This window comes from Solanum dulcamara, chromosome 8 (genome assembly GCF_947179165.1).
Source record: "Solanum dulcamara chromosome 8, daSolDulc1.2, whole genome shotgun sequence".
Classification (NCBI taxonomy): Eukaryota; Viridiplantae; Streptophyta; class Magnoliopsida; order Solanales; family Solanaceae; genus Solanum; species Solanum dulcamara.
Genome location: NC_077244.1, coordinates 19,623,687 through 19,693,689, shown reverse-complemented (window position 1 = coordinate 19,693,689; position 70,003 = coordinate 19,623,687). Strand labels below are relative to the sequence as shown.

The following is a 70,003-nucleotide window of genomic DNA, read 5'->3' as shown; positions in this document are numbered from 1 at the left end:
TAGGGAAGTTTCGGGATTTTCTCTACGGAGGCCTTCACGGTCTGTGGAGGCCAATTTGGTCTATTAACTTGGTTCCTGGAAGTGATTCTGATAGGAGGCCTGCAGAGGCGTCTACCATGGGAGCCATAATGGTTCATGGTCTGCACCATGGCTCGTGGTGCCCCCTCTGGTCCTCACTTTAGAAACCTCATTAATAGGGCATGGACCACGATGGCCTTTCACCACCCATGGTTCTCTTCCCGACCCGTCCTGGGTCCCGTGAAGGCCACATGGTGCCAAAAGCTACATTTTTCTAAGAATGCCACTTTTGTTCCTCGTTTTCCATCATTCAAACTTTCAGGGTCTTACAATGAACAAGGGATATACAAAGTGATTAAAGAAACTTCTGAGAAGATGAACAGGGTAATCAAGTCTCAAGCTCAAAAAAGGTTCAAGAGATCCTTTCTTCCAATTAGGTAGACATTTTTAGGCTAAAGTGAAACTCTAACAAAAACTACCTATGATCCTCTCCTAATCGAGCTATTTATCAGTTTTAGTACGACTAACTGGGAAAGTTCTAGCTTATATATGCAAAGTAAGAACTAGAAAATGCAGCTCACTTACTCATGGCACATAATCTACACTATCCAGTACTAGTTGACACATTCAGGTTCTAGCAAGCAATTGAACAACACGTTAATATATCAAATGCCATGCAAAGATCACAACAAGTTAATTTTCATAGTAAGACTACATAACACATAGCACATTTAAAATTTAAAACAGGAGTCTACATTTTACTCAATCACATCATGTGTTTCAAAACACAGGCTACATGCATACTTTAAAACTCTTTGATTTACAAAACACATAAAAAACCTAAACATGCCAGTTCCACTAGATATAACACTTGAGAGAAAACACATGGCACTAAAAACTCTCAAGTTGTCAGGATGCCCCACCCCTAACAAAAAGGTTGTGCATTTTCCTCAATGAACATCATACTTGTGACACCCTAGGTGTTTGTTGGTGCGTTCGAAGTGGAACCAACAGTGGCTGGTGAGGTACCGTGGATTTGTGATAATTTTTATACTTTAAACTCAGGAATTTTCATATTTTTTAAGCATTTATTAGTATATTTGATGTCAGTTGTGTATGTTTTGCAGGAAACTAAGTCGATGTATTGGGAGAATGTGAGTTCTTGCCTTAAAAGAAATTTGAAGAGTGAATTGAATGTGCGGGGAATTTGAAGATTTAGATATTTATAGATTTTGAACTTGGCTATAAAAATGTCTAAGTTCATTGAACCAAACATGAAAAAAGATGAGATTACCCCTCATTAAATCTGGTTTTTTAACCCTACCACTTGACTCTTACGAGTCATAGAAAAAGTGATGAGTCATCATTATGACTCATCCTGCAGGTCCTGAGAAAAACCTAAAAATTGAGTCTCTAAAATTTCATGATGATTTACGACTCATCGTCATCTTTACGGGTCATCGAAATAAATCATCTTGCAAGTGCAAAAACTTATAAGTTAGGCAATCTGTGAAGTTTCATCACAACGTACGTTTATAATTCATTGATCATTCTACGACTAATCATGTTAAGTCGTAGTCGAAGTCCTAAGGATTAGTAACTTTGCAGGGTTTAAGGCCTGCACTACGATATATTTCTGTAAGTCGTAGACTGTTGTATGAGCCATTATATGACTCATAGACTCTCATTTTGGATTAGACAATTTCCAATCCCTTTGTCTACTACACATAAAGTTCCCTACGGGTCATAGACCTACTCGTAGACTTGGGGTCAGTCAACTTTTACTTGAAATTATCCCTTTGTTCGACTTTTTATCTTATGGGGTCTTACAATATCTCTCCTTAGGGAACGTTCGTCCTTGAATGAGATTAAACTAACATAGGAAAGACATGGAAAGAGGACTACCAACCCAACATGAACATGAGGACACCCTAAAAGGCATAGGACATGTAAACTTCAAACTCAACATAAAACATGGCTTTTGAAAATCACTTTTATGAATCATGCATGTATGTGAATGACATATGGAACTGAATACGTAGAAGCCTAATCGATTCAATCATGAACAACTTAGTACCTTTAGGCTTGAGTGGAAGAAAAGTGATACGGATAACGCTTCACTATGCCCTCTTCCGCTTCCCACGTAGTACTCTCTAATGGATGATATCTCCATAATACCTTGACAGACGCAATATCTTTAATTCTTAGTCTTTTCACTTGTCGGTCTAAGATTTCCACTGGAACCTCCTCATAAGTCAAATTCTCCTCAATGTTCACAATTTTCAATGCCATAATAGAGTTTGGATCACCCACAAATTTCCTCAATATAGACACATGAAATACCGAATGAACCATAGCCAATTCAAATGGCAAGTCTAACTCATATGCCACTTTACCAACATGTTTCACTATTCTATAAGGTCCTACATATCTAGGATTCAACTTTCCTTTCTTGGCAAAATACATTACACCTTTCATATGTGAAACCTTCAAATATACCCAATCATCCACATCAAATTCAAGCTCCGTTCTTCTAGTGTCAAAATAGGACTTTTGACGACTTGAAGCCGTCTTTAATCTTTCTATTATGAACTTTACTTTTGCCATTGCATCAACTACCAAATCTCGACCAATTAATGCCATTTTACACACTTCAAACCATCTCATCGGGGATCTAAATCTTTTTCCATAAAAGGCTTCAAAATGAGCCATTTGGATGCAAGAGTGATAACTATCATTGTAAGCAAACTCAATCAATGGAAAATGCTCATCCCAACTTCCTTTAAGATCAATCACACATGCTCTTAAGATATCTTCCAATGTTTGGATCATTCTTTTGGTCCATCTGTTTGAGGATGGAAAGCGGTACTTAGCTTAACTCTAGTACCAATATCCTTTAGGAACGACTTCCAAAAGTCTGAAGTGAATTGAGCATCTCTATCTGATATAATCAACAAAGGAACACCGTGAAATTTCATAAAATCATGAATGTACAACTTAGTATAATTTCAGCACTATAAGAAGTCTTAACCGGTAAAAAATATGTTGATTCAGTCATTCGGTCCACAACGACCCAAACAGTGTCATGTTATCTTCTAATTCGAGGCAAACTCATTACAAAGTCCATATTCACATCTTTCCACTTCCAAGAAGGAATCTCAATGTATTGAGTTATACCTCCCAACTTTTGATGCTCAACTTTAATTTGTTGACAATTAGGACACTTAGCCATAAAATTCGCTATGTCCCTTCTTCATGTCATTCTACCAATACACTTTCCTCAAATCATAATATATCTTGGTGGATCCTGGATGAATTGAGTATCGAAAACTATAGGCCTCATTCAATATCAACTCTCTTACTCTATCAATATTAGGAACACACAAACGACCTTGATAACATAGTACCCCATCTCCCCCTTGGGAGAAAGCCTCATTGGCTTTTTCGGCAACCGACTTCTTCAATTCAGCCAACATCAGATCATTGTCTTATTTGTCCTTAACATTCACCACAAGAGATAATTCCGAGCCATTATGTACAAGAACACCTCCATCATTGGAGTTAACAAAACTTACACCTAAATGTGTCAATATATGGGCATCTTTAACCAACTCCATCTTACCTTCCTCAACATATGCAGTACTATCCACGGATAATCTACTAAGTGCATCGGCAACAACATTATCTTTGCATGGGGTACAACACACTCATAATATAGTCCTTCAATAATTCAAGTTGTCTTTTTTGCCTAAGGTTTAAGTCCCTTTGCCTGCACACATATTGCAAGCTTTTGTTGTCAGTGAACACATCAAGATGCACCCCATAAATATAATGATGCCAAAGTTTCAAAGCAAACACAACCATCGCAAGTTCAAGATCATGGGTTGGATAGTTTAGTTTATGTACTTTAAGTTATCTAGAAACATAGGCTATAAACTTACCATGTTGCATCAAAACACAACCCAAACCAACACGTGAGGCATCATAATGAACAACGAACCCATCTGAACCTTCGGAAAATATTAAAATAGGAGACGATGTAAGATAATGCTTCAATATTTGAAAGCTCTTCTCATATTCATCCAACAATTAAAATTTTACGTTCTTTTGGGTCAACTTAGTCAAAGGTAAAGAAATAGATGAAAACCCTTCAACAAACCTTCTATAGTGGCCAGCTAGGCCCAAGAACTCCTAATATCCAAAGGAGATAATGGTCTTGGCCAATTCTTAATTGCCTCCATTTTCTACGGATCAGCCTTAATTCCATCACTGGACAGCACATGGACATGAAATGCAACTTCCCTTAGCCAAAACTCCCACATACTAAATTTAGAAAATAATTGCTTCTCCCTCTATGTGTGCAACATAATTCTCAAGTGACCCATATGATCTTCCTCAATCCGTGAATAAATCAAGATGTCATCAATGAACACCACTACAAACATGTCCAAGTATGGGTTAAAATATGATTCATCAAATCCATGAAAATAGTGGGAGCATTAGTCAAACCAAACCACATTACTACAAATTCAAAATGACTATACCTTCTACGACATACCATTTTGGGAATATCACACTCCCTCACCCTTAATTAATGATAACCAGAATAGAGATCAAGCTTAGAGAGGTAACTTGCCCCTTGTAATTGGTCAAAAAGTCATCTATCCTCGGGATTGGATATTTATTCTTTATGGTGACCTTATTCAATTGCCTAGTAATCTGTACACATTTGGAGTGACCCATCTTTCGTCCTAGCAAACAACACGGGAGCACTCTATGGTAAAATATTTGGCCTTATAAAACCTTTATCCAACAAATCCTTCAATTGCTCTTTCAACTCCTTAAGTTTCACCAGAGCCATATGGTAAAAAGGAATAGAAATAGGTTCAGTATCGGGAAGGAGATCTATACCAAAGTTAATTTTTCTTTCGAGATAAACACCAGGCAAATCATCAGGAAGAACATTGGGAAACTTATTAACTATAGGGACCGACTCAAGAGTAGGAGTTTCGGAATCAACATCCCTAACTCGCACAATATGATAAATGCAACATTTGAAAATTATTTTTTGGGCGGTAAGACATAAGATGAATCGACCCTTAACCACTGAAAACTTACCCTTCCATTCAAGAATAGGCTCATTAGGAAAGTCAAACTTAACCATAAGGGTCCTACAAAAAATAGATGCAGAAGCAGCATGTAACCAATTCATACCAAGAATGATATCACAATCGGGCATGTCAAGTTCAACAAGGTAACATGGAATAACTTTGTGCAAGACCAACATGGGATAATTTTTATAAGCTCTCTTGGCTAATACCGAATCAGCAACGGGAGTATAAATGAAAAAAAGTTCTAACAACACTTTAGGGCACACATCAAATCTCATAGCAAAGTACGGAGTAACAAAAGACAAGTTGGCAACCTAATCTAGCAATGCATAAACATCAAAGTTAAAGACCCATAACATACCCATGACCATATTAGAAGTCTCTTTCACATCTTGCCTAGCATGAAGAGCATAGAATCGGTTGTTGCGTTAGCCACCCTTAGGTTGATCTTAGGTGCCTTGATGCACTTGGCCTCTATGAGGATGACCTTCTCCACCCTTCTTGGCAATATGAAGGCACTAGGATTGCTTATGGTCCATCTTGCCACATCTATATCAAGCATTCGTTCCCTTCTAGTATTTCCCTCCATTATTCTTTCCACACTTTGCACACTTAGGGAAAAAAGAGCTACTAGCATTCATACCTCCTCCTCCTTGAACTTTAGGGTATGGCACCCTATCTTTAGTAAAATTCTTTCCTGAACTTTGGCCTTGTTGAGAGCGGCCACTACTACTACCACCGGTCCTAGCATTGGAGAACTCACCTTCATACTAGACCTTCTTAGAATCCCGCATCCTCATATCCTTGAGCTTTTCTCCTTTAGTTTATTCAGTGAAAATCATAAGCTGAGATATGTGCATTTATTTCACAAGAATGGTGGTACAACATTTCTTAGCAACCAAGTCGGACACCCACGATATAAATTAACACATTCGGGCACGTGGATCGGCAAACAATGAAGAAGCATACTTAGATAGCTTAGAAAACTTGAGGGCATCGTCCCTTACTCTTATATTACCTTATCAAAGATTAATGAACTCCAACACTTTAGCTTCCCTTAGCTCAAGTGAGAAAAAATGATCAAGGTAGGTAAGTTTGAAGGCTTCCTATCTAATAGGACCTTCATCTACCCTCTCCAACTTTCATTGAGTATACCAACCTTGAGAAACACCTTTGAGTTGGTAAGCCACCAAATCTTCTTTCTCTTCTGAAGTCATCCCTATGATACTTACTATTTTGTAAACCTCATTAATGAACTCTTGGAGGTCCTCATCAAATTTCGAACCATGGAACTTGGGAAGGTTCATTTGTGCAAATTCATGATATATTTTCATCCATGATTTGTAAAAAGTGTGTCTCTCATATGAATTCAATCAGAACTCATCCATCTCATTAATTTGTTCTAGACTCATATTTGTGGCTTCTCTCTAACTCAGATTAAATTTCTTGAGTTCCCATAGTGCCATATGCTCTAACTCTACATAAAAGTGACATGAATTTACAAATACTAACTGATATAGAGCACACCAATGGGTGTTTTGAAAGTTTTCTTATATTTCCATATTGCATCATTGAGATTTTTTGACCAATCCGTACTATTGGCATTTACAGACTTCGCAAAATTTTATTAATTTCCCTATTGTACACTTCAACTTATCCACTCGATAAAGAATGTGTATAGACTACTAAATATAAGGTCATGATTAAGGATATGTATCTCATCCCAAGGATTGATGACTTGTTTGATCATCTTCAAGGAGCAAGCTACTTTTCGAAGATCAAACTTTGATCGGGTTACCATCAACTTCGAGTAAGGGAATATGACATTCCAAAGAAGGAATTTAGAACTCAGTATGGTGACTTTATATTTTTGGTTATGTCTTATAAACTAGCTAATTCTATTATAGGTTTTATGGATCATGAACAGAGTGTTCAAGCAATATTTGGATATATTCGTTATTGTGTTCATTGATGATATTTTGATCTATTCTCAGAGTGAGGATGAGCACACCAATCATTTGAATATTGTCTTGTAAATTCTCAAGGATCATCAATTATTTGCTAAGTTTAGAAAGTGTGAATTTTGGTTGAGGTCGATTGCTTTCCTTAGCCATATTGTGTCCGATGAATGGATTATGGTGGATCCAAAAAAAACCAAGGCGGTTAAGAATTAGCCTCTAACTTTGTCTCCTTTCGATATTTAAAGTTTCTTTGACTTAACAGATTATTATAGATGGGTTTTGGAAGGATTATCCTTTATTTCATCTCCCTTGACTACTTTGACTAAGAAGAAGGTAAAGTTTTAATAATTTGAGCCATGTGAGAAAAGCTTCCAATAGTTCAAAGATATACTTACTTTCGCTTCGATGTTGAATTTACTGAAAGGGTCTGATGGGTTTGTTGTATACTGTGATGCTTTAAGGGTAGCTATTGGTTGTGTTTTGATGAAAAATGGCAAGTAATAGCCTATGCTTCAAGGCAACTTATGGTGCATGACAAGAACTAAACGACCCATGATTTAGAGTTAGCGACGGTTGTGTTTGCTTTGAAAATTTGGAGACACTATCTTTATGGTGTCCATGTTGATGTATTCACCGACCATAAAACTTTGTAATATATGTTCAACCAAAAGAATTTCTACTTTCGATAAAGAAGATGGCTTAAGTTGTTGAAGATTATGATATGAGTGTGTTATACTATCCAGGAAAAGAAAATGTGGTTTTCGATGCTCTTAGTAGGTTGTCCATGAATAGTGTTGCCCATGTTGAGGAAGAAAGAGAGTTAGTTCATGATGCTCATACACTAGCTCGTTTGAATATTCGCTTGGCTAATTTGAAAGATGGTGGTGGTGTTGTTCAAATTGGTTTACAATTATCTCTAAGACTTAGAGCAAAAATTCAAGATGAGAAAAGCTAGGGTTCAAGCGTCTTCTTCAAGTTCTTCAGGTTTCTCCTAGAACATCATTTTTCCAGGTATGTAAGGCTACTTAAAGTGTTGGACTAAATTTGTCCTCAAGCCCTACATCTAAATTTTGTTAGTAGAAAGTAAACCTAGGGTTCTAACTCAAGTTTCTTTGAATTTTTGAATTGAGATTGTGTTCGTCCTATTAAATTTTGAGTAGTATTAATGAGTATGTGTTCCCTTATATGAAATTCTGATTATTCTTGGATTATAGTTTATGATTATTCCCCCCATATGAACCCTACACTAGTTGAGGAGTTAAATGCATTGCATGTCTTTAAATTATACATGATTTCAGAGTTTGTGTAAACTAAAGCCGTTATGCATTACGTTATCTTGAGAATAAGATTGAGAAACATGAGTATCTAATAGTTACATTTGCTGAGATTGAGAAAGTAAGTTTATTTCAAAAGAGACATATAATGAGTTTGAGAAAAAGTTCAGACAAATTGAGTTAAATTCAATGTGACTTAAAAAGAATTATTTTTAGTATTTTACTCACAATACTATTTGAGCAATAATGCATATTTTTAGGAGTAGTATTGTGCACCGATTTGGGTAAGAGTTTAGAAAAGTCAAACCTCTAAACTACGTAGCCAACGTAGAATAGGATCGTACCATTGGTTCGGGCGACTCCTCACTTCAGTCCATGATATGGACTTTTATATGGATCCATGAGTTGAGTTTGCATCTCTTATCCTAGTAAGGTAATGGACAGCTCTGGCAATATGAGTAGTATGTTGTATCATCACAAGAATCATAATGATGGTTGTCAGTTGGAGAAACTCTCCATGAAAAGAAAATATATTACTTTTATTTGAGTTGCATTTATTACCCTAATTTCTTTAGTTGTAAGGCTTTAGTATTTCATTATACATTACATGCCTTACTTTCAGTCGAGTTAATTACAACATTCTTTCAGTTGAGTATTCAATAAGAATGTTTCTATTCAGTCATTTTACATACTGTACATTTCATGTACTTATGTCTTCCGATGTTGCATCCTTTTATACTGCAGATACATGTTAAAGATTATCAATATGAGCTTTGTTGAATATCAGACTTCTCTAGCTTATGGTGAGACTCCTTGTTTTTGGAGGTACTCCTTTTCAGTTTAATTATTTCATTATTAGCAATATTATTGAGATAGCCGTCGGCCTGTCTTGATAGCACGCTACAGATATTTAGAAGCTTCATAGACAGAGTAGAGAGTTAGTACAGTATTTCAATATCATATTTTAAACAATAATTTTTGCCTTATATACTTAGAGCATTTTAGATAGTTTTATGAGTTTAATTTTAAGTATTTAAATTGCTCACTAGTTTTATAATCTCTTGTTCAAGTTAAGTCTTCTACTTAGAAGTCATCCAGGCCAAGGGTTCTCTTAGGACCAGCAATGGTTTCTGAGTGTTGGATACGCCTAAGGTGTAGACTCGAGGCATGACAACTCGATTGGTCACTATGAATTTGCAGTTATGTCTTTTGGACTGACTAATGTTCTTGCATCTTTTATGGACCTGATGAACAGGTGTTCAAACAGTACTTGGACATGTTCTTCATCGTCTTCATGGATGACATGCTTATATATTCTCGGAGTGAGGATGAACATGCAAGTCACTTAAGGATGGTTTTGCATATTCTCCTAAACCACCAGTTGCTTGCTAAGTTCAATAAATGTGAGTTTTGGTTGAAATTGGTAGCATTCCTTGGTCATATAATCTCTAGAAAGGGCATCCAAGTTGACCCTTAAAAGACCAAAGTAGTCAAGAACTGTCCTAAATCTCTCTCTCCTTTAGATATTAGGGGTTTCTTAGGTTTATCGTGTTACTATGGATGGTTTGTTAAAGGATTTTAATCTAATGCTTCTCCTTTGTCTAGATTGACTTACAATAAGGTAAAGTTTCAGTGGTCGAAGAGTGTGACAAGAGTTTTCAGGAGTTAAAAACTTGACTTACTTCAGCCCTAGTTCTGACTCTACTAGAGGGTTCAGATAGAATCGTCTATTATGATGCTTCCAGTATTGGCCTTGGTTGTGTATTGATGAAATATGGCAAGGTCATAGTGTATGATTCCAAGCAGCTCAAATCTCATAAGAAGAATTACCTGACTCATGATCTTGAGATAGCAACAATAGTGTTCGCCCTGAAGATTTGAAGGCACTATTTTTATGGTGTTCATATTGATATGTTTATAGATTATAAGAGTCTTCAATATGTGTTCAGTCAGAAGGACTTAAACCATCACTAAAATAGATGGTTTGAGTTGTTAAAGGACTATGACATGAGTGTTATATACCATTCGGGTAAAGCCAATATAGTGGCAGATACTCTTAGCAGATTTTTCATGAACAGTGTTGTCATGCTGAGGAGGAGAAGAAAAAGTTAGTTAATGATGTTCACGGGCTTGCTCGCATAGGGGTTTGCCTTGTAGATTCAGCATATGGTGGAGTTATAGCCTAGAAGGGTTCGAAATCATCTCTTATGATGGTTGTTAAGAAAATTCAAGATGATGATCCAACCTTGGTAGAATTAAAGAAAGCAATTCTTGGAAAGGCTATAGAGGTTTTCTCCCAGGAGGAAATGGTGTGCTTCATGAGTAGAATCGGCTGTGCATTTCAGATGTCAATGGTTTGAGGCAACAAATTCTAGGAGAAGATCATAGGTCTCCATATTCTATTCAAATAGAAGCCACTAAGATGTACCATGATCTACGAAAAGTCTATTGGTGGAATGAGATGAAGAAGGACATTGCAACATTTGTGGCTAAGTGTCCAAATTGCCAACAGGTTAAAGTTAAACATTAGAAACCAGGAGGTATAACTCAAGATATCAATATTCCCCATGGAAGTGGGAAGATCTGAATATAAACTTTATCATAGGTTTTCCCCGCACGCACCGTCAGCATGATTCTATATAGGTTATTGTAAACTAGATGATTAAGTCGATGTATTTCCTAACAGTTAAAATGTCCTTTTCATCCAAGAATTATGCTAGACTCTACATGCAGGAGCTGGTGAAATTTGGAGTTCCTTTTTTCATCATCTCATATAGGAGTACTCAGTTCACCTGAAGATCGTTTTAGAAAGGTGTTGGTGCTAAGGTTAATCTTAGCACAATTTTTCATCCACAAATAGATGGTCAGGCCAATCGAACTATTCAAATCTTAGAGGATATGTTAAGAGCTTGTTTGATCGACTTTAAAGTTGATTGGGATGATCACTTACCTCTTATTGAGTTTGCATACAATAATATTTACCAATCTAGTATTCAAATGTCTCCGTTTGAGGCGCTCTATGGTAGAAGGTGTATGTATCCTATAGGATAATTTGAGGTTGGTGTAGTCACCTTGATAAGGCCCAAATTAGTTCATGAGGCTATGGAAAAAATTTAACTTATTAGAGATAGGTTGAAAATGGCTTAGAGTAGACAGAAATCTTAAGCTGATATAAGGAGAAGAGAGCTTGAGTTTGTTGTTGATGATTGGGTCTATCTGAAGATTTTGCCTATAAAAGGCATGATGAGATTTGGCAAGAAAGGAAAGCTCAGTCCTTATTATGTCTGTCTTTACCAGATTGTGAGGCATTTCAGTAATATGGCTTATGAGTTGGATTTACCTACAGAGTTAGCATCAGTGCAGCCGGTGTTCCATATGTCCTTGTTGAAAAAGTGCATTAGTGATCCGACTTAAGTTGTATCGTTGACAGTGTTGATGTTAAACATAGTCTCCCTTACAAAGAGGTCCTAGTCAAGATTCTTGACTGTCAAGTTCGTAAATTAAGGAACAAGGAAGTTGCATCAGTGAAAGTTCTTCGGAGGAATCACTTAGTTGAGAGACTACTTGGGAAGCAGAGGCAAATATGATGACCAGGTACCCCACCTCTTTACTTCCAGTTCAGTTCCAGCATGAGGCAATAGTTCTTCTATAGTAGTCTATTCAAATTCATGTTGTTTTTCCTATGTCTTAGTATACATACGTGTTCGTGAAATCAGTCCAGTCTTCATGATTAAGTTCAAAGTCAGTCACTCCACCAGTTTTTAGTATTTAGATTTCAGTCTTGGGATTGCAGGCCTTTCCCTATTCTTTCAATTTATTCTGTCTTTATTCAAGGACAAATATTCCCAAGATGGAGATATTGTAACATCCTTAAAGTTCCTAAATCTAAAACAAATCAAGAAATCTCAAAAAAATTAGTCTAGAGAAATATTATATGTTTTATGAGCACTATTTATAGGCCGTAAGAGGAACTACAGACCATAGATGGGATCCATAGATCAACATCAAAGATGTTGAATTTGGTCTGAGATTTACGAATAAGGGCTACAGGTCGTAAACTGTCATGACCTGATTTCTCAGGTCATAATGACACCTATTATAACCCATTAGTAGGTAAGCCTAAACCATAGCCCAAAATCAGAAGCAACGGGCTAGCAAGTGGAAAATAAACAAAAAGAAGCAAGAGACTAATATCCATAAGAGGAAAGAGAAATCAAAATAAATATATACAAGAAACCATTCTCAATACCTGACATCAGTCAGTAATCGAGCATCAAATAAAAAGGAGAATACAATACTTTTACAAATATAAATATTAGTACAGACTGTCTTCAAAAGCTAAGTAAAGACTAGTCCTAGCCCATAATAGATAAAAATCGACAACTCTAAACGCCGGGAGTTCACCAAATCTCCTAACCCAAGTTGATCAGCACAAAATCCAAATCAACTTTGATAACCCATACTATGATCTGCAAGATACAGAAGTGTAGCAGGAGTACCAAACAAATGGTACTCAGTAGGCATATGTCAACTGAGCTCCACGAATAAAGCAAGTATAAACAACATATAAATGAGGTAAGTATAATACAAGTAAATACACATGAGATATAACAAGATAGAGAAAGTAGTAAAAATGAAGGAGCAAGAAGGACTATTAATGAGAATGAAGAAATAGAATCACATAGAGCAAAAGTGTAAGGCCCTAGAAGTTGGAAAGTCAAAATGATGAGTTAAATCGGGAAACATTGAAAAAATTTGAGGTTGAAGCTTGCCCAATGGTGTTGGCGACTCGCCAAGTCGGTCTTGGTAGCTCGCCAAGTGGCAATTTAGCTTGCCAATAAGTTCTGCAAATTTTTCTAAGAAAGTAAAGAGATTTGGCGAGATGAGAGGAGACTCGGTGACTCATCATATTAGTTGGAGAGCTAGGGGTTCTCACCGATAAGTTCAGAAAAAATGGCAGGACTATTCTAAGTAGGATTAAGAAGGAATTAGTCAACAAAACCTACCCATTCACACCTGACACTAAAAATATCAAATTCTTCTCGTTCAAGTTTTCTCCCTAGCAAGAATTAGGGTTCTTTATCTTTAAGCTCCAATCCAAGAATTCAAGCGAGGTCTTTCATTCTAGGTATGTGGAATTTCATCAATTGGTATCCTTTCACTGATGACTCCTAAGAAAAACCCTATATCTTCAGTTTTTTTATTATATAGAATCTTAGGGTTTTTATGACTAGCATGAATTTCATAGTAATTTTGATCCTCTTCGTTACTAGTCTATTATCATGTATTTTCCTCATGATTTTAATATGGTTTTTAGCTTACATCTTTATGAACCCTTAAAACACTATGTGTCTTGAATTCCCATGTCTTAGTCAGCATGTATGAATTTTCATGATCAATTCATGTTCAATATTTTCAGCATATATGCATGAGATGCTTTCAAATAAAATGTCTATTATTTCAGTATCATGCTTTCAACAATATGGGCTATTCAGTCATCAATATTATCAAATTATCAATTATTAAACATTCAGCTGGGAGAGTTACTTAGAATCGAGTAGATTCTAGGGTGAAGGCTCACAGTCAGCATCCACTAAGACGTTTAGTAGTAGTCCCAAAGTTTCAGAACTATGTTCCACCATAGGTCGACGTATCCCTTGTAGGCTCATATTATAAGCTTAGAGATACCATGCTAGATCAACCTATATACCCTAGCAAGGTATATTAGGCACTTTGCGAAGGGGATTATGCATCGAACTCTACGTCTATCTTACATTGTTATATATCGGTTTTAGTATCTCCCACAGTCCAATCTAGTCTCTCAGATATTGCATGACTATGTATTTAGTTTATTTTAGTTCAGTACCTTTCAATTGCATATTACTTGGTCATTGCACCAACTTATGTATTTACAACTTAGCATCTCAGACTTATCAGGTTCTTATTATGCATGTATCATATACTCAATACATTGAAAGTACTTATCGCATACTTTCTATGTTATATTATTTGATAATATTGGAAGTTAAGCATTTAGCCCGCGGTTAGTACGACTCACGATCAGTGCAAGAGTAGGATTTGGTGTCCTCATCTTTTTAGGACAACCTTTATATTACTTTCAGTATTTCCTATTTAAGTTTTCAAACATTTAGAGTTAGCTGGGGACTTGTCCTAGCAACTCATCATAGTAGAAGGACTTCAAACAATGATTCAACTGATTCCAACAGTTAGACCTTTCTTTGATATATATTCTCTATTCCTAATTGCTATTTTTCGGAAAATACTGGAAGGAAGCCTCTTTGGCACGTATGAGTAGCTGTCATGAATCGAAGTTTCAAAAGCCAAAAGAGAGATTTGGAGACAAGAAAAAAGTTGGTTGAGACACGAGATGATAGGGCGGGCAGCCGACTTTTGGTACTTTCTGCCAACTCGATTTCAATACTAAGTAAGCTCCTTAACAATTTTTATAGAGAGAATCAAAGAAATTCTTCGAGCTAGAGAGAATTTTTTTGATTTACAAAGCTCTCCTTCAAATATCCCATAAATAAAGGTAGGTCGGAATTGGTGAAAGGTCTTCTCAATGCTCTAATGCCCACACTGGATATGGACCGAACTGTCTCACGACGTTCTGAACCCAGCTCACGTACCGCTTTAATGGGCGAACAGCTATTTTATTGCCAACCCATCTCTTTCTTTCAATCGGATGCCATGTGTGAAGTATCTATCTCTCTCAGGACCTCACCTTCGTGACCTCCTGACGGAGGAAAGACTGATGTTATGTGGCATTATGACTGGGGTGTCAGTTAGAAAAGTTCAACCAATGTTTATTTAATCAAGCAGAAGGCCCTTCTTTTTGATAAGGGGACTTGTCCTAGCAACTCATCATAGTAGAAGGACTTCAAACAATCAGTCATATATTAGATTTCAGCTTTGAGTTTTGTTTTGATGAACTCATCATGATTATGTAGTTTAATTATTCAGAATCTTTATGTATTTCAGTATAGCTTCCGCATTCAGTTATCTTCAGATACTGCTTATGTTAAGTTTAGTGTCATGCAAGACTATGAGTTAGCTTGGGGTCACTTGTGGCTCTAAACACCATGTTATGATTAGGGGGTAGTCTTAAATCGGTACAATGGTGTAGTGTGAGCAACATCATAAAACAATCAAATAATGTTTCTCTTATAATTCCTAGTTTTTTATTGACCATCAACTGACGACTATGTCTTTTGATTCTTCACCAAAAAGACCGTCAATTGTTTAGGTATATTCTAAGAGATGAGATATCAATGATACATGTACTGCTCCAGTTGCTTCACCACGAGATCCTTCTCTACCCAATCCTCTAGAAAATCTTGATCTTCATATTCCCTTGCTAATTTTTTTCTTATGACCATTTATCTCCTACATAAAGTTACTCCATATTTTTTCTTAAAATAGTATAGAAGGCTTTGAATCACCTTGATGGTAAGATGAGATGAAAATTACACCTAGATCTAGGGGATTTACCTAAACACAGTAAATTAGTGAAATGCAAGTGTGTCTTCACAATTTAAGTCAACAGAGATGGATTCATGACACGAGTTAAGGACAAACCTATGGCTAAAGGCTATACTCACATATATGGGGTGGATTATTTAGACATTTTCTCTCCAATTGTCAAACTCACTTCTATCTGTTTATTTATTTCTCTAACTTCTTCTTAGCATTGACCTTTGTATCAGTTGGGTAGAAAAAAAATACTCCTTCATGCCAATCACTACATGAAGAAGTAAGTTAACATGGAGTAACCACATGATTTTGTTGCTCAAAGAGAGTATGAAAAATATTTGTCATTTAAAGAAATCCTTGTATGGCTTGAAGCAAAGTCCTAGGACTTGGTTTGGAAAATTTAGTAAGGTATATCGGAAGGTTGTGTTAAAAAAGAATAAATGTGATCACTTAATCTTTTATAGACAATCGTCAACCCCTAGTATCCTCCTTGTTGTATACGTTGATGATGTTGTTATTACATGAAGTGACTTTGTTGGAATTTCCTCTCTCAAGTCCTTTCTACATTCTAGATTTTACACGAAGGACTTGGACTCATTAAAATATTTTTTGGGAGTATAAGTAAGCAGAATCAAAAGGGAAATTTGTTTGTCTCAAAGAAAGTATATTCTTGATCTGCATATAGAAACTGAAAAGTTAGCAGCTAAATTCTGTACTAATTCGATGATTTCAAATGAGCATTTTATGAAAGATGATTTTGATCCCTTCAACGATCCATATAGATATAGAAGATTAGTCGGTAAACTAAACTATCTCACTTTAGTATTTCCAAATATTACTTTTACTGTAAGTGTGTTAGCCAATTTATGTCCATTCCTACAGTCAAACATTAGGTAGATCTTGAACATATTCTATGCTACTTAAGAACCCCCTGGACTTAATATATTATATAGTACTAATGAGTATTCTCACATTGAGTCTTTTACAAATGTAGATAGGATTGAATCCAAGATTGATAAAAGATCTACTACGGGCTATTGTGTCTTTATGAGTAGAAACTTGGTAAGAAATAAAATAGTAAATCATAATCCATTGAAGAATTCGAGTATAGAGATATGACACATATTATGTGTGAGATTATGTGGATATATCACATTCTCACGAAAAATGGGGTTAAAGCATACACACTAGTAATACTTTAGTGCAATAATGAAGTTTCTCTTTATATCACCTCAAACATGGTGTATCATGAAAGAACGAAACATATTGAGGTTGGTTGTCACTTTATTCGTGAGAAGATTTAGAAAAACTTAATTTTGATATGTTGCGTGAAGATAGAAGAATAACTAGTTGATTTGCTCGCAAAAATATGGAATAAAAATCGTGTTGATTATCTCTTCATCAAGTTGGGCACGATTAATATATATGCTTCAGCTTAAAGGAGAGTGTTAGGAATAAATGTAGGCATGTTGCTTATTGAATACATAGATAACATAATTATAGGAATTAATGACTAATTGTAGGGATTGATATTGTATCTATAAGATCATCTTTTTTATTATTTCCACAGTTAGAATTTTATATACATGTATTTATACTTGTGGATTCATGAAAAAAATATATCAAGTATTCTCAAACCTTCAATTACTTTATAAACTAATGGAGAGGGGACTCACAAACATGGAAACATATGCTACTGGCTAGGGATGAGGTTATTCAAGAAATTTGATGGCAACCTAACTGTAGACATTCTAGCATCATGTTTGACAACTGGACCCAACTTGGAGCTTTAAATTACTATCTTCATGTATCTTATAATAATGATTATCTATAGAAAAACATTAGCATATTGATGAATGGAGGAGGGTGGAATGAAGACCTATTACATAATTTATTTCCTGATTATGTGGTGGATCACATTATTAACAAGATAAGTATAGTGCGAGAATCTAAAGAAAGGGATCACCTATACTAGATATTAAATCCTTCTGGCAAGTTTTCTGTTAAATCAGCATGGAAGTTTTTGAGGACATCAAGGATTGAACAGGAAGAATATATAAATATTTGGGAGAAAGGTATTCCTCTCAAAATTTATTTTTTCTTCTAGAGGTTAGTTGAAAAGAGACTTTCAATAGGTGAAGAATAAATCACGATTGATATTGTAGAGGATGTGCATTTTTGTTGTTGCAACCTAATGACTAATGAGAACTATCAACACCTGTTTGTAAGATGCCCAAGTGCAAAGAAGCTGTGGGGAATGTTTGCTAGTGCTGCTGGGGTTGAGGGTCTTTTTATCCAACTTAAGGAAACAATATATAAATGGTGGAGGGTTGCTTGTGTGCCTAAGCTAAAACCACTCTTTAATGCTATCCCTAGGCTGATATGCTGGAAAATCTGGAAAAGGAGAAACAAACTGAAACATGGAAATAAGATGTCCTTCTATAGTATGTCATCTGAAATAAACAGGAAGGTTCATCAACTTGCCACTTTTAGACATCCTTGACTCAGAAATATCCCAAAGGAATGGCCTAGTTTGGTTAGATTTCTAGAGGGTTATAAGCCATGTATTGTTCCAAAGGTGATCTACTGGAAGGCTCCAAATGTAGGATGCTACAAGTTTAACTTAGATGGAGCTTCTAAAGGAAATCTAGGGCCAAGTGATGAGGATCTTGTATTAGAAACTGAAATGGTGAATTTATTTATGCAGAGTCTCATAATATGGGGGTGAAATTTAGTTTGGAGGCTGAAGCTATGGCTATGGACAAATGTTTATAATATTGTTTGGCTCAAAAGCTAACACCTGTCATACTGGAAACTGACTCACTCATTCTAGCAAATATATTGGATGGAATATGGGAAGTCCCCTAGTGCATCAGTCTGTTCATTAAGAAGATTAAGTGGATGATGAAGAAAGGAAATGTGAAGGTGAAACATGTTATGAGGGAGGGGAACAAAGTGGAAGATTTTTAAACTAACATTATCTTTTTTTTTACAGGAACTGAAGTTAAAATATTCAATTCATTTCAGGAGATTCCAAGAGAAGGAAAGGCGCTGATAACACTAGATGCTCAACAAGTTCCAAACATACGAATTACTAAAGTACAGAACACATCTTTCATTCAGTAAACTAGTAATGAAACATAATCTAGCATCTGCATACAAGGAGACAAACACAAACAGATCAATACACCTACCAAAATAGAACAAGTATGGACCTTAACACGAAGGAATTTACACAATGGTATTAATTCCATAGGAACTCAATCTGTCAGATTCCAACGAATTAGGGAAAGTACAAGTTCACAAGGCAAGAAAGGGGTAGGATCTACTATCTGATAGGATGTCTGATTATTCTAGGAGAAGATCCGTCGATCCGTCAATGCATCAATAGGGAGTCACTACGACAAGATATAAGATGTTATACACAACAACAAATCTGATAATGTTTAGGAGTCAAGAAGGGAACCTTCATCAAGCTGGTGCACATCTGAGCTAAAACGAGTTGAAGAAGTCTTAACTAGACAAGATTTCATGGCGCTAGTGAGAATTTTTAGCGTCTTTGATGTAATTTATCCAAGCTCACTATCATTTAGTTTTGCATTTTGCTAAGATGAAGGATGTCATTCCCTTTTCATCATCTGCATCTGACCCGTTAGGTACTGAAATTTAGGTCATCTGCTATGGTCGGCGAGTGAAAGGAAGGCGATGGGTCGGAGAATCTTCCTGATATTCAACGGTAAGGCTGCCTAGAGTAGACGTAGTGGTCGGACCATTTCCCGACCGAATTTTGGTCTATGCGTTTGTACACTATGTTTGTTTATTATCAATAAATGGCCATTTTGGCCTCTTTAATTAAAAAAAAACTTGACAATTCAAAATGTATCCCTTTCTTGATTCTTAACAAAATGTATCACCCTTTTTTTTGTTATTTACTCTTATTCAAACTAGTGATAAGAAATAAAATATGTATTGCTTGTTGTATACTCGTCTATCTCCGCATAAAAGAGTGACTAATACTTTAGAATACTAGAAAATCCTATATACTAGCATATATGTAATAGGAAGAGTTGGACCGGTTTGTTTTACTTTTGGATTGTTTTTATTTTCTGTTGGCTTGCGTATTGTTTGTATTAGTGGAAATTTCATAAACAATTAAGACTAGAGAAATAATCTGGCTCCTTGGCTAATGTTTATCAAATCACAAACTATAGCTACAATTTCATTAGCTACCGAGATTAGTAATTATATATTTCATATTTTTTATAGTCATTTATACAAATACGTCTAATAATTAATTCTTCGATTGACGAGGACAAAATCAATTTTGAAACAAAAATATCACATGATTCACACTTGGTATATTTTCTTAGAATTTTCTTACCAAAATGTATTTTTTCTTGGGAGTTTCTTTGACATGAAATTTAACGCCAAAAAGCACCATTTCAAAAAGAGGTCATTATAAATATAAAATATACAAATACATATGGATTAAAAATACAGAAACATACAAATCAAAATGTATACAATTATCATTAACAAATAGAATTTTATAACCCGTACAAATGCAAAATGTTGGATCGCCTCCTCTCCATTATACTTTTTCTCCATTTCCTCAAGTACATGTTTAGTTGAGTGACACTTGTCTAATATAATTTCTAAAGGTCAGGCTTAGATTAATATAATAAGCATCTTAACTATGATTAAAATATTAAATTTGAAAATCACTTTTTAATTATAGTATGCTATATCAATCTCCCTACATATTTTGATACTCATTAATTTCAATTTGTAAATTTTACATTGAAAAATCAATAACTTCAAAGTTTTTTAATATGTTAAAAAAATTTAACTAAATTTAATAGCATCAACTTAATATTACTACCTTAGTACTTTTCCCAGATCTCCATCTTAGCTAAATTAAATTAATGGAAGAGAATTAAAAAATACTATCACAGATAATTTCAATGCTCTAATTTACTTTTTATATGTCAATTGAAAATTTGAACTATTATTTCACCTTCAGTGTTACTCCCCTCATATGTTCTTTAATTCAATTTTCAGATTAATTTTTAAATCAATTTTCTAAGATTTATGATCACAAAACCTTTTTCTTATTTATACGGACTTGGGGGGCGGGGGGTGTAGGAAACTATACTGATAAAATTTACAAATTGAAAATAATGAGTATCAAAATATGTGGGGGGGTTGATATTGCATACTATAATTAAAGTTTGATTTTTAAAATTTAATATTTCAATCATAGTTAAGATGCTTGTTAAATTAATCTAATTTTGACTTTTAAAAATCATATTAGACAAGTGTCATTCATCTAAAAGTGTACTTAAGAAAATGGAGATGAGCCAAATCCCGAAATGCTAGGCAACTATTGTATAGGTATAACTGATGCATATATACCAACAAACAGTTGTATACAATTGCTGAAAATATTTCAAATAAGAGTAACACATATACAAGTAATACAAATACAAAATATCTACAATAACATTGATACACATATAAATTCCTAATTTGTACACAACATCATGTAAAATTATTGATATAAATACAACTGACGAAAATATACAAATACCTTTATTTCATCAATATCATTTGTTCCTTGGACCTAGATTCAATATCATTAGCATCCTTTCTTTTTGATTCCTTGCAGCAAGTACAATTTCTTTGACTTGTTTTTTGAACTAAATTCTTTTGAACCATCAAACTTTTGTTCCTCATCTTCTCTATTTCTATTTTTGGACATGCATTTATATAACATGAGTAATCTTCTTTGATGGAGCTTATATATTTAGACATAAACTTGCATGTATTGTATATTTCTATTGATGTAACTGAAAAAAACTAAAGATTGAATGAATATAGATGAAAATTGTTTGAATGAAGGTACAAAAATACAAAATATACAAAAAACAATCATTGAAATTTCAAAAATGGATATGATTGAATGAAATTAGAAGAAAAAATAGCAAGTATGAGATGTAAGAGAAGATTGATTAGATGTACAAATGGGGGTGGAGGAGAGATAGTTTCGATTTTATACACATAGAGTGCTTTGGGGCCTGCTAAAAAATAACAATTCTAATAAAACGATAATTGCAAATAGTAATTAAATTAAACTATAACTATATTTAGTAATTAACTTATAGATGTATGCTTAACTTATGTAATTTTTCCTTTTTATTTTATGTTAGAATAGGACGGGCAGATTGGGATTTGCCCATGTTGTGTGTTTGTAATGTTTTTGATTAATCAATAAAAAGTTCAAAAGTTTTGATTAAAAAAAAGAACACGATTTTTACTGTAGTAATTAGAATTGAAAATGTAAAAGTTCAATGAGTAAAGGAACTATTATATTGGAAGAGTGCAGATAACAAAAAGAAAGTAAAATTTTTGATGGAATTTAATTTCTTTTACTAAATAAATGTTAAGCACGCTTGGCTCTTTGAAAATTCTTCTTGAAAAAAATTATAAAATAACCTTGTACTTTTGTTGAGCTAAGAATATGGAAATGATTGACTACACAAATAACGCTTTCCATAAAGGAATCCATTGGAGTTTTTTATAGCAGCATTTATGCTTTACTTAGTTGATTACACAAAAATTAATTGTTATGAAGAAGAAAAATAGTACTTAATTATAATTCGCAATTTGTTGTAAACAATTTTATGAATGTCCATTATATCCTTTTCATGTCTATAAAAGGCATTATTATTTAGATGGAATAGATACACAAAAACTAAGGAATACAAAGTTTCCTTTCTCTTTTTTATGTATTATTTCTCCTTTTTTCTTGATTTTCTCTTGTGATACTAATTTGATTTTAGTATTTAGTCTTTACTTTATATATAACACGTTATCAGCCCGAGACTCTACCGTCTCAAAGTTTGAAGGCTAAGGTATTATAATTTTCATTCTATTTATTATGGCTAATCTGACTAAACTTGAGTTTGTTGCCCTTCAAAGCTCGGGCAAGAACTATCTTTCATTGGTACTAGATGATGAAATCCATTTGGATGTAATGGATCTCGGAGACACCATTAAACTTAAAAATAAAGCATCAAAATAAGATTGTGCTAAAGCAATGATATTCTTACGTCATCATATTGACGAAATTTTAAAAATTGAATATCTCACAGTCAAGGATCCACTCATTCTATGGAATAACTTGAAAGAAAGATCTGACCACTTGAAAATGACCATACATCCAAAGGCACGATATGATTGGATGCATTTAAGGCTACAATACTTTAAGTCTATTCATTAATACAATCCTGCCATGTTCATAATTACTTCTCAATTGAAACTATATGGAGATACGGTTAGTGATATTGATATGATGAAAAAAAAATTCTCCACATTTCATGCCTCGAATGTGCTCCTACAGCAGCAATATCGAGAGAAAGGTTTCAAAAAGTATTTTGAACTGATTCTTCATCTTCTTGTGGCTAATTAAAATAATAATTTGTTAATAAAAAATCACGAGAATCGACCTACTAGATCTACATCACTTCCTGATGTGAATGAGGTGTACTCTTACCACGCTAGACGTGAAAGAGGTCATGGTCCTAATCGAGGACGTGGACGTGGACATGGTCGTGGACGAGGTCGTGGCCTTAATTATGACCAAGAACGAAATTCTTTTCCTGGTGTTAATCATGCATCAAAAAAAATCAATTTAAAAAGGGAAAAGAAAAAGATGAGAACTATGAAGCAGTTAGAATAAACTGCTTTCGATGTGGCGGAAGGAGTCACTATGAACGTGATTGACGTACTCCCAAATATTTTGTCGAACTTTATCAAGCATCACTAAGAAAAAAGGATAAAAATTCTGACGTTAATTTTATGGCCGAAAATCATGATGTCTTCAACCACTTGGATGTGGCAGATTTCTTCGCCCACCTTGAAGGAAAGATAGATCATTTGATTGGTGATGGTTTTGTGAATATGGAAGAATTTAATGATCATGTTTAATATTTGTTAATGATAATATTATTAATGTTTGTTATTTTTGTACTGTTGAGAAATAAATTATATAAATTTTTTTTTGTCCACATATATTAAAATTTGCATGTATATATTATATAAATATTTATTCATGCAAAACTCCAAACTTACCTTTTAGTAATAGACATAAAATAATGTTAAAGATAGCAATCTACAAATTTTCACTAATAATAATAGAACTTTTTTTGATAATGGAAATTTCTTTATGATAATGAAATTTGTTTTTTATGATTATGGAAATTTCTTTATGATAATGGAAATATATTTTTTATGATAATGAAAATTTCTTTTTGATAATGGAAATTTCTTTATAATAATGGAATATTATTTTTTTTGATAATGGAATTTTTTTTTGATAAAATTTGTCCACTCAACTTTATTAAAATCTTTTGATAAGATTTGTCTACTCATTTTATTTATCACTTTATTGATAAATTTTGTCTCCTCTTCACTTTATTTATCATTTTTTGATAAGATTTACTTCCTTCACTTTTCTTTATACATGATTTAGTAAAGTGTGGTATTGATTTGTTACTACTAATTTGTCTATTATTTGATTCTCTTTATTACAATAAAAGGGAGTAATAATTTTATATATACTATTGCGATGAAAAATTAATCAAGACTTTAAGTTTGTTATGATGACTAATAAAAAAAATTATCCACATAAATAATCATCATCATTTTTATATATTATTATATTATCTAGCATTTACTTTGAAATAAATTATATAAATAAAGTATTAATAAAGATTTATTTCATTCTTTTTGAAGACATGGATAATTTTCAAAGTAATTGTGAAGACATTTGCTTGATTGATTCTAGTACAACGGATACGATATTCAAAAATGAGAAATAGTTTTTTCATTTAAATATGGGCTATATAAATGTCACTACAATTTCTAGTCATGCTAATTTGATTGAGGGTTTCGGAAAAACCATTATAATTTTGCTCATGGGAACTAAACTCATAATAAATAACGCTATATTTTCTCCTCAATCTCGGAGAAACTTGTTGAGTTTTAAAGATATCCGTGAAAATAGTTATCATATCAAGACAATTGATGAAATGGATCTTGAATATCTGGTTATAATCAAAAATGTCTCCGGGCAGACATGTGTTATAGAAAGTTTTCGACCTTATCTTCTGAATTGTACTGGACAAAAATTAGTGCAATTAAGTGTCACGATCCGACCTACGGCCTAGTCGTAACATGGCAATCAAAATTCTAAAGGGCTCCAACCAAGCCTCTTGTACATATCATAAGCATACACAAGGTAAAATAAAAGCAGAAATATCATAAGAGAGTCTAAAACATGAATAGAAATTTAAAAATGTCTTATGACAACATAAAATTGAACATATGTCCAACTAGATGCCTCTAAACATGAGTATGGGCGGGGGGCTAAGACATATCCCTAGGTCACCCTAAATATGAAACATAACAAAAGTCTTTGGAAACAGTAACTAACTCAACAACTAGTCCCCGATAAATGAGGACTCATCACAACGCCGCTGAATAGGGTAGCTTAACTAGCCACGTAGATGAGTATGATCTTCAACCTCAACTCCTACATTATGAGATAATTTAGGCAAAAGTATGCATTAGTACGTTGGAATGTACTAAGTATGTGGGCAATGCAATGCATGAAAAACCATATTTGTAATAATGACCGTTTGAAATAGCATGTTAGGATAAATAGTCGAAAATCATAAATAGTCTATATTATCTATATGAATTATGTATGGACTGATATAAAGTTTATGATCATACATGTTTTCAAATCAATTACATGATTTTCAAGTCAATTGATCATACATTCATGTCTTACCCTAATTTCAAGTATAAGCTATGATCATGAATTTTCAAGTTATATTCTATGAGAAGTTTTATTTAATGATTTTAAAGGTATTATTATGAATCTCATTCAAATTGATTATGCATCCAAGTTTTACCCTAATTTCCAAGTATGAATTATGTCTATGTATGTATGATTTGTAATGTAGAAGGACAATACCCGCATTTCACTTATGTTATGAAAATGAGCTACTCTATGATTTTCAAACCTATGATCATGACTATGATATACGTTATTATGATTCTTATGTTATGTATGTATTCTAGGGATTTGACTTAGCACCGAATGTGGACTTGAGGTGGGGGCTCGAAATAAGGGGTCCTTATATAAAGTCTCTTGTCTCATAACTACATGCCACCATAGATTGCATTTTTGGCCTAGCTAGCGGATCCACAAATAGCACATGTTCATGGTTAGGAGTCTACCTTGACAAAGTAGTCTCCTCCTTCTCGACGTGGGGATCATCATATTCCATGATATAGCTCATATGGTCTTATTTTCGATTATGGTTCCTATCCCACATATGTATATTTTTTTATGTTTTAAATTACTAATCCTATCTTTTATTTTACATGATACTCTTATGGTTATTATGCATTGATCTTTCTTTTAGGAAGTATAATTGAAAATACTCATAATTCACATCATAAATCCTAAAAATCAAAATAGGAGAATTCATGGAAAAACTCTTCAATTTAATTCAATAACCATCAATTTATATCAAAATAGACTTATGATCATACTTTAAATCAAAATTCATGCAATTGGAATAGAGATCACAAAACCCATAAAATATCATACTTTTATTTGATAGAAAACCTTGAAAAATTGATTGGGCTTCATGGATGAAAGGATCCATGAATTAATACCACATACCTTAAGTGAGAACACCAAATAATTTTGAAGAACTTGTGCGTTTTGATGGAGAGCTTGAGTGAATTTACTTGAAGTCTTCAATGGAAACCCTTGAGAGCCTTTTTATAGAGAGAGAAATATTTAATAGATGAATTGTAGAAAAATGAATATAATTAGGGGTTTAAGTCAATTTATAGAGTTGAATTAGGTCCTAAAAACGTCTAGGTTCATTAACTAATAATTTGAGAAAGGTCTAAAACGCCCCTTAAAAAAATTCAACTCGGCCAGAAAACCCTTCTAGATCCTCAATGCGGACCTGTCGCGATCAACTCAACTAGAAAACTGTCCCAGGTCCACGATGCGGACCTGTCGCGAACCCTATTGTTTTATGGATTTTTTTTGAAAATCCATCTTCCGATATATAGGTCCTAAAAATCCACCGAGACAATTTTTCCACAAGTTTTGACCCCCTGGTCGATATTTCGAACTCGGATTTTCTAAAACGATTAAGGATAATGCATTACATGAGCGGCCTATTACCAAGGCATTCTTAAGGTATTTTGTGAGCATTTTTTTTAGAGATGTTACATTGAGGCACATTCTATAGTAAATCTGAAGTTTACTAATTCCAATGTTTTCGTACTTTGGCACGATCGTTTGGGATATCTTGGATCTATAGCGATGAGACGAATTATAGAAAATCCAAATGGGCACCCATTAAAGAACCTAAAGATTCTTTCAAATGGTGAATTTTCTTGTATTGCTTGTTATAAGGGCAAGTTAATTATGAGACCATCACCAACAAAAGTTGGGATTGAGCCCCCTGCGTTCTTGGAACATATACGTGGGAATATTTGTGGACCTATTCACCCATCTAGTGGGCCGTTTAGATACTTTATGGTCCTAATAGATGCTTCTTCTAGATGGTCTCATGTGTGCCTATTGTCATCTTGTAACTTGCATTTACAAAATTGTTGGCACAAATTATATGATTACGAGCACATTATCTCAATAATCAGATTAGAATAATTTACCTTGATAACGCTGCAAAGTTTTTATCCCAAGTATTTAATGATTATTGCTTATCGATTTGGATAAGAATAGAACATCTTGTAGCTCATGTTCACACTCAAAATGGTCTTACTGAGTCATTAATTAAACAACTGCAGTTGATAGCAAAATCATTGCTTATGAAAACTAGGTTGCCCATTTCTATGTGGGGTCATGCAATTTTGCATACTGCAACACTTATTCATCTCAGGCCAATTAATTATCATAAGTTTTTTCCATTGCAATTGGTTTTGGGTCAAGAACCTAATATATCCCATTTAAGAATTTTTGGTTGTGCTGTATATGTGTCTGTAGCACCACTACATCGCACTAAAATGAGGCCCCAAAGAAGATTAGGAATATATGTTGGGTTTGAATCACCCTTCATTATTCGCTACCTTGAACCATTAAATGAAGATATGTTTACTGCTCGATTTGTAGTATGTCAGTTTGATGAGATACTTTTCTCAAAATTAGGGGGAGAAAATAGTGAAAGGAAAAGAGAAATTTTGTGAAAAAATACATCATTGTCTTATCTTGATCCACATACTTATATTTGTGAGAAAGAAGTGCAAAAGATTATTCACTTGCAGAAAATTGCAAACCAAATGTCAGACGCATTTACAGATTTGAAAAGGATTACTAAATCACATATTTCTACAGAGAATGTCCCAATTCGGAATGATGTTCCTGTAGGACCATCTACTAGTGTCATAGCTAATAAGTCAAAAGCACATTTGAAGCGTGGTAGACCATTAGGTTCTAAGGATCAAAATCCTAGAAAAAGAAAAAGAAAAGGTCAAGATGACACTATGAAAGAATCTCCTATGAAAATTCAAGATGTGAATAATTATGATATTCTTGAAGAGATCAATGAGCTTGAGACTTAAAGAAATAAGGAACTATCCATAAATTCAATTGATACTGAAGAAAATCTAAATCGACCAGAAATAATAGTCGATTATGTTTTTGCATACAATGTTGCGACAAAAATCATGCAAGATAATGAGGATCTTGAACCTCAATCTATTGTAGAATGTCGATAAAGAAATGATGGTCAAAATGGCAAGAAGCAATTCATTCAGAATTGAATTCACTTGTCAAACGTGAAGTTTTTGGACCTATAGTTCAAACACCTGATAGTGTTAAACATGTTGGTTATAAATGGGTCTTTATACGAAAAAGAAATGAGAAAAATGAAATACAAAGGCACAAAGCATGTCTTGTTGCACAAGGATTTTCACAAAGGTCTGGTGTAGATTATGACGAGACATACTCATCAATTATGGATGCAATAACATTGTGTTATCTCATTAGTTTTATGGTCCACGAGAGACTTGATATGCATTTGATGGATGTGGTTACAACCTATTTTTATGGATCACTTGATAATGAGATATACATGAAAATTTCCTAAGAATTTAAGATGCCAAAAACATATAGTTCAAAGTCTCGGAAAATGTATTCAATTAGATTGCAAAGATCATTGTATGGTTTGAAGCAATCTGGACGCATGTGGTATAACCGTCTTAGTGAGTATTTATCTAAGGAAGGTTATATAAATGATGCGATTTCTCCATGTGATTTTATTAAGAAAATAACATCGGAGTTTGTTATATTTGTTGTTTATGTTGATGAGATAAATCTCATTGGAACTCCAATAGAGCTTCAAAAGGCAACTACTTATTTAAAGAATGAATTTGAGATGAAAGATCTTGAAAAGACAAAATTATGTCTTAGTTTGCAAATTGAGCATTTGACAAATGATATTTTTTTCCATCAATCTGCCTACACATAAAAAGTGTTGAAAAGATTTTATATGAATGAAGCACATCCATTAAGCACTCTGATGGATCTTTGATCACTTGATATGAATAAGGATCCATTCCGACCTCAGGAAAAGAATGAAAAAATTCTTGGACCTGAAGTACCATATCTTAGTGCAATTGGTGCACTAATGTATCTTGTTAACACTACAAGACCCGATATATCCTTTTCAGTTAATTTATTAGCAAGCTATAGTTCTGCTCCTACTAGTAGGTATTGGAATGAGATCAAACACATATTGCAGTATCTGAAAGGGACTATCGATATGGGCTTATTTTATCCTTACAATTGCAGTCCCAATCTTGTTGGTTATGCTGATGCAAAGTATTTATCTGACCCACACAAAGTTCGATCTCAAACAGGCTACGTGTTCATATGTGGGGGTGCTGCCATATCTTGGAGATCTACAATGCAGTCTATCATGGCCACTTCATCAAATCATGCTGAGATAATAACTATTCATGAAACAAGCCGAGAGTGTGTGTGGTTGAGGTCCATGACACAACTCATTCGAGAAAAATATGGTTTGAAATATGACAAAGCAGCCACAATTATATACGAAGATAATGCAACATGCATAACACAACTAAAGGGAGGATTCATAAAAGAAGATAGAACGGAGTACATTTCGCCAAAACTTTTCTACACACATGAGCTCCAGAAAAATGGTTATATCAACGTGCAACAGATTCGTTCGAGTGAAAATGTGGCTAATTTATTCATCAAGTCTCTACCAACTGCAACCTTCAAAAAGATGGTGCACAAGCTTGAAATGCGAAGATTCAAGTCTTTGGATTGATGTTCTCATCAGGGGGAGTTAATACACGCTGTACTCGTTTTTTCTTATAAGGTTTTGTCCCACTGAATTTTTCTTGAAAGATTTTTAATGAGACAATAATTAGTGCGTATTAGAATAATTATATATATTTGTTCTTTCACTAGAACTTTTATTTTACATGAGCATCCAGGGGGAGTGTTGTAAATAATTTTATGAATTCCCATTATATTCTTTTCATGCCTATAAAAGGCATTGTTATTTAGATGGAATAGATACACAAAAACTAACCAATACAAAGTTTTCTCTCTTTTCTTTTTACTATTTCTCCTCTTTCTTGATTTTCTCGTACTAATTTGATTTTAAAATTTAGTTTTTACTTTATACCATACTTCAATTTGTAGCGTCAATTCCCACTCTCTCCACGGGCACGTGATATCGTCTCTTTTTCTGTGTCTATATATATATATATATATATATATATATATATATATAATATCTAATCTAGATTTCGATGAATTTTCATTTTGAAATTACAAAGCAGCAACTGAAGAAGACCCACGATTACGAAGACACAGAATTTGCACTAATTGGTGAAACGTGACCCACTGTGCACGTTAGCATCCTGTGCATCTCCTTTTCTTAACCGGTGAACCTATGGCGGAGCTGGCTCAGGCCGCCGACGTTTACGCTCCGAGGACTCTACCTGCGTGGAGGTCGCTGCTTAACTGGCTTGTTTTCTTCTTTCAGATCTTTGTTCAGATCGTTAGAGGAACGCCTTCTCTCAGTCAGGTACTTTCCTATGTCGGCTTGCGTAATAGCTCTTTCCTCTCTTCTACGCCGCAGTTCAAGCCGCTGCCTATTGTCGAGCTGCCGGAGTCTCAGCTGCCTCAGGAGGTGCCGCAGAAGCCACCTGTTACTGTTTCCACCTTGCAAATCGCCGCCGGAAGAGTTCCAGATGGTAACGGAGAGCAAAGACTCACGGTAAGCCAGCTTCTTATAGAAATATTTAAAGCTTATTGAATATGAATCTCGACCTTATTTATCTGGAACTTAGCCAAATGAGTTTGAAAGAAGAGTTTTATCATTGATATATATTGAAGAAGACTAAATGGAAATTACTCTCGACGAACTTTAAGACTCATCACTTATCTAAATATTCTGGCACTGCTATTGTAGAGCTACAAACTCTATTTCAGTTTGCATATCTAGCTAATAATCGGTTCTTGGGTGCATCATGCATGAATAGGTTATTGTTACGTATTCCATTTGGTTAGGAGTTTCATAGTAGGTCATCTCGCGTAGCTTTGTCTCGTTTGATTGGTGTTGTAATAACCATAAGTACCAAAGGAAACAGTTGATGAAAAAACAAGAAAGGGATGTTGCTTAATGATTCAATGTGAAAGGGTAATGCACGGACATAAACAGTTAAATTTTAATTCCCAAATCTAGTTAACACTGCAACCAAATCTAGCTAACATTAAATTTTGTCCCATGTTCATTGAAGAAATGAAACTTTGAGGGTCTTATCGGAAACAACCTCTCTAACCCACAAAGGTATGGGTAAGGTCTAAATACATCCTTCCCTCCTCAAGTGGGGTCTTACATTGGTTATGTTGTTGTTGTGACATGCATGGGCATGCTTTCCTCCAATTTATTTCCTAGGAGGTGATGTTTAGAATTGTTTCCCTTTTGGGTATTGTAGAGTATCTCTAATTCTGCTTCAAAATAGTACCATAACTTCCATGTATGTATGTCAAAGACACATATAGGATGTGATACTCCTTCTCCATCGATAGAGGAGCCATGTAAGTCCGAAGCAAGCTAAGCAACAATAGCAAAGGTGGTTCAGTAATGTGATTGTTACAGACAAGCTAGAAGGGAAGATCACACGCCATTGCATAAGAGGGTGTTTGGATTGGCTTATTTTTAGTAGCTTTTGACTTTTAAGCTCTTCTTTATTTTTGGAGGTGTTTGAGAAAGACAAAAAGGTGCTTTTAGGCACTTTGTTTTAGGCTGGAAAAGTACAAAAATAAGCTAAAAGTAAAAAGTTGGGTTGTCCAACTTATGACTTGTAATGTTTAGCTTATAAGCTACTTTAAAAAAGCCAATGAAATTACAACTAAATAAAGGGAAAGTAGTTCAAGAAGGGAAGTGAAGTATGAAAAGGACAAGAAGAGTATGAAAGATGAAATTGATGAGATACGGGGTGAGTGCAATGTGTATAAGAAGTACTGATATGTCAGAATGTTCCGTCAACCCTCTCTATAGTGGTCATTCGTTATAACGGCATTATAATATAACGTCTTGATTTTCTCCAAAATTAGTTTTTCATGTTATATTTTACTTCTCTATAACAACATTCTACCTATAAGAGCAATGACATTTATTATAGCAGTACACTCTATTGTAAAATTACCCCTCTATAACGGCCATACTCAACTATTTTTGTAAGAAATATATTATGTATGAAATACAATATCAAAATATTTGTGATAATCATATTAATGTTATGCACATAGTAAATTTCAAGTATGAATATCGATCTAAAAGGAAAAAATTGTATTTAAATGGTGTCCATCAGATATGGTCATAACTTCACGAGGAAAGAATGCTGATGTTTGCCTTTTTTACATTCATAATTTTTCTAATTTTGCATATTTTTGTTTATAACAACTAAGTGAGATCTAAATGTCAAATACCAATATACATATATAACAACACCTCACTATAGCAGCCATACAACTTTCAGGCAAACGATGCCACTATAAAATAGGTTTGACTGTACATGTGAAAGGACAAGGGAAAATGTTCTGGTTTACAAGAAGTAGGAGTGGCTTGGTTTTCCTTGTTGCTTGTAGTCCTAGTTTGTTTCTTGTGGTTTCCTTTTTGATTCTATTTTTATATATTTTTTGTTTTGTCTATTGGAAGTTGGCATGCTTAGAAAGGTTTACCGATAGTGCAACTATGGCATGCAAATCAGATAAATAAGACAAATGATACCAACATATGTATCGGTTAGCAAAGTTTTAGTTATGCAGTCCGACAAGGATGTGGTTGGGCTTTGCTACACGCTCGGATACTGCCTGATCTGTTATACCCGATACTTCAATTAATGTATGTATATTGAAGAGGCCTCATATGGGATGGGAAACCACCTCCATCTCCGGAGGCACCTGTGAGGTGGAAGCATGCTCAACTACAATGACTTAGGTAGTCCAAAAGTGTGCTTTAACATAGACAAACTCCGAATAGAAGATCAGATGTCAAACTTGCTTATGTAGGATATGCATATAACGAACAATTAAATTCCTATGTATTAGGGTAAAGTTGCTGCCATGTGACCAGGAGGTCACGGGTTCAAGCCTTGGAAACAGCCTCTGGCAGAAACGCAAGGTAAGGCTGCGTACAACAGACCCTTGTGGTCGGGCCCTTCCCCGGACCCTGCGCATAGCGGGAGCTTAAGTGCACCGGGCTGCCCTTTTTTAGGATAGAGGTATTTAATGGAAATTGCAACTTGATAATGGGAAGGAAGTAACATATCAAAGAAGATGATAGTCGATATGAAGGAAGTTAAGAGGGAAGTTGTGATGTATGGGAGGACAGAAAAAGTGTGAAATATGGCATTGATGAAAAACGGGAACGAACGGAATGTGTTAAATGTTAATATGTCAGAATATATGTGAAATGAAAAGGGGAATTGCTATGGTTTACAAGAAATAGGCATATGCTGATTCTAGTTATTGCTGGCAGTTTTTATATTGTTTCTTTTGAGTTCTTTTTTCATTTTAAATATGTATAGTTTCTTTTGGTTTCTTCTTCTTGTTCTTGTATCCTTTATTGTGGTTATTTTCTTTTGTCTATTGGGAAGATGGCATGTTGGGCAAGGTTTATGCTGTTTGTGCAACTGTAGCTTGGGAATGGGATAGATAGGATGACCGAAACTTGGGAATTATAACAAGAGAGTTGGATCGGTTTTAGTTATTACAACCTCTGTGTTTTGGCTATGATACAGGCTCTGGTGTGGAAAACTGGCATGTTCTTCTCTATTTTGGACTCGTTGGGTCATGCCTCAGAGTATTAAGAGAGCCATTGAAAACTGGAGCACATGGAAAGTTGATAAAGCTATCAGGAAAATCTGAAGAATGATCCCTGCCAGCATTTTTTTTGTTTGTTGGTGTTTGTGGATAGAAAGGAACATAAGTTTTGTTTGTTTATCAACATTGAATCATTTTATTAAGTCTAGTTGATGGTCTTAGAATAATAGCTAGTGTAATGGGAGCTTGCTTAATATTTTTTGTTATCCTCTTTTGTACTACTTTTGCATCTTCTTGATGCCATCAATGAAGCTATTTCACCAAAATAAAAAAGAACAAGTCCTAAGGTGACTATTTGTGTCTTCTGTTCCTTTTTGATGCTGCCCATGTCCGAGAGTAGCTGTAAATCAAGAAAGACCCTGAGAATTGATGGAAGAGGCCTGAACTTTAGGAGATTGTTGGAGCTGAACAGTACTTGTCTATATGCTTGATCTGCGGCTTGTAAGATGCTTAAATTGTGTCTGATGCTACTTATCCATAAGGAAAAATAAGGCGACTCATGTCAATTCCATGACTTGCTATATCATCAGAATATTTATGATGTGACACAACATTTCTGTTGCATCCAGTGCTGTTATAGAGAATTCATATAGCCAGTGCTGTTATAGAGGATTCATATAGCCAACTCCAATTAGTTTGTTAAAAAGGTGTAGTTGATTGATTGGCGTTTCGTTTGCATCTTATAGCTCTTCCTGTATATTCTAGTCTTTGGTTAGTAGGACCTCTGTTAATACATTGTTAGATTATTGAAGATCTTGGTATCGTATATGTGAGAAATATAGGAGAAAAATATTATTGAATTGTGTAAGAACAGTATTACATAAAGACCCTATTTATAGACACTATAAACCAATTCTTTTCCAAGTAGGATACTATAAACTATTCCTATTTCTATTCCTATTCTAAGTAGGATTGTGTACACCTATTCACATTCTAACACTCCCCCTCAAGTTGGTGCATACAAATCATATGTATCTAGCTTGTTACAAATATAATTAATACGAAGACCGGTGAGGGACTTGGTGAAGAAATCTGCAAGTTGATCAATTGACTTCGCAAACTTTGTAACAATATCTCTTGAGAGTATCTTTTCTCTGACAAGTGACAATCAATCTCAATGTACTTAGTCCTCTCATGAAACACTGGATTTGATGCAACATGAAGGGCCGCTTGATTATCACACACAAGTTCCATATGATCGGTTTCTCCAAATTTTAGTTCTGTCAGCAACTGTTTGATCCAATCTAGCTCACAAGTTGCCACAGCCATTGGTCGATATTCTGCTTCTGCACTAGATCGAGCAACCACACTCTGTTTCTTACTCTTCGACGACACCAAATTACCTTCTACTAAAACACAATACCCGGATGTAGAGCATCTATCAAAGGGTGATCCTGCCCAATCAACATCTGTATAGCCGGTGATATGCTCATGGCCGTGATCCTCAAAGAGTAGTCCTTATGGGGAGCTGACTTTATATATCGCAGAATACGAATAACTGCATCCCAATGACTATCATAAGGAGAAGTCATAAATTGACTTACAACACTCACAAGAAAAGAGATGTCAGGTCTAGTCACTGTGAGATAATTCAACTTTCCAATCAGCCGTCTATACCTTTCAGGATTACTGAATGGCTCCCCTTGTCTTGGAAGGAGTCTAACATTTGGATCCATAAGAGTGTTAATAGGTTTACATCCCGTCATTCCTGTCTCCTCAAGAATGTCTAAGGCATACTTGCGTTGAGAAATAACAATACCTGATCTAGACTAAGCAACCTCAATACCTAGAAAATACTTTAGTTTGGAAATGCTGAAAGAGATGCTGCTTCAAATTAGTGATACCATCTTGATCATTGCCAGTGATAACGATATTATCAACGTAAACAACTGAATAAATACACAGATTTGGTGCAAAATGCCGATAAAAGACTGAGTGATCAGTTCCACTACGAGTCATGCCAAACTGCTGAATTACTGTGCTGAACTTTCCAAATCAGGCTTGAGGGGACTGTTTCAGACCATAGAGTGACCTACGCATCGACATACAAGGGTACTAGACTCCCCCTGAGCAACAAAACCAGGTGGTTGTTCCAAATAGACTTCTTCCTCAAGATCACCATGCAAAAAAATATTTTTAATGTCCAACTGGTGAAGAGGCCAATGACGAACAATAGGCATAGATAGAAAAAGACAGGCAAATGCTATTTTAGCCACGGGAGCGAAAGTGTCACTATAATCTAGCCCAAAAATCTGAGTATACCCTTTGGCAACAAGGCGAGCCTTCAGTCGATCCACCTGATCGTTTGGGCGAATTTTGACGGCATAAACCCAACGACAACCAACAATTGATTTACCTGCAGGAAGGGAAACAAGCTCCCCAGTACCACTCGTATGTAAAGCAAACATCTCATCAATCATAGCCTGCCTCCACCCAGAATGAGAAAATGCTTCACCTGTAGTCTTAGGAATGGAAATAGAAGACAAAGATGATACAAAGGCATAATGTGGTGAGGATAGACGATGATAACTCAAGAAAGTATAATGTGGGTTAGCATTTCGAGTGGATTGTATACCTTTTTGAAGTACAATCGGTTGGCTAGGAGGAGGCAAGTACGCAATAGGAGCAGGGTTTGGCACATGACATGAATCATTTGGGACTATAGCTGGACGTGGACGACGATGATAAGTCAGGAGTGGTGGCACTACAACTGGAGATGTAGGAGAGACCATAGATTCCTCAAAAGTTGGTACAGGTAAGACCTGAGGTATGGGTAAGACCTCAGATATATCAGGATGATCAGAAGATGTATAGTAAGGTTGAGACTCAAAGAATGTGACATCGGTGGACATAAGGTATCGATGAAGTTCAGGTGAATAAAACGATACCCTTTTTGAATTTGGAAGTAACCAAGGAAGACACATTTGAGGGCACGAGGTGCTAATTTATCTTTCCCTAGGGCTAAGTTATGAACAAAGCATGTGCTTTCAAAGACACGAGGGGGGATAGAGTAAAGACGTGACTGAGGAAACAATATGGAATGTGGAACCTGATTCTGAATAGAGGATGAAGGCATTCTATTAATTAAAGAACAAGATGCAAGGACTGCATCTCCCCAAAAGCGCAATGGAACATGAGATTTAATGAGAAGAGTGCGAGCGGTCTCAATGAGATGCCTATTCTTCCTTTCTGCTACACCATTTTTTTGAGGGGTGTATGGACAAGACGTTTGGTGAATAATTCCATAGTGAGTCATAAACTCCTGAAATTGGGAGGATAAGTATTCTAAGGCATTATCACTATGAAAAGTACGCATAGAAACTCCAAATTGATTTTGTATTTTAGCAAAGAAACTTTTGAATATAGAAAATAACTTAGAACGATCTTTCATTAAGAAAACCCAAGTGCATCTTGAATAATCATCAATGAAACTAACAAAATAACTAAATCCTAAGGGTGAACTAACTCTACTAGGACCCCAAATATCAGAATGAACTAATGAAAAAATAGACTTGGAATGACCCTTAGTACTATGTGAAAATGTAGCACAAGTGTGTTTCCTAAGTTGACACGACTCACAATCTAAACTAGACAAACTAGGCACTATCTTTTGCAGCTTGGATAGACTCGGATGTCTCAAACGTTTGTGAATTAGGTCTGGAGGATTTTTAACGGAGCATGCTGTAAAGGAGTTTGAAAAGGATAGTAAATGCCTTGTGATTTATGCCCTGTGCCAATCGTCTGTCCCGTACTGCAGTCCTGCATGAGAAAAAAATCATCAAAAAAGAATATGCCACAATGTAAGGCACGCGTCAAACGACTAACGGATGCCAGATTAAAAGGAGAGCCAGTGACATAAAGAACAGAGTCTAGAGTGACAGAAGATAAGGGTTTGGCTTTGCCAACCCCTTTTGGTTTTGTTTGGACCCATTAGCTAAAGTAATAGCTGGAAGAGATTGTGAATAAACAATATCAGACAAAAATGATTTATTACCAGAGATATGATCGAAAGCGCCTGAGTCCATGACCCATGAACCAAGAGTACTAGATTGTGAAAGACGAGCGAAAGAATTACCCGCAACAAAAACATCAGGTTGTGCAATCGAAGCTGCTTGTGGCGACGTTTGCTTACTTGCTCGATACTGGAGGAACTCATCATATTCTGTATGAGCAATATGAGCATTATTGGATGATTGATTAGGCTGAGCCACATATGCTACTTGTGGAGATGTCTGCTTACTTGCACGATTTCGAAGGAACTCATTATATTCCTTTAGAGCAATAGGATCATAACTGGGTTGTGGACCATGCAAAATATAACATATGTCACGAGTGTGCCCAAATTTATGACAATGACTACACTTGGATCGATGTTTTCCAAAACACTCTCCTTCTCGCCGATTCTCCATAGATTGATATGTTTGTTTTTCTATGGTTTGAGATGCAAGAACAGAGGAGTCAATGGTGGGTGATAAGGCTACTTTGTGACTGGGAGGCCCGGCAAGATGAAGTAGACGAGAGAATAATTCATCAATTGTAGGAACTACAGGACTAGTTAGAATCTGGTCATGCACTGAATCATGGTCAGTAGGAAGTCTAGCAGGTGTAAGAACTAGAAACAACGTCTGTCTGTGCTCTTGTTGTTTTTTCCCATTCGTAGTAACTGGCATCAACATTTCAAATTCCTCCATGACTGCTTGTACATGTCTCAAGTAAGTAGACATATTGGAATCTTGTTTCTTTAAGTTGGTCATTCAAGATATCACATCATAGAATCGAGATATGTCATAAGTGTATAAAGCACCAGCCTTTTTCCAAACTGAATAACATTTTTTGGGATGGGCCAAAAAAGGGCATCAACTTGGAATAGATAGATTGCCATAGGAGACTACATAATTGAGCATCAACCTTCACCCATTGTGCTTTGACTTTTGCATCTTCCTCACTAGCCTTGGCCTTTCTTCTACCACACAAACATTATTGGTTAAGTGATCTTGGACACCTTGACCCTTACACCACAGCTCAACCGAGACAGCCCAAGCTAAATAGTTTGAGCTTCCCATTAATGGTTCTGAAGTAATCATAGGGCTTGAACTTCCTATATTTTTGGAGCCAAAAATATCAATCCCAAAAGACATTATGAAATATATATATATATATATATATATATATATATATATATAGGAATTTGGAAAACATTTTTTTGGAGAAAGTTCAGTCGCCGGAAACCGAAAAGACAGAGTTGACTGCCAAAATCTGGTTTGGAAACCTTGATTTCGCCGGAAACTCGCCGGAAGCTGGTTGAAAATTGTCGGAACCCTAATTTCGGGGCTCGGATCTGAACAAAACTGGCTGGGGTTTGATCGGAATGACTGGACAACCCCAACTGAGAAAAAAAACTCAAAAATAACTGATCGAAGAAGCCTCACGGGCCGGCGCGTAAACCAAATGTCGCCGGAAAATTTCACCTTCGAACGACGCGTGACAGCGCGTGAGGTGTTGTTTTCCGGTGGTTCTAGCTGGGGTTTGGTTGCCTGAGCTTTCCGAGCTTAGTAATGGTGTTGGTTTTCTCACAATACCCACAGAGCAAAAAACTGACAAAATTCAGTCCCCAAAAGTCGTCGGAAAAATAATTGACACATGGTGACTTGAAGTTTCTCACCAACGCTCTGATACCATGTGAGAAATATAGGAGAAAAATATTATTGAATTGTGTAAGAACAATATTACATAAAGACCCTATTTATAGACACTATAAACCAATCCTTTTCTAAATAGGATACTATAAATTATTCCTATTCTAAGTAGGATTGTGTACACCTATTCCTATTCTAACAGTATATTCTTCTTGCTTGCTGGGTCTTTTTTGATTAATGGTGGAATCTTCGCAAATTGCAATTGCAGAGGAGGAAAGAATCTGCATGCTTTATGGTGCTTTCAGTCTTACATTTTGCTACTTCATGCCCTCTTCTTGAAATACTTCCTTTTTTTTCAAATAACCCCCTCCAGTCCATGAAAATTTGAGAACTATAGATTCATTAGTAAATGTTTTAGGGGACTGCTAAGAGTTGTGAAAAAAAAGCATTGAGATAATATCTTTCATCCTAATCTCATCTGCTAAAAAAGGGAGCTCCTTTGATCATCTGAACAGATTTTTAGGCAGAATTGGCCAATTGAGGCCGTAGGCTCTAATATTTTATTTTTGTTGGGACCACCGGATTGAAGGAAACTTCATGCATGCTTTGGAATAGGGTTACCTGTTGGCTTGCAGAACTGATACCCTTCATTTGATGGAATAAAGTTAAAGCTCAAAGACGTTCTAGAATCTGCTAGAATATTGTGATCAAAATTTACAGAAAGCTGACTACTAAGAGAGATGGGGGGGACTTGGAGATGGGTTACAAATAATCCTGGTGGGCTTTCAGATAAGCAGATAGTCAAATTATTTATTGAATTTCGTAGAAATAAGTGCATCCAGGTTGGCTGAATGCCTGAGTTGTTTTCTTTGTTTAGCAAAATGTTCTTTTTGAACTTTTCTCGAGTTCTTTACTGTTGCTTGTAGGTGGTTCTTGACTTGGATGAAACTTTAGTTTGTGCCTACGAGACATCAAGTTTGCCCATTATTGTACGCACCCAGGCTACAGAGGCTGGATTAAAGTGGTTTGAGCTTGAGTGCACATCTTCAGACAAGGTTATATTTCCACTTCTGTTTATGATTGAGTGATTGTCGGGCAAGTTCCTTGAAATTTTTATCTCATATATTCTGGATGGTTTTAGGAATGCGAAGGCAAACCTAAGATTAATTATGTCACAGTTTTTGAACGTCCTGGATTGCACGAGTTTCTAAAAGAACTCAGTGAATTTGCCAATCTTGTCTTGTTTACTGCTGGGCTTGAAGGTTGACCCATCAATTTGAGATTTATTTTGTTATCTTCCTCAATTCATTGGTTCATCTATAAATGGTTAATTCTCATTGTTATCTGTGTGCAGGCTATGCAAGACCTCTTGTTGACAAAATTGATGTTGGAAATAGGTTTAGCTTGAGATTTTATCGGCCTTCAACAATTAGCACGTCAGTATTGCTTCTATTCTTATGTTTTTTCCTTTTCCTGTTTAATTCCTATGCTAGAGATTCTGACCTAGTATTATTCCGTGTTCAATGTGACTCCAAAAATAAGTTCCAGTTCATGTGCTAAAAATAGAAAGCAGAAGAATCTTACAGAGTCTTCTCTTAGTGCATATGTTTGACCGGTGACCTTGATATGTGTGTGTGAGAGAGAGATAGAGACGAGTGGAGGTGGTTCTGCCTCATCAGATGCCATATGCTGCATGGGAAGCCATTGACCTTCCATAGATTGTTAATAGATGGTGACGGTGTGAACTTTTGATAGTTGGGTTCCTCATAACTAATTTTTATGTCTTGATCTCCCATTTATCTAAGTATGACTTGCTGTGTTGCAGACAAATTCAAATGTGGGTAGAGTAAAAAAGGTCATGATAAGAGAGAGTGAGAATTTGTTTAAAGTTGATTTGTTAATCTGACTTGATGAGTATACCTCGATGGCCTTTATAAAACAATGAAATTACTTTGACGGCCCTATGTTGCTCCCAATTGCACACGCAAGTGTACGTGGTCGCTCATGTAATACAACAATTGTAAACAATCGAAGGTCAGATCCCACAAGGACTGATAATTGAAGAATATTTCTGATAAACTATTATCACGCAAAGAACTAGTGTTTTCACAGAGAAGTGGTTTAGTTGATTACTTCTAGTTGCAAATTGCAATGATTCAATAAATAATTTTTTTTGAGATATAGGTAACTGTGTATTCACAATAGGCTCATCATTAAACCAATGATGAGCATAGGTCACTTACAATCTCATCAGTGCATATCAAAACTACCCTATGTGAGATTATAAATTTCATATGAAATCAACAAAAAGTGCTAAATCTCCCACCATATTTTGTTTACACCAAAAATACAAAAGGCTAAAGCAATTCATTCTCATCTTCTGGATGTTGTTTCTCGTATCTTCAAAGCATCTTGCATTTCTTTCTTTCCATAGAGTTCAACAAATGAAAGTTGGGATTAACTCCCACCAGTTTTCACCAGAATCTCTTCTTCCTATCTCCTCCTCCTCCAACAACAACCCAGTGAAATCCCACAACGTGGGGTCTAGGGAGGGTAAAGTGTACGCAGACCTTACTCCTACCAAGGTAGGACAGTTGTTTCCGAGAGACCCTCGGCTCAATAGAAGCATAAGAAGAGGTCAGATAAGGCTAAGAAGTTCAAAACGATATGTGAAAGCAAATAACGAAAGCGACACAGATAAAATAGAGTAATCAAAGTACAGAAGGTAGAAGGTAATAGATAATAGTAGAGATCAGAGCACAAGAAATTATAGTGCGCTAATGAGCCTACTAATACGGAAGAATAACGAGACTATGTACTAGCCTTCTACCCTAATATGGGTCCTCCACACCCTCCCATCTAAAGTCATGTCCTCGGTAAGCTGTAACTGTGCCATGTCCTGTCTAATCACCTCTCCCCAATATTTCTTCGACCTACCCCTACCTCTTCTGAAATTATCCATGGCCAACCTCTCACACTTCCGCACTGGGGCATCTGTGTCTCTCCTCTTCACATGCCCAAACCATCTCAGTCGCATTTTCCGCATCTTGTTCTCCACTGAGGCCACTCCTACCTTGTTCTGAATAGCCTTATTTCTAATCCTATTGCTCCTGGTATGCCTACACATCCATCTCAACATTCTCTTCTCGGCAACTTTCATCTTTTGAACGTGAGAGACCTTAACTGGCCAACACTCCGCCCCTTATAACATAACCGGTCTAACCACCACTTTGTAGAACTTGCCCTTAAGTTGTGGTGACACCTTCTTTTCACGTAGCACATCGGAAGTGAGTCTCCATTTCATCCACCCTGCCCCAATACGATGTGTAACATCATCGTCAATCTCCCCGCTGCCTTGCATGATAGACCTAAGGTACTTGAAAATACTTTTCTTTTGGATGGCCTGGTCACCAAGCCTAACTTCCGCGCCAACCTCCTGAGGTGTCTCACTGAACTTGCACTCTAGGTACTCTGTCTTGGTCTTACTCAGCTTAAACCCTTTAAACTCCAAGGTATGTCTCCAATCCTCCAGCTTAGCGTTAACTCTTCTACGGGTCTCATCGATCAGGACTATGTCGTCCGCGAAAAGCATACACCTGGCACCTCACCTTGAATTTGTCGCGTCAATCCATCCATCACCAAGGCAAATAAAAACGGACTAAGAGCTGATCTTTGATGCAACCCCATCACAACTGGGAAGTGCTTTGAGTCCCTCCTACTGTCCTTACCTTGGTTTTGGCACCCTCATACATGTCCTTGATCACCCTAATGTACGCCACAGGTACACCTTTAGCCTCCAAACATCTCCATAGTATCTCTCGTGGAACTTTATCGTAAGCCTTTTCTAGGTCGATAAATACCATATGCATGTCCCTCTTCCTCTCCCTATACTGCTCCACCAGTCTCCTTATAAGATGGATAACATCTGTAGTTGAGCGTCTCGACATTACTTCAACACTGACATCTTCAGATATTCTATAGCAAATAAACTAATGGCTAAATTCCATTAAACTACACCAGCTACCTTAAAGCCCCAACCAGGCAAAGAAGAGAGAACAACAAAGGCTAGTAAATTTCAACAATCGAAAATAAGTTGTCAAGACATGTTTGAAAACTAAAGCACGGATTAACATAATTTTCATTAGAAAATAAAATGATCCAAACAACAGAGATGGGAAGAAAAAATTAATGCACCAATAGTTCTCCTGTGATGTAGGGAACAACTCCTGATAAGATCTGAGGAGCACAACGGTAAATATCATAAATGACTTCATGGTAGTCAATTTCAAATGTTGTTGGCCTACTGTCTCCAGACATTGAAGATACAAGAAACTGCTTTATGCTGGGCTCCAATTTTCCCGAACACTGCTCTATCACCTTCATAGCAAGCCCCCTTCCGGCTATTGAAACGTCTTTCTTCCTATCTCCTCCCTACTGTATAATAAGTCTTTAGTTGTCACGCCTCGAGTTTACACCCTAGAGTTGGCCGACACTTGGAAATCATTGTTGGTCTAGAGAAAACTCTTGGCCTGGCTTACTACTGAGCGGAAGACTAAACATGAATGTGGATGCTTAAAAAGATGAGCATTTAACACAATTTAGTAAACCTTCTGCACTGTCTGAAAATATCTCTAAATAAAATATGAAATAATGTTTAAAATATTTGAAAAGAAATACTGAACTGACTTTCTAACTTTGTCCATGAAGCCTCTACTAATTGAAGATAGGTGCCGGGACAAGACCCACAACTACCTCAAAACGAACTACTAATATTGGAAGCATAACTAAAATGGAGTCCTCCTAAAGTAAGGAGGTCTCACCCAAAGCTGACGAAATGTGATCTCAACTGAGCGCTTGTTGATCCTGAACACCTGAATCTGCATCATAAAACGATGCAGGGTCGAATGACGTCAGTACATGAAATGTACGGTATGTAATAACTTTGAATGAAACAATAACTGAGCAAAATACTCATGCTAAAAATAACTTGACTGAAAGTAAAACAATGCAAGTATGAAGGAAACATGTAAAGCTTTACAACTGAAATAAGGCAATAATGCAATCATAAAATAATATTTTTGCTTTTCTTGGGGACTTTCTCTAACCGACAATCATCACTATAAGCCTCGTAATGATACAATGTTTTGCCCATGTTGCCAGAGTCATCCTATACTTTGCCAAGGCATAGGACAACAACTTAACTTATGGATTCCTCTAACAAGTCCTTATCAGAGATTGAGGTGAGGAGTCGCCTGAACCAATGACATGATTCTATCCTACGTTGGCTACATAATTTATGGGGTTTGAGTTATTTGGACTCTTACCCAAATTGGTGCTCAATACTACACCCAAAAACATAAAATAAATGCTCATATAATATCTGTGTTGAGTTAATACTCAAAATACATCTTTCAACATATACTGAACTTTACTTATCTGAGTAAAACTGCTTTTTGAATCTGATAATGCTCTCTTTAAAAGTAGTCATGCTCTTGTCAGAATAAAGTAATGCATTTGGAAAACCTTAAGTTCCCTTAAAATTTTTCTTCAACCAAACTTTGTTAAATAGGGTTCATGTGAAAATAGGCATGAACAACAATTCAAGGATTAGAATTACATGAAGAAACACAATCTCAATGAAAATAAATAGAATTCAATGGAAAGAGATCATAACTCATTCGAAAATTCTAGAAAACTTGGGTTAAAATCCTAGGTTGAACTCTTACTGACTTAATTTAGATGTAGGGTGTGATGACAAACTTAGTCCAACACTATGAGTAGCCTTATATACTTGGAAGGAAAAGATTGACTTGAAACCTTAAATTGAGGCTTGAATATGACGAATCTTAGCTTCTTCCTTGAGAGAACTTAGTGTGAATTTGATTTGTTTGAGGGTTGGGTGTAAATGGGGAGGTTATTAGGCTATAAGATAGACTTAGGGAAGTTAATTGAGGGTAAAAGGTCAACAATATCCTTCTGGGAACGTAAGAAGACCATAAAAAATCAAAGAAAACGACCTTTTAATGAATCCTGTTGGCCAAATCGGCGATCTAGAGGTCCCATCGCTGAAATATTCAGCGGATCGCCGAAAGGGGGCTTTAGATTGCCAAAATTAACAGTTATTGAAGGTTTTCGAGTCATTTTGGTGATGCCATTCGGTGATACGACAATCCATTCGGCGATTCGCCGAATGGACATTTGTTATCGCTGAATTTTCCAGTCCAGACATGTTTTAGTAAAACAACCATAACTTTTTACTCCAAACTCGGTGGCGCTGGAAAGAAGACTCATAGACCTTTAATTTGATATGTCATGGGCCACCTAGCTCTTTATATACAAAGAGATATGATCATTTGAAGTTGACCCTTATATGAACGCATGCAAAAGCTTAGCCGATAGAAATGCTTTGAACTTGGCTTGGTGTTTGAGGTACCTTACGACCCTAAAACACATTCGATACACTTACTACACTTAGTGAAGGACCTTAACATATATTTACAACAGAGAAATAGTCGAGTTCAGGTTTATATGCATATGGGAAAAAGTTCAGGTCTATGCTTAGAAGTTGCGTGGCGATTACATTAGTGGTCCTTGGCAATTATCCAGTACACACCAAGTATACAGAGAAACATGTTCCACAGGTTTGTAGCTACTTTGCAATGGAAGAATAGATGTCCATTAACTTCTGCATCTTAATCACACATGAAGCACCTTGGGAAGATTTGTCTCCCTTTTTTCTTAAGCACTTCTTGAGTCAAACATGCCTTTCTGCACACCAAACAAGCAAAACATGGGACTTTTGAAGTTATTTTTATCTTCCAAATTAACTTCCATGGCCAAAATCTAATCTGTGATTGATCAACATTGTTTTTCAGTAGCATAACTTTAGTATGAACACTTCTTTGTTATGTAGTCTCCAAATAGGCTTGTCAGGTTCATTGGAGATGCCTGGAAAGGTATGAAGGATGTGAAACAGGTTAGTGACCCTCTGAATCTTCCAATCATTAAGCGCTCTCCTGAACATGAGGTTCCAACCCTGTGGGCTACACAGTTGGGAAATTGTGGCATTGTCCCATAAACTGAGCATAAACATACCTGGGAAAAGTGATTTTGCGCACTCTTCCCCAATCCATATTTCATTCCAGAAATCAACTTTCCTGCCATTTCCCACCTTTAGTGAGATGTTGTCTTTGAACTGGGGCCATAATCATCTGATGGTCTTCCACGCACTACAACCAAAGGGTCCCAGAACCTCCTAAGTTGACCAATGGCTTTGCAAGCCATACTTCTGTGTGATGACTCTCATTCTTTTTTTCTCTTTATTTCCAGTCTCTTTTCATCAATTATTTTCACTAGTATTCTCATCATCTCAAGAAAGTTTCAATAAAATTTTTTTCCCAAGCAATATTTTCCTTATCTTTCTTTTTTTCATGTCATATTCTTTAAAAAAAATGAAGGAGAGCCTTGGAGTAACTGGTAAAGATGCTGCCATGTGATCAGGAGGTCACGGGTTCAAGCCTTGGAAACAGCCTTTGGCAGAAATGCAAGGTAGGGTTGCGTACAATAGATCCTTGTGGTCGGGCCCTTCCCCGGACCTTGTGTATAGAGGGAGCTTTAGTGCACCGGGCTGCCCCTCTCATTCTTTTTAAAAAATGATCTTTTTATCACTTGGCAGCTATCATTGGTGACCATTTACATTGGATCATCCCTTTCTTCAGATTTAACAATTTTGTCACAATTTATGCTATGGTGCTCAAGAAAGCAAGATGAAAAAACTAGGGATTCAACAAAATGGATCCAGACAAAATATGGGTACCAAACAAAAGGCTATAGGCTCATAGGACTAACTAGTGATAACAATAACTGAAAAAGTTAAACTTTACAAGACATATCAAAGAAAGTCTATTATCATCTTCTAAATGGAACAATATTTTTTATTCTGCTTCAATAACATGCAAGACAAGTTCTAGGCTAAAATGCAAAATATGGAATAAGCAAGAAATCCTCATCTCACATGGCACAACTCTTAATCAAGATGAATCAATTTTACTTCTAACACAAATATAGTCATAGCGAACTACAAAATAAGAATAAGTTATATATAGAGTCATTATCCTGAGCCTAGGTGTCGGAAAATCTGCTATTATGATAAAACACTCAAGCACTCACATGAAAGTACTACTCAAGCTTAGGCCTAAATATGCTAAGCATCAACCAAGTCAAAAAGGGTCTTTTTGTTCCCCTCCTTTACTACTACTAAAAGAAAATAAAAATAATAATAATAATAATAATAATAATAATAATAATAATAATAATAATAATAATAATAATAATAGTAATAAAATAAAATCTAATGACTAATTTTCCTCAAGACGGTCGTTATCCATCCATCATTGGGAAAAATTCTCTAGCTATGACTGGAAAAATTCTCTAGCTATGATTCAAGGACTTCCCTGTAAAAGATCCGAAATTAAAACTAGGGGAAATTATTCTCTAGTTTTATTTTTGGTTCTTTTACAGGGAAGTCCTTGAATCATAATTTTTTTAGTCATAGGTAGAGACTTTTCCCAATGATGGATAACGACCGTCTTGAGACAGATGAGGATTTTTTGGGGTGGACAGGAGATGGCAGGGGAGTGTTCAAAGTCAACAAATCCTACAAGATGATGGATCAAACAAGCCAACAGGGTACAAAATGGCCCTGGAAACAAATATGGAAGAGTAGGATACCTCACAAAGTTTCATGTTTTGTATAGTTAATGGCTAAAGAAGCCGTCCTTACACTGGACAATGTCATGAAGAGAGGGATAGCCTTGTGCTCCAGGTGTTTCCTATGTGGTGAAACAGCTGAGACGGTCAACCATCTATTCCTACATTGCAAGCACATCCAACAACTATGGAGAATATTTCTCAGCCTTGAAGGCATTTCCTGGATCATGCCTAGGAAAGTGACTGAAGCCTTAATGAGCTGGGAGGAAGAAGGGGTCCATGCAAAGGACAAAAGTAGATGGAGAATTACCCCTAGTGCTATATGGTGGGCTATCTTGAAAGAGAGGAATTCAAGATGTTTTGAGAGCATAGTAAACAATGTGTAGGAAGGTAAACTTAACTGCATCCTTCTTTTAGTAGTTTGGTGTAATCAGTTATACTCAAATGACACTATCTCTATTATTGATGTTCTAGACTCACTTTAACCATAGAGAAGTGAATTTAGGAGTTCACTTGTATATAAGGCTTCAATACAACCCATTTATTGTCTTGTGATATAATACAAACTTACCAAGTTCAAAACAAATTATTCTCTACCTAATAAAATAACATAGAAGGCATCCAAGCAAGTTCTCCCCCCCTCACTTGAAAATGTGCACCGTCTTCAGCCTGGCTAGTATTTTGAGTTGTAATTTATAAAGTTGAGAAGCTCCTAACTACATATTTAGGGATGCCTTTGGGCAAGAACCACAAGGTGTTTGAGATATGGGATGGGATTATTGAGAAAACTGAGAAAAAGCTAGCCACTTGGAATAATATCTATCACTTAGGAGGAACCATCCTTGTCAATTCTGTTCTAGATTCTCTGCCAACGTATGTCATGTCTCTATTCTCCTTGGACAAGCTGAGGAAGGACTTTCTTTGGTTCGGTAATAAGGAGGGCAAAGGTTTAAACTTGGTCAAATGACAAACAACCCAAGTAGACATTCTGGTGGACTTGGTATTGAGAACCCGGGACTTCAGAACAAATGCCTATTATCAAAATTGCTCTGGAGATTGTTAAAGAAGAGCATGCACTATGGAAGAAAGTAATTTTCAACAAATATGGCAGAGTGATCAGTGGGTCTCTAATATGGTGTCTAGCGCCTATGGTGTATCAGCAGGAAGGTCAATTAGGAACCTGTGGCCTAAGTTAAGTTGTCTTAGATTGTTTGTTATAAAGTGGGAGGGGGCTCCAAAATCTTATTCTGGAAACACAAGTGGATTGTTCAGGAGTCTTTGATGAGTTCTTTTCTTGATTTTTTTTCATTCTGTGACAACCCTACAACAACAATTGCTGACACTTGGTCTTCGTAAGGGTAGAATCTCACCTTCAGAAGAAACCTGAATGATTGGGAAGTGAATAGAGTTGCTGAACTACTAGAAAGGCTTGGGGATTTCAAAGGCTTGACTATAGAACCAGATACAATAAGGTGGGAACATGATAATGATGGGAGGTTCTCTGTTGGAAGACGATACAAAAAAGTAGCGGAACAATCAGGGGGCATTCCTGGCCCATGAAAACTGGATGGAAGTGCAATACCCCAACCAAGGTGAAATGCTTCACATGGCTGGTGTCCAGAAGAGCATGTCTCACACAGGAAAAAGCTGAAATAGAAGGGATTCCGTATTGTATCCAGATGTTTTTTTGGTAAAGAAAAGGAGGAAAGTAATAGTCATTTGTTTCTGCATTGCAAGGTCTCTGCTTCTATGTTTCTAAATCTCAAGAAGATTGGGTGCCAGAACACACAGCTGGCCTTCTCAGTTGCTGGATAAGTAGAGGTGGGAGCAAGAGTCGGAAAAAATGGTGGAATATAATACCATCTTGTATATGGTGGTCAATATGGAGAGAGAGAAACAGCAGTTGCTTTGAGAACATCTCTAACCTAACTTAGAAAATCAAAGAAAATTGTATCAACACTTTGCATTTATGGTGTACAGAAGACGATATAGACGAAGCTGAACAGTTATAGACTTCTTAGGTTCTTTGTAATTATGGTTACTTCCCCCTTCTAACTTTTTGGAGACCGCCAACATGCCCTTAATACTGAAGAATACAATTTTACCTTTCTAAAACTAAAATAAACTTGTGCACTGTCCTTAGTGCAAACCATTAAAATGCAAGAGTAAAAGAAACTCCCTGTATTAGCAACTCATGATATGGGATACTCAGACTTGTCCCAGACACGGTTTTCATGTGGGAACCCCACACTTAGTTCCAACTTCCAACCATCTAGCTCACTTTTGCATACCTCCAAATGACTTTGCTTCCATGGTATCTTCCTACAAAAACAACAACAAACTACAAAATACTAAAATAAATTAAAAAAAACAACAAAATTGGTTTGCCTCCCAACAAGCGCCTAATTTTATGTCGCGACATGACGCAATCAACTTTTTCCTTCACCTCTAACTTATGAATTGTACCCCGAATTTTGCTACAAGCTTGCAGATGTGCTCCAGGGGTGGAGGTACAGATAAAATTAGGCCAAGTGACCTGTATAGTCTGCTGCACTTTGGGGAATGTAATTGTGGCATAACAACTCTAAGAATGTAAACACTTTGTTCCTCATCCATTGATTCCTCCATAAGTTCAGCTGGTTTCATTTTGATGTCACCATCCAGACATTATGTCGAAAATGCCTGTAGTGATCCAATGTCCTCTAATCTTTACATCCCCATGTTCACGCACACTATAGTCTTCACAATTAATACTATCTACTTTCTCACATGACTGTGGTGTAGTCTTCTTAATAGTGGGACCCTTCAGTTTTAGCTTGTCAATTTGGCTTATAAGTACCTTTTCCTCCTCACACAACTCATCACTAAACTATTGTGTGTTAAGCACCTCAACCTTTGCCCTTAATTCATTGTTCAAGTTGTCAATATCCAAGCCAAACCTGTCAACCTCTTGATTGAGCTTCACTCGTCCTTCAATAAAGTATGGTATCAAATTTGTATGTTTCTCACGGGGACCCCTGTATTGCTATTATAATTTCCTGCAAAGATCCATACTATCAAAAACACAAGGATTATCAGAATTATCATTAAAACGGCCTGAGGTAAAAAATAATAGAAACAACATATCCAATAACCACGAAAATCACAAGATTGAGATGGTGCACACATCACACATCTCACTCTTGGGAATATATTGGCAATTTTGCCACCAGTGGGGTCCTTTACAATTAGGACAAAAATCAACAAAACAGGATTACTTCTCACTCCAGACTTTTTCATTCACGAAAGGAAGAAAAATACTACAAAAAGAAAAATATATCTACAAAAAAATATACAAAACTTGAATAGAAAAAAAGAAAAAGTCTAGTCTAGATAAACAGTTAATTTCTAAGTTCCTAACAATGGCGCCAAAAACTTGTTGCTTCCAATTGCGCACTCAAGTGTATGTGGTCGCTCAAGTAATACAACGATTGTAAACAATAGAAGGTCGGATCCCACAGAAACTTATGACTGACAAGTATTTCTGATAAGCTATTATGACACAAAAAACAAGTGTTTTCACAAAGATTTGGTTTGGTTGATCACTTCTAATTGCAATGTTTTAATAAATAATTATCACTAATGATCGATTCAAGGGTTTTGGTTATCACAGTAAAAGACAAATTCTAGGGCTATGACACTTCTATGTAATCATGTTGTGTCTACACCTTCGTTATCATGCAAGTTATTATCGAGTTGTTGATTCATGGGTTTGATATTGTGATCATGGTCTAATTTCGAGCCTCTAATGTTCTATTCATAGTTACCTCATACCTTTATTTCAGCGATGATATGTTAACAATATGAATGCATTTATCTCCCTTAAGTCAACCAAATAATCCTAGCTGCAAATCCACTCTTGTAGGCATGATCCTACTCTATTTGACCCTCGTTCTTACTCAACATTCCTCTCTCGAGTTTCGTTCAAGAATATAGATTTGTCTTAGTGGTAGCAAAGCAGATAAATAGTAATTGCAGGATCAGATAAACAACTCTAGGGATAAAAGATGTATACATAACTCAGATTACGACAACAACATTCATACTAGGCCATAACTCCAGAGAGAAGTTTAGCTCCCCATAAACAAGGAGGAATTACAACAAATCATCCTAAAGGAAAACATAAAAATAAATAATGCAGAGAAGTAAAGATAAAATCATGATCTCTGATCTCCATGGCGGCTCCAAGCTCCTCCAGTCTTTATAGGTTAAAACTTGTCTTCCAAAATGTTTTCAAGGACTATTTATAAATGTAGAACAAAATTATAAAGGAAATAAAATGAGTCCAAAACAAGCTGAGAATTATTTGGGTCCAAGAAATTTGACTTCATAGAGAGAGCAACTATCTTGCGGTCACCTTTGCTGCCTGAGGCAATGTGCACTCTGCTGAAACTTTGCACGTCTGCAATTCTTATGCTTTTTGTTTTTATCCTACTTGGGTTGTCTTCAATTGTGGGGGACAACCATTAAAGATTATCCCCTTTCTTTTTCCTTTTATATTATTCTTCCGCTTTAAGTCATTTTAGTTTTTCATCTTTTCATCTTCACACCGTTTTAATTCTACACTTTACAAATATAATATTAAGCACTAATTAATATATCAATACTCAAAAGGCAATTAAAAGTATTAAAATGTGAGACAAATAATAGCTAAAATATGTGTATTTTCCCGAACATGGATGGAACTTTTCGGCATATACCAAAATGTTTGGAGAATCAGAGGATCATTTGTGTAACTTTTAAATAGCTAATAACTGAACTAAACATTTTGAAGCAATTGCAGGCGAAGCCTCTTGTCTCATTGACATGCAAGTCCAAGTGATTTACTTACTTTGCCTTTGTTAACCCTGTTCGTAGCCTTTCTCAGGGCATTTCATCATGCATATTTTGTCTGAAATATTTTTCTGAATGGCTATATTTCTTCGCTCATTCTTTTTCTGGAATTTCAGCTGAAACTACTATAATTGCTATTAGGATTGTCAGTAACTTTACTACTTCCATAAGATGAAGCAAACCTGATTGTGGAAGTTCCCATACATTGTTGGTCTTGCACATACACTATGAATATATCTAGCAGTAACTATATGCGTTTAATCTGTCATATAGTACCTTGAGGATCATTCTTTCCAGCTCAGATTGTCACCCATGAGTGTTTGGGCTGTGTATGATTTTCAAATTAAATCCTTAATTTGTTGAAAAGCATGGTGCATCTAGGGATGACAATGGGGCGGTGCGGGGCAGGTGCAGGGCGGGTTGAGCTCAACCTGCAAAAATTTTAAACCGCCCCACCCCGCCCCTCAAAGAACTGCCCCGCATAAAATTTTATGTTTTTTTCTTTTTTAATTGAGTTTAATATGAAAAATAAAATTCATAACTTTTCTTTTTATTTTTCGCTAATCAACATCAACAACTAATTAATTGTTTCTAGTTAACATTTCAACAATTATTTCTTAATCACTAATTAACTGTTTCTAATTAACATTTCAACAACTAACAATTCACTAGACACCTCTAGTTTTAATTTTTTTTTTTTAAAAAGTTAAAACTAAAGTCAAAGTTTAATATAAAAAAGTTTATATCTTTGATTTTTTGTAATTACGAAGATTTAATTTTCTTTAGGTTATTATTTAGTACCTTAAACCCGCAACCCGCCCCCACATTAATTTTAAAAATAATTACTTTAACCCGCCCCGCCCCGCCCAGCCCCGCATAGCTCTAAACCCGCCCTGTACCCGCCACGGCCCATTGCCATCCCTAGGTGCATCAATGTCAATGTTTCTTTCTAAAAATGTTGTCAAGCCTTATAGCTCATCTCTTATGTTGGACAGTTGCCTGATTCATTGATTATTATTGGATCCACTTATATTTCTGTATCAAAAATTGGTGAAACTCAATGTTGGTTATAGTTTAACCTTAGAACTGGCTCGCGACTATTTTCTGAATGTTCCAAATCTCAAGACTAGGAATTATGTGATACATCTAGTTTGCTAAGACATGTTGGACACAAAACATGTCTCTGTTATGAGATACTTTGATGCTTAATGCTTGTTACATGCTTAGACGGATTAATTTCTATCATTGCAAGATAGAAAAGGGGAGTGGATTCTTTGTTTTTTGCCATTTTTCCGTATGTGAATTGTTAATCAACCCATTAGTACACTCTATGCGTTTGGATAAGGATCTATTGTTACATCATTTTTATCAATATCACCCTATGATACTTCTATCCTGTTGGATTGTATCATGGAAGGACCTCATTTCTGTATGAAATTTATGTTATGATACTACTTGTCGGGAATAAAAAGAAGTTACTTAAATGATACTTATAACAGGCTTACCCATCAAGTATGTCTATTTTAAGATTCTCCCTCTCAGGAAAACGATGAGTGGAATGTCCCAAAGATGAAAGATTGTTATGACATTTAAAAATTGATTACTGACATTAGATAATGAATTTACCTGTACCTAATGGTTCAGATCAAATATTTAGGTCCATAAATTTGTGGCATCCATATCTCATTGATTTCTGTGTCCTTGTAAACTCAGCTTACTGTTGATGCGACAACTATTCAACTTAATCAAAGCACTTATGTTTCCATAAAAAAAAAATTCAGCTTATTATTGTGAATTTGACATTTTGCTCGTCTCACAGGGAGTACCGAGAACACGTGAAGGATTTATCGTGCATTTCAAAGGATTTAAACCGAATCGTCATTGTTGATAACAATCCATTCAGTTTCTTGTTACAACCTCTAAATGGAATTCCATGCATTCCGTTTTCTGCTGGACAACCACATGATATACAGGTCTAATAAATAGGAAAACCATGTATGGAATCGATTCCTCAAATTTAGCTACGATGCTCCCTTGACTTCAACTCGGTTTTTTTTATTCTGTATCAGCTTTTGGAGGTAATTCTTCCACTTCTCAAGCATCTCTCCAAGCAAAAAGACGTGCGACCTGTGCTGTACGATAGATTTCATATGCCAGAATGGTTTAAAAAGCATGGAATCCCTGCTTCTGCATTGACAGGCGGTGAATGAAAATCTTGCTGGTGAAATTGTTACTAATTCCTGGAGACACCAATCCTGTAATTGTTCTGCGAGGGCAGTACCTCTTCACCCCAAGAACGATTTTTGTATAGCTAATTTTATGCAGAAGAGCAGCCAACAGGGAAGTCTCAAGTACTGATCAGGATGTTCTCTCCCCCTAAGTCGCACAACATTCTCGTTGTGGAAATTAAGATTATTGTGTAACTTGTTCATAGCCCCCCCGTTCTCGGGCGATGTTAGTGTTTGTGCAATTTGTAAACAGTCATCACCAATAATTATTCCCTTCTCTCTGAAATAAATTCTAGTTTAAAGATTTGACCGTTGGGATGCTCTCTTCAGGAATTGTAATGCTCGTTTCTTAAAACCTTCTAGGTCACCTTGGGTGTGTCCTTTTCAAGTTTTTCATAGTTGGTTGGTAAAAGTTTTGGAAAACATTTTCACTAGGAAAATGACTTTATTATAGAAGTAGGGAAAACAAGTTTCACAAGTGACATTTTACATTGTGTCCACACCTCATATTCACCCCACCCCTATATCTCCCAAACCTTCACCCCTACCCTCAACTCCATCTTCCATAATGATTCTCCAGCTGAATGCAAGAGTTTTAAGTAACACGGAGATCGATGATGATATTGCACATTATATTGACATAGGGTGAGCAAAATGGAGGCTTACATCTGGGGGTACTGTGTGATAAAAATAGGTCACAAAGGCTTAAAAGCAAGTTATATAGAGTGGTGGTTAGACTTATATTGTTGTATGAGATAAAATGTTGGCCAGTTTAGAATGCACATGTTCAGAAGATAAAGATAGCAGAGATGAGGATGCTCAGATGAATGTGTGAGCATACTATCAAAGATAAGATTAGAAATAAAGTTATACAAGACAAGGTGGAGTGACTTTCGTGGTGGAAAGACGAGGGAAGTGAGATTGGAATGGTTCAAACATGTGAAAAGGAGGCGTGCAAATGCATAAATAAAGAGGTGTGATAGGTTGGCTATAACAAATTTTAGGAGATGTAGAGAAGTAAGTTGAAAAACAACTAGGCGAAGGTGATTATATAAGACATGTCACATTTTTAGCTTGTTGAGGACATGATAGAGGTAAAAGGGAAGTTAGTAGTAGAATGTTGTCATACTTTTATGTGGGAGATGTAGGGGACTGGTCTCTTCTTCTCATGTATATTGTTGCATTTACTTTGTTCAACTTTGCTATTTTGCTATAGTAATTTTCATTCAATTCTGACATTCTGATTGGTTTTTGCCATGAACTCTCTTGGCAAAGTCAGGATCATCTTGCAATCCACCTTATCCGATAAGTTACCTAACAGAACTTGACATCTATGTAGATGGGATTGGATTCATAGTGCCAGTTAGGGGTAGGTATAAACCTTCATTCATCTTCTTCGATCTTCCTTGGAATATCTATCATCTTGGTCTCGACCTTGTTGAGCTCTCCCTTATCGAAAGTTCCTATTTTGCTGCCTCTTCGATCGTCTCCGACTCCTTAAAAAAGAAGATTGGTGACCTAGATGGGTGGATTCGAACCACCAAATAAGCCATTTCTCCTTGAATGCTTATTTGAGCTACTGATACTTGAACTGGCCTCTCTCTGGATCTAAACTTTTTGATTGCACTTATTTTTGAGTCGAGGGCCTATCGGAAGAAATGATAGAAATAGAGATTTTATATTGGATAAAAGACATCGAAAATATAAAGAGAGACAACTATTATCTCGTATCTCCAAAATAAATTTTTTGCATATAAAAGATATTACAACATACCTATACATTATTGGATCTATTATTTTTATAATAGCTAACTATAACTATTTCATAATCATTTCAAATAAAGACATATTTCTAGTAATTTTAAGGAACTGCCAACAAATAAATCCTAACCGTAAGAAACTGAATCTTTCATGTGTGAAGCCTCCAGGAATTTGAGAAGATGTCCTTCGCCTATTTTTCTTGGCTTTCTCCTTCTTGAATTAGTATGGAGGATATGTGGCTTATCAATACACCCTTCCTAAAAAGACTTGTCCCTCAAGGCAAAAATCAAAAATTTCATTGCTAACCGATCATAATTTTTTCAACTAGCTTCTTTTGAATGATCGACCAACCCATTGAATCGATAACTCAAGTTGCGGATTGGTGGTTGGGTGTTTCCAATGATTCAAAACTTGTTCATGTAGAAATAATGAACTTGCCTTCATCATTTAATGGTAGTTTTGGTTGGGATAAAGGAAAGTAAGAAGAAAGGGTGGGCTTTAAGAGAACATGGACGATAGGATGGATGTTAGAGTTGGCTGGAAGTTCAAGTTGATAATCAACAAGACCTAATTTACGAATGACTTTGTAAGGGCAAAAGAAACGAGGAAATAACTTCTGGATTGGGCAATTGGCCAAAGACTTTTGGCCGTATAACTGAAGACGTAAAAGGACAACATCACCAATAATAAAAGAGAAGTCTCTGCAATTAGAATCTATCTATGCTTTCATTCTTGATTGGGCCTTCACAAGGCTATCCCTCATAAGTTTTAGCATAGGATCTTCAGTCAGCATCTGCTCTTCAAGGTCTGATTGAAAACATATTGTTGTGTGTGTTTTCCGAGGAACACCTTGCAATTTATATGTTTTCCCATTAGATTGGAAGATTAGAAATATCTTATTCCAAATTTATTTGTATTGTGTTCAGAAATGCTAGCCATTGTATATCCAACACCATGTCTCCGTCACTAAAAGAAAAAGGGAAGAAATTGTACTTTATGATCAAGTTAGAAACTTTTACTTACAAGTCATGACAAACTTTGTTGCATTTCATGATTTCACAATTACCTATTTAGACACCAAAGGAAGGGATATAATGGACTTCCATCTCAAGTTTCATGACAATTTCTTTTTCTACAAAATTATGCGTCAAACCACTATTCATCAATATTAACACTTTATGTCCACAAAGTGTTTCTTGAAATTTCAAAGTTGAAGCACATTCTTTGCCCAAAATTGTAGGAGACTTCATTACCCCAAACCATTAAGGAGTATGTCTTCATTTTGATTATTATCCATACTTTGCACATCGTTTTCCTCTTGTATTAACTGTAAATGTGGAAAATTACGATGACCAGGGGCAAACTTGTCTCCACAACGATAGCATACGCCTTTTTCTCATCAAATTTGTTCAAGATTCAGTGGATGAGTGTTTAAAAGCGTAAACTATTGAGAAGGGCATGTAATTGATTGGAGACATGATTGAAAATTAAAGGATTCTAGAGCTGCTGGAGAGAAGTCCTAATTAAAGAATGTCATGAGACAAAAGTTTAAGCTGGTACCTTACTAGGTTGATTTGGTCCTTGTTTTTTTTTTATATTTTAAAGTCGAGCTCATCGTCTTATACACATATCAAGGCTTGTGAATTCTAATGTACACATGAAGGTCTTTTTAAGCCTGCTAAGGAAAACTCCAAACAAATCGTGTTTTGGCTAATTTAGCACAAGCGCTATTTATTTTGCAAATTTTTACCTATACTTGAACACTGACCCAATCTGTTAGATACTACATAAATAAAAGGGCAGCCCGGTGCACTAAAGCTCCCGCTATGCGCGGGGTCCGGGGAAGGGCCTGACCGCAAGGGTCTATTGTACGCAGCCTTGCCTTGCATTTCTGCTAGAGGCTGTTTCCAAAAAAACTCATTTTCAAGTCGATCTAATCCATTCGTTTGTTTTGACACTCCGCGAGTTCATTTTTCTTGCCTACCCTTTTCCAATTCATCCTACAAAAAATAGCTTTTCACCCTTGACCTATGCAAAATGATCCAAGGTGTTTGATAATATTGAAAATACTTCTCTACTTGCAAAAGTCAATCTCGAGGATATCCTCTCTCATACTTCAAAAATTCCATCATTATGTGTGAGCATCAATAAATTCTTGATGCCTTCAAGTGCTATCAACCTTGCCCTTTTCTAGTAAAACTTATTTTTTTGCTGATTCTAATTATTTTGTGCTTTTAATGCAACCACATCAACAACCAAAACATTTATGAATTTAAATTTTGTTGCTAGAGTGGTCAATAGTTGGATGATCTGATCACGAGTTGACATGATTGGTTCACTTTGGAAAATATTAGTTCATAATCAACGTGATTCTGATACCAATAATAAAAATAGAGGTTTTATATTGGATAAAAGAGATAAAAAATACAAAGAGAGACACAAGTCTTTCGTATATCCAAAATAATCTTTCTGGATAACAAAAATAATACAACATACCTACATATTACTAGATCTATATATACTAGTTAAGTACAACTATTTCATAACCAATTGGGATAAAGAACACATAAATTCTAGTGACCATAAGGAACTGTCAACAAATAACTCCTAATAACTGTAAGAAACTATTCAATCTTTCATGTGCGCAACCTCTAGGATTTTGAAAATTTGAGAAGATGCAGATTTTGTCTTCTCCTATCATTCTTTGCTTGTTTCTCTTGAATAAGTATGGAATATATGTGTCCAATCTCTCTAACCCAAAAAGGTAAGAATAGGATCTACGTATATTTAATGTGTCATATACCCTTTATGATCATATCTTTTTCTTACGTACTGAAAACAAGATGATAAATAAAATACTTTTCATATAACATATTTTATTTCTACCAAAGTTACCCTTGCTGTCTTTCTATTTTGACTTCGCGTATTTCTTCAAATATCACCCTGTGCCTTTTAACTTGAGTTTTCTTCAAATATTTTTATGTATTAACTATGAAAGAAAAACTACCAAATTTTGTAAAAATATAACATGTTAGCTTTGTAAGCGAATCCAGCTTGGGACATTACCAATATGGGAATAACTTGATAAACTTTTGATTTGTTTTGGTACTGAAAACCGATAGAGGTATTAATCAATTTTAGTTTTTATTAAAAAAATTCAACTATATAAATTTATAATCATACTGAATAATTAAGATATGCTTTAAACTTTATTTTTTAAAAATAAAACATTAAATCATACCAAAGAAATTTTTGTGAGCAAAATATATTTTATATAGGGAAAAGACATAAATTCCTTCCTGAACTTGTCACGAAAAGTCAGTTACACACTTAAACTATTATGACAACCTGAATTACTTAAAAGTGAATTTATTTCTACCTTGATGCACATACAATCAGTCACATGATGACAAAGTGTTTCACACTCGCGCCACGTCATCACCATGTCACTGCCACATCAATAATTATGTCAAATTTTTAAAAAATAATTTCATGTCACCCTAATTGCTTCTTCTTTCCTTTACACCATCAAACCCACCATTAAACCACCACCATTGTTGCCAATATCACCAAATTCACATCTCCACCACCATAGATTTCACCACCAAAGTCTTCCCACAACCACTACTACCATAAAAAATTGCAAGCAATCATAATAAATTTAACTAAATTTCACCAGAATCACATCGCCACCATTGCTACCATTGAAATTCATCACAATCATAACAACAAATTTCAATGAATTTCAATATACACTATCAAAATCACACGAATTTTGTTGCCAATTATCGAAATTAAAGTTCATGCCACCACTAATTTTATTACCCATCACTAAATCCACCACAAATAATTATCACAATTATAAATTTTGTTCAAGCTCAAAGAAGAGAATGGTGAAAAATAAGTAATCGATTTATGAAAAAAAATAAAGTGATTTTGATAAGATAAAAAGAAGGAGAAGAAATGATAAATGGCGTGAAGAAAATAAAAAGTTGGAGGGTTGTCCATGGAGAATGGGTTGTGTTTTCCTTTTTTTTTTAAATTCATTTACGCATTGTTTTCTTTTCCTTTTAATTCTTCTGCCACATCAACTTCTGGGATGGAAATAAATTCACTTTTAATTGATTCAAGTGTGTAATAGGTCATCATGATTGTTTAGGCGTGTAACTGACTTTTAGTGACAAGTCCAAAGGGAAATTTATGTCTTTTCCCATTTTATATATTACATTTTTAATTGAAATTTGGGTTGAGCGCCTTTTTATTTAGGAAAGACTACCTAATTAGACAAACATTCCTATCATATTTACTAATTCTCTCTATAGCTTAAAATAATTACAAATTATCTAACTAATTAATAATACTAGATTTTAAGTTTATACACCTAGATACATGTATTTTGCTACTAGATACACTAAAATAGGGAGAGAGGTAAGTGAGAGAAGGAGAGAGGAAAGAGAGATCAGAGGGAGGCGAGCGACATTGTCTATGTAACCTAGATAGTGTGAATCACACTACATATATGTATTTGAGATACTAGATACATGCATCTGGCATACCAGATACAGAGAAAGAGGCTAGCAAGAGAGGAGAGTGGAGTGCGAGATATGAGAGCGTTGAGCGAAAGAGTCAGATACATGTGAATCCACATGAATACAATGTATTTAGAATAAATTACACTAAACTTTGACCTCCTGTATTCGAGATACATGTATCTGAACGTATCTGGATGCGCCAGATACATGCATTCAAAGTCCAAAATATGGTATAATTTGTAGTATTTCAAACTAGTGGCATTATGTAGGTTACCTTTTTATTTATTCAAACGGACAAGTCCAACAAACAAATCTAGAAAATTAACAATTAAAGTCTCAATTTTATATAGATAAAGTTACTGATATATACCAGCTAAACAAATAGTTTGTAGTCTGCTTAGTCTGTGGTTGTATCATTCATGTATCATCGAATGACTTAGAAAAATCTTATAATACCATTATAGTATATATATATACTATGATGGTGTTATTCAGTATTTGTGTAATTTATTTTATGCAATATACTGTTATGATATCATTGAGGATTTTAGAAGTCCATCATTAAGAATTGATGATTAACTTGGTGAAACAGTGGTTGTTCCTTAATTATAATAATTTAATATCCTGAGAATATATAAATATACTGTGATAATATCATTCATATATCATTGAGTGACTTAGGAAACTTTTTTAATACCATCACAATATATATATACACACAAAAAAAATATGGTATCATTCAATATTTGTGCAATTTTTTCTGAATGTCTAGTTGTTCCTCAATGATGCCATAACAACATGTCATATCATGTTATAGTATCATTTGAGGATTTAGAAGTTCCACATTAAGGGTTGAGGATTGACTTTGTGAAATAGTGATTGACCAATGGATATGAAGTAATTTTAGGCTTCTTCTTGTTCTTCAACAATTTTAATTTGATTTGAGATTTGTGTGGAATCGAGTGTTGATTTGAATTAGAGAAGAAGAAGCATTGGGGAAGAAAGAGAACCAGAAAAGAAGAAGAACTCGGAAGAAGGAAAATTGAAAAAGACGAAGCGAACCGGAGAAGAATAAGAATTGAAAGAAGGAGAATTGAGAAAGAAGGAGCGAACTGGAGAAGAAGAAGAGGAAGAAGAATTGGAGAAGAAGGAGCGAATTGGAGAAGAATAAGAATAAGAATTGAGGTATGAATTATAAAAAGATACTTGTCTGTAATTATTTTGCTTTTATGGGGCATGAACTTAGTTTTTCCAAAAATATTTGAACTATGCATAAACCAAAACTTGCAACAAACATTAATTCTTAGAATTCAATGATTTACATAGTTTAAAAAATTTCCGCAAAATCTCTTTCTAATTTCACATGCAGCAAAAATAATTCCTTTCCAAATAAGTCAAAATCTCTATAATATCATTGCAACAACAAAAGAGGAAAATATATTCAAATAAAAAATGTTAGATTTTAATCAATTTTTTTAATAGAAAAAAATTATATTCTTAAGGATTCATCTTTCAGTTTATTAATTTAAAATTAATTTTGTTGCTAAAAATGAGATGAAATTAAAAAATAAAAATAAAAATATCAACTTGCGAAAATGCTTTTTACCCAATAAACTAAAAATCCTAAATTTTTGACTTAACCATGGCCGCCACGGTCATTGGCCAGCCTCCACCCGTGGAGGAGATGCCAACCCAAACTACCACACCACCACGTACTATCATGCAAGAAACCATGCTCAATCCAACCCATTCTTAACAACAACCTATATAACTGAAAAAATAACTTATCTTCATGGTGAACCAAGAATAGTTTGGGAGGAGGAAAAAGATAATCAATAAGGGAAGATCTATAGTATGTTGTCGTTGAAAAATTTTCATACGAATGGCCGAAGATACAGGAATTAAGAAAGTTAATTCCATAAGAATGTGAACTAAAAGGGAGGTGAACATCAGTCTATTGAGCAACAAGTATATTTTAATCAGGGATTCCAAATTAGAGGACTATGTTAATCTACTATCTAAATCTCAATTTTACATTTCACATAAGAACTGGTCATACTCCATGAGAACCCTCAAATGGGATCCTCTTTTTGATTTAGAAGAAGAAACCACCAAAGTTATTGCGTGGATCTCATTCCTATAATTACAACTAAATTTCTTTGGCAAGGAGGCAAATTATTTATTGAAAGCAACAACAGGAATGCCTATATAAGTTGACATGTGTACTTCAAACAAAACAAATCCTAGTTGTATTAGGGCCAAAGTTGAGGTTGCTTTACTAGTAGAATTACCCAAAAGAATCAATGTAGAGGTAATAAAGAAATCATGGAGAAGGGGGTCACTATAAAGTATAACCACATGCTGCCCAGATATTGAAAAATATGTAAAATCTAAGGTCACAATAAAAAAGAGTGTTTTGTGATCCACTTGAAATCGTATCAAAAGGGGGAAAGTGGAAAACGAGGGGAGAAAAGAAAAGAAGAAAAGGAGAACAATACAAAGGAAAATCAAGGAGAAACCAGCAAAATGAGAACAAAGAAAAAGGAAAGAAAGTTGATACCAATGAGTTTAAGGAATAGAACAAAAAGAATGAGCACATAAATAATAGACAATGGCAAGAGAAATATGAGAGAGTAAGTCTTGAATCCCAGAACAAAACAGAAGAAGAATCAGTATATTACCATAACTAATCAATTTGGGGCTTTGGTAGAATAGGGGGAAATGAAGAAAATTGATGTGTTGCGAATTTATGATACTTTTGATGCTCAGACCATTGAATTAGCGTGGGTTCCAATCATATTTTTCTAAATATGATATGCGTTTGTGTTTGATTGAAGAAAAATTAAATTGCACACGAGGACGAGTTGCTTTATTAATTTTTGTTTTTGTCCACTGGTTGACTCATGAAGCCCTCCATGGGTCGTGAAGTATCATTAGTCTGTGGATGTGGCCAGTTAAAGATGATGCTGTAAAAAAAGAGTGCGAAGAGTTTTTGTCCAAGTGGATTCCCATGAAATCCTGCATGACGTGGAGGGTCACACAGATTATGAACTTCGATCATGAAGGATGAGCTAAAAATAATCCAGAAGTTTTCCAAGGATAACCCTATGAGATCCACCTTGTACCGTGGAAGCTATGATGGGCCGTTAACATTGCCGTGAAGAAAGTGTTGAGAAGATACAGGAACAATCTAAGGAAAACTATACGAGACCCTGAACGGACTGTTATGAACAATACGGTCTTTGAAGCTTGTCCGTAGGGTGGTTGAATCAGAAGCATTTGAAGCCAAGGAAAATACCACGAGGTGTGAACTGCAGCACATGCTGTGAAAAGTGAATGTGAACTTGTGCCGATTTAGTTTTCCTACTTTCTTTAGGATTTGTTTTTGTACTATATAAATACTCTACATAAGGTTTATGTTGATGTTATGCTATGTTTCCAGTTTTTGAGTATAAAACAGGTTGTGAGAAGAAATATTTGAACTACTTTTGGGAACCAAACGTGAATACAAGTTTTCATTTATTTCTTAATTTGTTGTTCATCGATTGATTCAAGACTAACTATTTCATAAACGTAAGTATTGTTATATGAATTCTACACAAATTCTGAATGCTTTATTTATGAATATAAATAGATAAATCCCATAACTAGGGTTGTGAGAACCATGACAGAATAACGAAGTAAGCAAACATCTAGGTGATTTTTGATAAATGTTCAAGCATGCATTATTGTTATCTTCATCTTATTTTCCTTTTAATGAGTGCATGTGTTGAAACTATCCTGTATTCATTACTTGCTTAGGAGAGGGGTAGTGATTAGTAAAAGATAAATACAATGGAGATTTGAAGCTACAAACCTTCTTCTAAGAACTTGAGCCCGAGAGGGAATGATTTTCTCAACTTATGAACCTAACGATCAAGAATCTGAATCATAATATCCTCATACGACAAGTTATCTTTCACACCAGTTATTTTTGTAGGAACAATGAGCTAAGGGTCTCCTAAGCACGTCTTGAGCATAGAAATGTGAATCATGGATGAACATCGTTAACTCTGATGGTAGCTCTAACTCATAAGCTACATTGCCAACTCTCTTTGTAATCTAATAGGGACCAATGTAATAGGGACTGAGCTTTCCCTTCTTCCCAAATCTCATAACACCTTCATGGGAAAAATCTTCAAATACACCCAATCATTAAGTTCAAACTCTAAATCTCTTTGCCTAACATTAGTTTAGGAATTTTGATGACTTTACACTGTCTTCAACCTCTCTTGGATGATTTTCACTTTCTCCATAGCATGGTGAACCAAGTATGGCCCTATTAATTCAACTTCACCAACTTCAAACCAACCAATTGGTAATGTACATCTCCTCCCATAAAAAGTCTCATATGGAGCCATCTGAATACTTGAGTGATAACTATTTTTCACAACCCAGCCTAGGGCCTAGACGTGACACAGCGAATAAGACACTCAGAGGTAATGACATTCAATGTGTAGCAGAAAATAACGAGATAATAGGACTAAGGGAAATTAACATAGAATGGGAGTCAAAATTGGGCTTTAACATCATACATTTACGTCTAATCATACCTCTACTAAATGACTTGGCAGGGGCTAAGACATATCCGTAGCTCACCCTCAAATTTAAAATGTAATGTCAAAAGTACCAAAAGATGACCATAAGTCTATACATGTCATAAAAAAGAGAAAGGAAATGATATTGTCCCCGAACCATGGGAACTCACCAACTAAGTAGCCTTTAATGGATCAACTAGCCACGTGGAGAAGAGTGTGGAGAAACACTAGTCCCTACATGGTGATATCATGTAGGCAATAGAGTATGCGTTAGTACTTTGAATGTACTAAGTATATAGGCATGTATGATTTTTAAGGAAAACATTTCAGCATTCGTATAGTATGAAACACTATGAAATGCATGCATAATCAATTATGTACATAACATTTGAAACCTTCACTTGTGGGGAGATGACCATAGCTGACATTTACAAACATGCGAGCTATTACATGGTATCCAATACAACCCCCTACACATCAAAAGAAAAGACATTTAACATACCGGTAACAACATTTGGTGCTTCCTCCACCTCTTGTCTCCCATGAAAAGCATAAAAGGGTTGGTACGTTGGCCACCACCTTGAACTTGTTGACGATGAGCAATTTGGCCTTGAGGCCTAATGCCACCACCTCCTCTACAATCTCTAGCATGGTGGCCTGTCTTGCCACACTTGAAGTATGCATTGGAGCCGGCTAAACACTCCACTTTATGTGTCCTTCCATACTTCTTGCAAGAAGGGAAAGCTTGAGCACCCACATTTTCTCTTGGAACCACCGAGTTAGCACCCTTTGCCTTGTTGAACCTTGGAGGAGGAGAATTGGTGGAACCTTGCCATACGAATTATTGCCCATATTAGCCCTTTCCTGTACCACCATAACCCGAACTTTGAGGAATGAACCCTCCACTATCAACTCTAGCCTTCTTGAACCCTCTCTACCTTTCCTTCAACTTCTCATCCTCAATTTATTTTGCATATGTCATAAGTTGGGAGATGCCCATCTCTTTGACCAACATGGCTGTTTTGCACTCTTTGGATACCAAGCTAGAAATACTAGAAATGAACTTGCTCATCCTTGACCTCGGGTCGAAGACCATGAAAGGAGCATACTTAGACAATTTGGTGAATTTGAGGGCATACTTCCTCACACTCATACTCTCTTGGCGAAGATTGATGAACTCTTGGATCTTTACCTCCCTTAGATCTAAGGGGAAAAGCTGTCTAGGTGCATACCTTTGTACTCTTCCCATTCGATAGGCTCTATATCTTCACCCCTGTCGATGATCTATTGTTTATACCAAACCTTTGTAACTCCTTTGGGTTGATAGGCCACTAGCTCATTCTTCTTATGCAGAGGCACACCCATGATGGCCACAATATGAGAAAACTCATCATTAAAATAGGAGGTTTGTTTAGGGATTTGCATTCAAATCGTCTCCATTAACTAAGTTGACTCAGAAGAATACTAAGTTTCAACAGTTTGCTGCATGTGGGAAAAGTTTTCTAGAATTGAAAACTAGATTATCTATTGCTCCAGTATTGTCCATGCTCAGGGAACAAATGGTTTTGTCATTTATTTTTATGCATCCAGAGTTAGACTGTGTTGTGTTTTGATTCAACGAAGCAAAGTCATAGCTTATGCTTCCAAACATCTTAAGTATCACAATCCAAGCTAGACCCTAGATGTGATACGAAGATTGGAATCCTGAGAGACCCTAATCAATACGCTTAGCATACCATACATAACCATACATAAGGTAAATAAAAAGCAAGAAGCTAAAACATAAATGTAGAACAAAAGTCTCAACATGAATATCTCGATATAAGATAATGACATAATAGTTAAAGAGTTAAACATAGTGATATAGTTTAAACATGCCTTCACTACTTGAGACGAGGCATACGACAAGTTCCTACCATACTAAACATGAAGGAAAGAATATCCTTACAACATGAAGAAAGAATATCATAGGCTCGCCATCGAATCACGAGGACTCACCAAAAGCTAAAGTGTGAAGTGGTCTCTGAGCTAGCCGCGACCGAAATACATTGAGTTATCGTTGGACCCTACATTTAGATACAATATAGGCAAAAATATATGTCAGTACATGGAATGTACTAGTATGTGAAACATGCATGAATAAGAATAATCGGGCTTAGTGAATATGAATATGTGATGCACGACCAAATATCTTGAAAATATTAATTTTCCACAAGGTTTCTTCTTCAATTCTTGGTGAATTCAAGAAAGATATGTGGGGATTGATTCAAGGAACCCTTTCACCCATGAAGCCCCAAAGGTTTCTCAAAGTTTCTTTCAGTTTGAATTGAGTTATGAACACTAGTTTTGATGAATTGCATTGGGATAATTCAATTCCATTTTTAGATGTTATCAATGATCATCATATGCATGATCTCATATGAATTTCATAATTTTGAGATGAATTATGAATGCCCATGCATAAGGCTATTTCCAAGTTATGATGATGAAGTTAAAAATGTTGTTTATGAATAGATTATGAGGCAAATGGTCTTCGAGTAAAGTTTTTTTTTCATGATTTCAAGTTGAGATTATGATTTTATGATTAAAGTTATGATGGTAATCAAAGTTAAGATCAAAGATGTTATTATGGTGTGATAGGATTAAAAGGGCTTGAAAATCAAATTGTTGATCGCCTATCTAGGTTGGAGACTTTGACACATGTTGGAGAACAAAGGCAGATTCGAAAAGAGTTCCCTGATGAATAGTTATTAGCTTTAGAGGTGACTGAATTACCCTGGTATGCAGATATAGTCAACTACTTGGTGAGTGATGTATTTCCAACCAGCGCAACTACCAAATTAAAAAAGAGGTTGAATTATAATGGTTATTTCTAGATATGGGATAAGCCTTATTTGTTCAAGAAGAGATGAGACAGAATAGTGAGAAGATGTGTGCCTGAATCTGAGGTGAGATAAGTGCTGGACAATTGCCATTCTTCTTCATATGATGGTCATCATGGAAGTGAACGCACAACTCATAAAGTGCTACAATTAGGTTTTTTTTAGCCTACCTTGTTCAAAGATATTGTAGGTTATGTGAGAAGTTGTGATCAATGCCAAAGATTGGTAAGTATATCCAAAAGGCATGAGATGAAACTGCACAACATCTTTAAGATTGAAATATTTGACGTCTGGGATTGACTTCATGGGATCTTTCTCACCATCAAATGGAAACCAATATATCATTGTAGTAGTAGACTATGTATCGAAATGGGTTAAGTCAGTGTCGCTTCCCACCAATGATTCCAAAGTGGTGCTTAAATTCTTAAAAAGTCATATCTTCACTTAGTTTGGGACTCTACGAG

General features: G+C 35.6%; 2 protein-coding genes and 1 pseudogene across 2 annotated transcripts; 2 read left to right on the top strand and 1 right to left on the bottom strand.

The window, feature by feature from the left end:
• The first annotated feature begins 29,600 nt into the window (after nt 1-29,600).
• On the top strand, nt 29,601-30,269 carry LOC129899833 (secreted RxLR effector protein 161-like). Its single transcript, XM_055974844.1, has one exon. It carries the CDS (start codon nt 29,601-29,603, stop codon nt 30,267-30,269), a length of 669 nt encoding a protein of 222 aa, XP_055830819.1.
• A 494-nt stretch (nt 30,270-30,763) lies between these two features.
• On the top strand, nt 30,764-56,096 carry LOC129901757 (uncharacterized). The gene is made up of 6 exons (XM_055977015.1): nt 30,764-31,229; nt 40,905-41,033; nt 41,120-41,240; nt 41,333-41,414; nt 55,379-55,532; nt 55,629-56,096. The coding sequence occupies exons 1-6, from the start codon at nt 30,903-30,905 to the stop codon at nt 55,767-55,769; spliced, it is 954 nt and encodes a 317-aa protein (XP_055832990.1). The 5' UTR covers nt 30,764-30,902; the 3' UTR covers nt 55,770-56,096.
• Nucleotides 37,900-39,465, bottom strand: LOC129901756 (uncharacterized; annotated as a pseudogene).
• Nucleotides 56,097-70,003: the final 13,907 nt, after the last annotated feature.

Bases quoted from the DNA above. Each gene is read 5' to 3' on its own strand.
- LOC129901757 (XM_055977015.1), top strand. From the start codon at position 30,903: ATGGCGGAGCTGGCTCAGGCCGCCGACGTTTACGCTCCGAGGACTCTA. The intron at 31,230-40,904 runs GTAAGCCAGCTT...TGTTGCTTGTAG, and splicing joins ACGGAGAGCAAAGACTCACG to GTGGTTCTTGACTTGGATGA. The intron at 41,241-41,332 runs GTTGACCCATCA...ATCTGTGTGCAG, and splicing joins GTTTACTGCTGGGCTTGAAG to GCTATGCAAGACCTCTTGTT.
- LOC129899833 (XM_055974844.1), top strand. From the start codon at position 29,601: ATGTATCTTGTTAACACTACAAGACCCGATATATCCTTTTCAGTTAAT.